Raw genomic sequence first — 72,089 nt, forward strand, 5'->3', positions numbered from 1 at the left:
CCAAACTGGCAGTGTTTCGATAGCTTGCGCAGTTCCGTTAAATACTCAGCATTACTTTCATCTTTATGCTGGTTCCTTTTGTGAAACTTAAATCTTTCTGCTATCAGCAGCGGTGTGGGGTTTAAGTTGTGGTGTATGTAACCTGTTCCACCTTAAGAGAACTTAAGCCTGGTCCACCTTAAGAAAGGTACTACTTTCTTTGGCTGCTGTATACGTAATACCGGTGGTGACCACACCGGTATATAAGCATAGTGTAATAATATTGTATTCAGTATAGTCCGACCTCCAACCAGTAAACCTGTTGAATTTACTCTTGTGGTCTGTGTAGTAATTCTCACTATAACACACAGACTTAACAGTGGCGACGAGTCCGATTCTTACCCTGCTGCAGTAATTTCCACGGCGACTTCGTCCACAGACAGGACGTCGAAGAGAGGTTTCCACCCTCATCACCTACGGGAAGACACGTCGAGCGGCAGGCATCGAGCAACCGGAGTGCAGAAGACATCCTGACCTCGAAGCCTCCATCAGCGACTGTCAGCTTCTTCTACTACCTCGTGGTGGGTAAGCTGGGCAGCGACGCGACAGAAAGTCAACCGCGTTGGCTGTACAGACGGGGCTGGGAAGACGGAGGAATAAGGGCGGTGAGGTCGGTCGCGACCAGAGATAAGGGCCGGGCCGCTTTCGAGCGAGAGGCGCAGCGCGGGACATCGATCGCGACCGGAGATAAGGGCCACATTCGGGCTAAAGGCGCAGCGTCTGGGGAAACTGAAGGCGCGAGAGCCGCGGTGAAGCGGAGACAGCGTCGGGGGACGGGTGAAGACCGCCAAGCGCGGGAAAACCGCCATTTTGTGGGCGGAGGACGACGGCAAGAGCGGGAAGCCGCCATCTTAGACAACATTAAAAATACGATAAATTGCTACGATGCCTAAACATGGGAACATTAATGCCTTCGACAGTGATATAGAAGACTGGGCTATGTATGTAGAATGCATACAAAACTATTGCAAGGCAAATAAAATTCCTGAGACAGATAAAGCACTAACATTACTAAACTTAATGGGTGCGAAGACATACGGGCAATTGAAACACCTGTTATCACCAGATGAACACGGGCAGCATGGTGGCATAGTGGTTAGCACTGTTGCCTCACAGCGCCAGGGACCCGGGTTCGAATCCGGCCTCGGGCGACTGTCTGTGTGGAGTTTGCACATTCTCCCCGTGTTTGCGTGGGTTTCCTCCGGGTCCTCCGGTTTCCTCCCACAGTCCAAAGATGTGCGGGTTAGGTTGATTGGCTATGATAAATTGACCCTTAGTGTTAGGGGGATTAAATACGTGGGGTTACGGGGATAGGGTGGGATATGTGTCGGTGCAGGCTCGATGGGCCGAAATGGCCTCTATCTGCACTGTGGGGTTCCTGTGATTTCCTGTGATTTCCTGTGAACCGGCGGATAAGACGTTCGAACAGATTGTTACTGTCCTAAAAAATCATCTTAGCCCCACGCCGCTGATGCTAGCGGAACGATTTAAATTTTACGATAGAAGACAGCGGCAAAATGAAAGCAATGCTTAATATTTGATGGAATTACGTAAGCTAGCAAAATATTGTCAGTTTGGAACGGGACTGACAGAGGCACTTCGAGATAGATTTGTGTGTGGTTTATTTAAACAGGATACACAAAGGCGACTGCTCGAGGAGAATGAGCTGTCTCTCGAGAAGGCGGTCACTATGGCAGCAGCACACGAGGCCGCAGCGAGAGGCACGGCAGTAATGCAGCTACGGCCACCGGAACTCGGTACAAACAAATTGGGTTTGAGTTCTGTCAAATGTTATCGTTGTGGAAAGACAACGCACGATCAGAACCAGTGTTGGTTTAAAAACCAAGAATGCAGAACGTGTGGCAGGTTTGGCCACATAGCTAAAGTATGCCGGTCAGGAAAGAAGACCAGCAATAAAAAGTCACCGCAAGGAAAATATGCAAAGGTACACAAGGTGACAAAGAACAGTTTGACTGAACAGAAGTCAGATTCAGACGCTAGCAGTAATGAACTGGATAGCTTAAGAATACACAACGTTGGTAAGGATACAGACCTCCAGACGATTTGGGTCACTCTTAAGATAGCAGGAGTCCAAGTAAAAATGGAATTGGACACTGGATCGGCATTGACGGTCATGAATAAGAAAGATTACAGAAGGTTATTCCAACATATTCCCTTACAGGATACGGAGATTATATTGAAAACGTACACGGGGCAAAGAGTGTACCCCATCGGAAAAATAGAGGTAGAAGTGGTCCACAAGGGCGAAGGAAGCCAAGTAATGGACTTATATGTGCTACCTGAAGGAGGTCCACCACTACTAGGACGGGAGTGGATTAGGAAAATGAATATGGACTGGCACTCCTTGAAAGCACTAACGGTAGATTCCGGGGAAACAGCTGTCAAACCTAAACGATTGTCCAGAATATTGGGTGAGGCTAAAGAGGTGTTCCAGCCGGGACTGGGAACACTGAGAGGAATTACGGCAAACATCAAGATTGATGAACATGCACAACCAAAATTTTTTAAAGCCAGACCGGTACCCTATGCAATACGACCTGCGGTTGAAGCGGAGCTGGAAGCACTAGAACGTTCAGGGGTACTGTCTAAAGTAGATTGGAGTGAGTGGGCTACACCCATTGTTCCCGTTATGAAACGTCCTGCGAACAATAAGCCAGGAGATCCAGGGAAGGTTCGCATCTGTGGAGATTTCAAGATCACCGTTAATCCGGTGCTTCGCACGGTGCAGTATCCGCTTCCACGGATTGAGGATATTTTCGCTTCACTGTCTGGTGGGAAACACTTCACCAAGATAGACCTGGCGCAGGCGTACTTGCAGATGGAGGTTGAAGAAGAGTCACGCCAATACCTCACGATCAACACGCATCGAGGGTTGTACCGGTACAATAGGCTGGTTTTTGGTGTGGCATCGGCTCCAGCAATTTGGCAGAGGGCCATGGAGCAGGTATTACAGGGAATTCCAGGCACACAATGTTACCTGGACGACATTCTGATCACAGGTGATGGTGATGAACAGCATCTCGCTAACTTGGAACTGGTGCTCAACAGACTGAAAGAGTATGGACTTAGGGTAAATCGGCAGAAATGTGAGTTCTTCCAGAAGCGGATCTCGTACTGTGGTCATGTCATTGACCGGGAGGGGCTTCATAAGTCTCCTGACAAGATAGCGGCAGTTGTAAAGGCTCCCGCTCCGGAGAATGTCTCTCAGTTGAGGTCGTTTCTAGGATTAATTAACTACTACCATAAATTTCTGACAAATCTATCCACGGTGCTGCATCCGTTGAACGCTCTTTTACAGAAAGTGGTACCATGGGACTGGGGCGAAAACCGTAAGAAGGCATTTCGCAAAAGCAAAGAATTGATCACCTCAGAGGAAGTGTTGGCTCACTTCAACCCGACACTGCCTATTCGGTTGGCTTGTGATGCTTCTCCATATGGTATTGGGGCAGTACTCTCACATAAATTGCCAAATGGCACGGAAAGGCCAGTCGCATTTGCATCCAGATCATTGACCTCCGCTGAGCGCAACTATGCGCAGATCGATAGGGAGGCCCTTAGCCTTGTATGGGGAGTGAAGAAGTTTAATCATTACCTACAGGGCCAAAAATTCACACTTCTGACGGACCATCAACCGTTGGTGTCCATTTTTAACCCTAAGAAGGGTGTTTCGGTGATGACAGCACAGCGTCTCCAGAGATGGTCTCTTTTCTTAGGGGCACATCAATATCAGATAGAATTCAAAGGTACGAAACAGCATGGCAATGCTGATGGCCTGTCGCGCCTGCCACTACCTGAAGATGAAGACACGACGGAAGTTGACCCTGTTGAGTTATTTCATTCGACCATTATCGAGTGTTTACCTGTCACCAACACAAGTATTGAAAGAGAAACCAGGAACGACCCGACACTGTCCAGAGTCTACGAGGTGACAGTGAAAGGCTGGCCAACACGGGGTGATCCTCTGTTACCGGCATTCTCGGCAAGGCGAGACCAGCTGTCCGTCTGCCATGGTACTTTGATGTCCGGGACAAGAGTGATTATTCCTCCCAAGTTAAGGGAAAGAGTTTTACAAGAACTACATGAAGGTCATCTGGGGGGAGTTAAAATGAAAAGTCTTGCTAGGGCTTACGTATGGTGGCCGGGTATTGACCAACAGATTGAGGAGTTAACGAAAAGCTGCGCTGGGTGTCAAAAAGTGCAAAATGCACCTCCGATAGCACCGCTACACCCATGGGAATGGCCTTCAGCCCCATGGCAACGCGTACACATTGACTTTGCTGGTCCATTCATGGACTCCATGTTCCTAATCGCAGTGGATGCACATTCCAAATGGCCAGAAGTCATCAAGATGAATACCACTACTTCAGAAAAGACAATTGCGGTGTTAAGAACAATATTCGCAAGGAACGGATTGCCAGAACAGATCTGTTCGGACAACGGACCACAGTTTGTATCGGAAGAATTCCAATAATTCTTAAAGAAGAATGGAGCTAAACATTATACCTCTGCCCCATATCATCCGGCGACAAACGGGTTGGCTGAAAGATTTGTCCAGACATTCAAAAAGGCTATTAAGGCCATGAATGATGATCAGATTCCGCTGCAACACAAGGTCGATAAGTTCCTGATGTCATATAGAAACGCCGATCATGCCGTGACTAACCAAAGTCCTGCTATGATGTTTTATAACAGGAGGTTGCGGTCCAAGTTGGACTTGTTAAAACCAAATGTGCGGAGGGAAGTGGAAAACAAACAGTTTCGGCATATTAACAGCAAGACCACTCGAACTTTCGACGTAGGACAACCAGTGATGGCAAGGGGCTATGGAAACGACAAATGGCAGTCCGGAACAATCCGGGCCAGACAAGGACCTCTGATGTACACCGTAGATATTGGTCATAATGTGATAAGGCGTCATGCGGATCAACTGGTAGAGTCGAGAGCAAGGGTCGAACCCATGGTTGTGACAGAGACAGCTGTGGAAGACGTTCATGAACCTGAAGTATCTACCTCGGCCGAGAATGTATTTGATGATGATGACACCCAATACATTGGCAACCAACTAGAGGAGGCACCTCAACAACAAGAATCAGAGACCACTGAAAGGCGTTATCCAAGCCGAATCAGAAAGCCTCCTGAGAGACTGAATCTTTGAACTGTTATAACTGAAGTTATATATGTACATATGTTATGTTTATTTGGGGATATGACTGTTAAGCTAAAAAGGGAGGATTGTGGTGTATGTAACCTGTTCCACCTTAAGAGAACTTAAGCCTGGTCCACCTTAAGAAAGGTACTACTTTCTTTGGCTGCTGTATACGTAATACCAGTGGTGACCACACCGGTATATAAGCACAGTGTAATAATATTGTATTCAGTATAGTCTGACCTCCAACCAGTAAACCTGTTGAATTTACTCTTGTGGTCTGTGTCGTAATTCTCACTATAACACACAGACTTAACATAAGTGGTCCTGTAGGATTGACACTATGTTTTCAAAATCCTTTTCTACTGGCTTCTCTGCGGTTACTAGGTTTTGTAGTAAGCCATATGTTTTTGCACCCATTGAATTCAACAATACCAGCGCTTTCTTGTCATCTGGCACTTCATTCGCCTTGCAGTATACTTCGATGCGTTCGACATATGTCGTCTAATCTTCGCCTTCATTGTCGAACGCTGTGATACTGTCACTCTTCGGCATTTTTAAAATGGCGTCTCCCGCGCTTTCCTTTCTTCCCCGCTGCGGCTTAAAATGGCGTCTCCCGCGCTTTCCTTTCTTCCCCACTGCGGCTTAAAATGGCGTCTCCCGCGCTGCTGCCAACGCCGCTCTCGGCGGTCCTCGTGGCAAATGGCGACGCCCTGTGGGTTTCGTGCGCTGCTCCTGCGCTGCTGCCAATGCCGCTCTCTGCGGTCCTCGTGGCAATGGCAGCACGTCGCGTTTTCCTGCGCGCCTGCCTCTCTCCCCCGTTGACGCTGCTCGGCCCTTGAACACCGGCTGCGCTCTGCTCTCTCTCGTCTCTCTCCCCGCTGACGCCGCTCGTTCCTAAACACCGGCTGCGCCCTATGCGCTCTGCCCTCTCTCTCTCCCCCGTCGACGCTGCTCGGCCTTTTTCTGTGCCGCTTGGTCGGCTCTAGCCGCCGCTGTCCGGGAAGGGTCTGCGCAGTACCTGTTGCCAGCCCGTTTCGCTGGACCACCGTGACTGGAAAGCCAAGCCTGGCTCTCGACAGCCGCCCCTGCGATGCTCAAATCTCCGCTGGATGACTGGGTGGTTGCCCGTGGTCGACGCCCGTGCTTCTGGACTCGACCTCCTTCCACTGTTCTCCAGGAGCGAATCCCTGGGAGGTGATGCAGAGTTGCAGGTAGGTTCGAATCTGCATCGTCGCCAATGTTATATCCGTGTATCTTAATGTTGTGTCCTTCAATAATCAGACAACAGACTGCAGGGAACGATCAACAGGTGTTTACTGAATGAGGGTTCAAACTGCAACTGACTGTACAGATCACTACTCAGGGTTTATATACAGGTGTGGTCACTGCCGGTACTACAGGATACAGGAGCTGTAAAAAGTAGTTCTCCCCCTTAAAGATACATACATTACAACTTTGGCGGCCACTGGTAATGCTTGTCCACCTAGTCCTCTGGGCAGCAGGTCTTGCTGTAGCATTGCACAGATGTCACTCACTACCTCTCGCGAAAGTCGGAGCCGCCTTTGGCACTGCTGCTCAGACATGTAGAGATAGCTGACCCTGTATCTGTAGACCCTGTTTGGGGGGTATCTCCTGCGTCGACGGGCTTCCAGGCACTGGACCCTTCTGGCCTGTGCAGCCTCAGGTGGGTGAGCAGCAGCCTGGCGCTCCTGCTGCTGCTGCTGTTGCTGGTGCTGCTGTTGTTCCTGGTTCTGCTGGTGCCGCGGCTGGTGCTCGAGCTCCTCTAATGCCCAGATGGGAAGGAAATAGATGGCTCCCATGCTTCTGGTATATGCCTCAGTTGAGGAAGCGCTGAGGGAAGGTGGCGAGAGGGGTTTCCCAGGAGGTCACACTGGAGATGGGTGTCAGGCTCCAACCTTCCACAGGTGTGGTTAAGCCTTCTAAAAGTTGCCCCACACCTGAGACCACTAAGTCCTGCCACCTGCAAATGATGGCTGATCAAATCTCCTCTTTAATGGTTGACCTGCAGTTGATAATCAGCAATCCAATAGTGCTCCCACCAGGTTTCACCGTCGTGTTTCTCACCAGGCGTGTTTCATGTGGGAAAAGGGTTAAAATTGCAAGGGCCTTTCAAAATAGGATTATAGAGGCCATTTAGTGCTTGTTAAGGGCCTTAATGACCAGTCCCGCCTGTTGGAGGCGGGATGGAGTCGGGACCATCAGACACGCCTGAGTTAAAATTGCTCGGAGTCGGGAACCAGGCTGGGGGGGGTGTGGGGGGATCCCGCACACCAGTTTTTGCGATTTTAATCCCCCACACACCTCCAATCCCAACTCCACGGCTCAATGAAAATCCTGCCCATTAAATCCAAAGAATTTAGGTGCAGGTTGGTACAGCCAAGGGTCGGTAACCAGAGGACACAGATTTAGGGTGATTGGCCAAGGAAAACAGAGGCGACATGCTTATCATGCCTTGGTGGTGGAGGATTCAAAGCCAGGATCGACAAGTGCAAAAGCAGTAAGGGCAGAAATCAAGGTAACAACAGAATTGAATTTCTTTGCCACCAGCTCCTTCCAGCCACTAAACTGAGACTTGACAGAAATGAACCACTCTGCAGAGAACTGTTGCATCCATAATGTGACCGAGGCTCTCTACTCTCTACATCAGTTCATTGAGTTCAACATGGACGATGGGCATTAGGAGCAAAGGCAGACTCGCTTCTACCAACTGACTCACTTCCCCAAAGGCATTCTCAACAGCATCTACATTGCTCTTTGTGCACTTTCTCATAAGTCTGGAAAATATATGAATAGGAAAGGCTTCTAATTCCTCAGTGTACAGATGATTTAAGGCCAGCAGTTCAAAATTATGCATGTCAATGCATACTACCAAGAGAGCATGCATGATTTATTCGCTTTGAGACTGACGGATCTATAAAATTTTCTTTGGTTACTGGGTTTATCCTCTGCCTTCACAGGATCTTTCTCATGCCTTTGAAAAGTGGCAGAGCATGATGACTTCTCCTCCTCTGCTGTTGTAACCTCGGTGGAAATGCCATTGACGTGTGTAAATGGAATTTCTGCTGAACATCAGACACAATGAAGGCAGCGGAGTGGGAGGAGCCCGGAGAAAATTCCTGGCACGGATCTGGTTTCAGACTTTAACTATCATCGAATTTATTGAACACTAGATGAGCAAGCACATAAATAACGGCAATATAACACATGTATATTTACTAATGATATTATATTTTACTAATTCCTCGAAAGGAAAACAATAAATATTCCCAATCCCTATGCTAAGCTATCGTTTTATAATTAACTTTATATATATATATATGCAGTTATTCTTTTCTTTTGTCTTATAAGCTGTGGAGCTTAAATGACCGGGCCGATCTCTTTGAAAGATCCAAATAGACTCAATTTGATTTGAATGCCCATTCTCATAAATACTCCCCAAACAGTTATGGATTTCAATAACAGCCAGCTAAAATTTAACAGTAACTGTGAGTTATGCGCATAATTGAGCAAGGCACACAGTGGCACTGATAATCCATGGGCTATTCATCCCAGAAAAGGCCCTGCATCGAAATACAGTAAAGGACAGGACCCAGTGTATCTGGGGCCTGGTCTATTTCCTGGGTCTTTTGCCACACTCCCACCTAACTTCTGGCAGGAAATTCACAGGCACTATGTTTTTCTTTGTACATGGCTGTGTTCCTTCCTTCAATCTGTAGCCTTGGAGACAATAAAAGAAAACAAGTCCTTGCAACATTTGCATTGAGTTAGGCTCAGGACATTTTATGGCCTAGAAATTGGGTTGGTAGCGCTGGCGCTGAGCGCCTAAAGAGACCTAGAATTGGGGCGAAGCCCTATGTTGGGGCGGACGCTATGAAGATAGCGCCAACTCAGAAATTGACTATACATTTAGCGCCTGCGCTAAGTGTTTGCGCGCGCCCGCGAGCGCAAGCAGCTCATGACATCATTTCAGTGTGCAACGCCTTTTCGGAGCGCCTGAGCGCATATTGGGTGGAGCCCGGAGCCTTAGCGCCCAGCGCTATTAGTGACAGTTCGAGGGAGGGCTAACAGGCCCTTCTCGGAGTAGGGTGGCGCTATTTAAAGGGGACAGCTCTAGTGCAGAATCTTCTGCCACTTGGCCTGCTCATTGCGATCGCTGCTAGAGAGAGTTGGCGAGCTAATATGGAGCGGAGTTCTGGGATTTGAGCTTCACAGTACTTGGGACCCTCAACCCTGTCCGAAGCACTTGCAGCACTACACCTAAAAGCCTTTTGACCAACTGGCATCGGAATGGGAGCTTGTTCGGAGGGTGACGGCCTCATCGCCCAACATTGTAAAGGGGCAGAGAGACGGCGGGAGAGAGGGCAGGGATTGGCCAGAAGGAGGAGGGGCAATCGAGGTCGGCCAATCCGACAGGATGCTGCGAGGGTCTTTAGGCAGCAGGTGACAAGCCTTGACATTTCGGAGGAGCAGTGTTAGCGAAGGCTCCGAATCTGGAGGGACATTGTTACTGATCTGTGCCACCTGCTTGGTCAGGATCTGCAGCCACGTGAACGCTGCAGAACCTCTCTGTCGGTGATGGCTACACTGACTGATTGCCTCCATTTTTATGCCAACGGATCCTCTCAGTCAGCCATTGGGGACAATGCGACTGACGCTCAGGCTGCAGTCCGCTGTTGTATCCGGCAAGTGACAGAGGCCCTTATGGGCGAACGCGTCCATTCATTACCTTCCCTCGGACCCTGCACAAGCAGGCGGAGGAGGAGGTGTATGAGGAGGAGGAGGAGGAGGAAGAGCAGGCGGAGGAGGAGGAGGAGGAGGAGGAAGATGGAAGGGCTGCTGAAAGTGGAAGGTCCATACGTCAGAGGCTCCTCTGGACTCGTCTCGACACCCCTGTGGCGGAATGATGAGAGTCTTACCTCATGCGCACTTTGGATGTTTGAGGGCCTCTGCATGCCAGCATCACTGAAAGTAGTCACATGCACCATGCAACATTGAAACTTCCGTTTATTGACACAAAAGTCTTTCATTACAGCTAAACAACGTAAAGTGAGCAGAAACCATAACTTACAAAATAAATTTGACCTGTTCGGCCAAGCCGCAAAACTCAACAAAAATCTGCAACTACAACAGCAGCTGAGGGTGTCCTTCAATTTGGACAAACAAACGTCTCAGCACCTCCCTCTACAACTGGCCCCTTGAGGGAGAACGACTTCTCTTTCGCGCCCGGCCCCTTCCCTCCCTGCTGCTCCTACGTAATTGCACCCCAGTGGCGGGCTCAAGGCTGGGGGACGCTTGCTGACTGTCTGGACGCGCAGAAGCCCCTGAGGTACGGCCTGGCTGACCTCTGGGCTTGGAAGGTGCGGACACAGGATGCTTGCTTTGAGCATGGCTGGAAGCAGTGTGGGCTGCAGGTGGTGGCAGCTGCAATGCAGGCGTCCCAGCGCTGGCATGTGCAATGGTCTCCTGACGAGAAAGGACACCTGCACCATGGTCGGACGACACACTGGCTATCTGAGGGGAGCGGCTCGGCTCATCCACCACAATCGCAGGCTCCACGGATTCCTGGCATTGTACGGGAGTGGAAGGGCCCGGGGTGATCCTATCTGATGCAGAGAGGGTGGCTGCAGTCAGACATCGCGTTGCGTCAATCTGGCTGTGGAGGAGCCCAGCAAGTGACTGCGTGGCAACAGTGAGGACCTGTGTGCCAGGTGCCAGTGCTTCGGAGAACGCCTGGACAGTTCTTCCCATGGCTTCGGACAAGGCAGGAGCCGACCGCTCCACTGCCTCGGACAAGTCCTGCACAGACCTTTCCAGGGATTGTCCGAAGCCCTGAACAGTCCTTTCCATTGCCGACTCAAAGCCGTGGACAGTCTTCTCCATTGTTGGGCCGAAGCCCTGGATAGTCCTGTCCATTGTGGCCCCAAAGCCCTGGATAGACCTGTCCATTGTTTCCCCGAACACCTGGAGAGACCTCTCCATTGTTGCACCAAAGCCCTGCAGAGTCCTCTCCATTGTTGCCCCTAAGTCCAGCATACTCCTAGCCAATGAATCTATTGACTCAGGCATCTTCTCCACTGCAACCATCAGCTCCGTGTGTCTAACCCGGGCCTGTTTGCTCATCTCTGCCAGGCGACGGACCTCATCTACACTCTGTGCAGCAGTCATGACGACCTGCCTTGCCCTGCGGGGAGACGGTGGCCGAACTTGCCTATCCCCCCTGCGTTGCTCCATGCCGCTTGGTCCAGCAACTGGTTCATCCTCAGAGCCACCCCCCCACCCCTCCAGGGGACTACTATCCCCAGTCTGCAGATGTCTCAGCTCCCCGGATTCTGCAGCGGCTGGTCCGGATTCCTCCTGGTCCTCGCCTCCGGTGGCACTGGCACTGGCAGCTTCAGCGCGTTGAGCCCGAGTTGGTGCTGCTTCATCTGAAAGTGGGAGGTGGAAGAGTGGCTTTAGCAGAAGGACAGGTTTGCTGAAAGGCATGCCAGATTGCGGCAAGGCTCTGACATGGCTGCACACTGAGGATGCATGCTGGCAGGGGGACCAAGTGGAAGGCAACAGGTGGAAAAGGTGAGAGTCTTACCCTCGCTGTCGGTAATGGGGTCGGCAGATGCAGTGGTGACTGGACCAGACAGACGTCCTCCAAGTATCTGGTGCACTCTCTCCTCCAGATCCGTTAGAGTGACCACTTGTGCAGGTCCGCCACCGGTTCGACGCTGCTCCTTCCGAATCTGCGCCATCTTGGACTGCAGGGGAAAGAAGGGGAGGTTCTGTTACATGAGGCCTTGAGACCTCCTCGCATCCCCCCATTGTGCAAGAGCCCTTACATGAGGCCTTGAGACCTTCTCGCATGCCCCCCATGGTGCAAGAGCCCTTACATGAGGCCTTGAGACATCTGTCCATGTGTGTGCCCAGAAAGGGCCATGGGTGCATACTGACAGATGGCCATTGGCGCATCATTGCAGCAGAGTGCCCGAAGTCAGCTGCAGATGGAGGGAAGCACAAGTTTGGTAAACCATCACTCACCCTAACGATCCGTGTGAGGTCGTTGAATTTCTTCCTGCACTGAACAGGGGTCCTGGTCGCCATGCTGCTGGAGTTCACCCTCACAGCAACCTCCCTCCAAGATCGTCGGTAAGCCTTCTGATTTGGCCTCTTGCCATTATCCGGGTACAGGACCTCCCGACGGTGTTCAACTGCAGCCACCAAGTGGTCCAGAGCCTCAGTGCTGAAGCGCTCTGCTCTCTGCCTAACCTTCTCCATAATGATCACCTTGTACCGCCAGACAAGGGCGAGTGCCGAATCTGAGGCCTGCAGAGCGTTGGGTGTTGAAGCTCAGTCTGACTGACCCACCCCTTTAAGAGCCGGCCGGCGCCTGTAGGTCTCGTGCTTTCCCGCAATTGAGCTCACCTGCGCTGCGCCCGTCCGCGTCGATATTGAGTAGCGCCTGACCTTTTGCGCCTTAAGAGCACCGTGCAATGGCTGATTTTGTGCCTCAATCCCCTTTGGGGGCGAAGCAACCCAATATCGCGCCAGGCGCAGATAAGTCTCGTCTGGCTATAAACTTTGCGCATCGCCAGTTATAACGCCTCAACCGGGGCTATACCCAATTTCTAGGCCTATGTGTTTTAAACACTTTTGTGTCATAGCTGAATTAAAGGAACTGCTGCAAAACTAAAATGAATAAAAAAATACTTTATTTTTGTTACTCCCACTACTTGTGAATTGCTTACTTCTATCTACCAATGCATATGGTATCACTTTCCCTACTCGACATGCTACTTTAGATGATAAGAAGCTGGGGATTATTGCTATTCCTGATAGTATTGATTGGAGTGGTGACTACCCCAAAGTTACGTCATTGGTGCCTGCTCTAGCGCTTGAATTATTGGGGTGTCCCTCCTCTCAGAGGATCCCTCAGAAGTTATCTGTGGGGGGCCTGGTGTTGAAGTAGAGTTCAGCCTGACTTCTTGGTTACCATTCACTTCTTGGGCCAGTCATGAGCTTGCATGCCATCCTGGATGTGCTGTATTCAGGGGGAACACTTTTCTGTTGGAGAGCAAAAGAATGTGCATTTCAGAGGTGCCCAAGTCCATGACTAATTTTTCAGTAAACCTTCTTTGATGAACTCTATTCCATGGATTACAGCAATAGCCATTGCAGTCAAAAATTCTGTTGGTGCCTCATCAATAACAACTAACCATTCTTTCCCTTACCTGAGGGATGGGGTCAAGGGTCTTTTCCACACTGTCCCTGTATGTTTTTGCAATGTAGGAAGACGAAGCACTCTGAATTGACGAGTCTGAACAGGGCAGCCAACATGATAGCTCCCTGCTCTGCACCTATCATCCTCTGACCAGACCTTCCTCTCCTACCCTTTTCTTATCTTGTACCTAATTCAAAACCTGTGCTGATTCCATCCCTCAGGTAAGGGGAAGAAGGGTTGGTTATCCAATATGTTTGCTATTGGTGAGGCACTAGCAGCATTTTGGACCAGAGCATGGGATTTACCAAAGAAGGTTTATCAAAATGTTAGTCAGGGCAATATTCAGTGCTTCCTCCTGTTCTTCCACATCAACAAATTCAGAGATGCTAGCATGTGGGATGCTTCTTAACAAAAGTGGGTTCTGCAGTGTTCTGTGCTGCTCTAGTTCCAGCTGTGCTTCACTGGTTCCCACGCAATCATCTGTAAGAAGAGCAGAAGGTATATTTACAAATGCATTCATACATTTGCCAATTCACCTTTGAAAGTAATGATGTGGAAAAATGATGCTCTCAGTGTGAGAGCATTGAGCTGTTCACATTAACTGCTCCACAAATCAGGAGAAGGTAGCATGTGTTTGGAATATGCTAACTCATGCAAGTCTGTCTCCCATTTCCTTAACAGAGTGTCTTGCACTGTCTTTATATTGATGTAGATCAGCATTGTTCGTTCAAAGCTTGTCAGGAGCTTCATTATGCTTCTGCCCCATTGGTACCACTGCAGATTCTGTTCTTGCACACCAACTTTTTCTATAACAGTAACATGAGTAAGCATTATTGGCAGGTTCCATTCAGCAAGCTGCAAGTATTGCTGCATTAGCTCTCCTGTAGTGTGACAAAAAATGTAGGCCTAGATTTTCCACTCACATTACATAGGCCCCTCTTGTATTACTCGAATGGATAGTGGTAAAAATGTTTTTGGGAGTCACTCTACTCTCTCCCACCTCACCACTGCCATTTCTGACATTTTCCACCAAAGGTGACATTAGGCATCTAATACAAATGACAGGAATATGTTAGACAACGTACTTGCTATCATTTGTGCCTTAGCAACACTGGGCACAAGGGATGCCACTGGGTCCCTGTTATCCAGCGTTGCTATGGGCAGTGGAGGGAAGGATTTAAAATTATATTCATAGGGCAATCAATTCAACTTCCTAGACCTGTCAGTGACAAACAAACGCTCCCTCTTCAGCATCCTCAGAGGTCAGCAGCCATGCAATGCAGTCATTTGCTACCTTCTCCCTTCCCATTTAAAAATTTCAAATGACCCTGAGGCTGGGAAATTGGCCAGGATCAGGGAGCATTCCCCCCCACCAGCCTTTTGAAATTCTCCAGCAGCCCCCTTTGTAAGGGGCCTGTACCTAATATTTATAAAAAATTCCAGCCTTTTCTTTTGGGGTCCAAGGGACACTCTGAGGCCAGAACCACTAGAGGGCCATGCGAGTGGCTGGTGATACGCTGGGTGCCTCTGAAGGCCGAGATCATGGGAACTCCCAATGTGGGGAGTCCCTGCTCTTCATTATGTTGATGGCCCTTTTTTGGGGGGTCAGGCTCTGTGTCCACAAGGCCATCTGGAAACTGGAACACAAGGTTATGTTGGGAGTGCATCAGAACTAGAAAATATATAAAAGCTTTCTAAAATGAACAGCTGTGCATTAGGTTGCAGTTCTGTTATTGCTTTTCCATTAGATTTTACGGTAAATATATGCTTGTATCAGTCACTGTTTGATTATTCATAGAAACATAGAAACATAAAAGATATGAGCAGGAGTAGGCCATTCTGCCCCTCGAGCCTGCTCCGCCATTCAATGAGATCATGGCTGATCATCCAAATTCAGTACCCTATCCCTGCTTTCTCCCCATATCCCTTGATCCCTTTAGCCTTAAGAAATATATCTAATTCCTTCTTGAATATATTTAAATGAATTGGACTCAACTGCCTTCTGTGGTAGAGAATTCCACAGGTTCACCACTCTCTGGGTGAAGAAATTCCTCCTCATCTCTGTCCTAAATGGCTTACCCTTATCCTTAGACTGTGACCCCTGGTTCTGGACTCCCTCGCCATCGGGAACATCCTTCCTGCATCTAGTCTGTCTAGTCCTGTTAGAATTTTATAAGTTTCAATGAGATCCCTTTCATTCTTCTAAACTCCAGCAAATATAAACCCAATCGACCCAATCTCTCTTCATACGTCATTCCTACCATCCCAGGTATCAGTCTGGTGAATCTTTGCTGCACTCCCTCCATGGCAAGAATACCCTTCCTCAGATAAGGTGACCAAAACTGCACACAATACTCAGGTGTGGTCTCACCAAGGCCCTGTACAACTGCAACAAGACATCCTTGCTCTTGTACTCGATACCTCTCGCTACAAAGGCAACATACCATTTGCCTTCTTAACTGCCTGCTGCACCTGCATGCTTACCTTCAGCAACTGGTGCACAAGGACACACAGGTCTCGTTGCACTTCCCCTTTTCCCAATCTATTGCCGTTCAGAAAATAATCTGCCTTCCTGTTTTTGCCACCAAAGTGGATAACCTCGCATTTATCCACATTATACTGCATCTGCCATGCATCTGCCCAATCACCCAGCCTGTCCAAATCATATGTAGGGTCGCAAAATCCCCTCAGCCCCCGAAGATCGGGAAATATTAATCCACATCGTGGACGAAGACTTGTGTGATTTAAATTGTCTCTGGGTTGGACAATGTTTTAAAACATACCCAGAACCGCAAAAGGCTGCGTTTAAAAGGCTCGTAAGCTAGGGCAGCACTTGGACACTGGAATCAAAGAACTTTGTGAAAATCGCACACTTTAAGATTGTTCATTTTATTAAAAGACTAGCTGGAGAGCCCGGCGTTGCCAGGGCTGTTTTGGGGCAGGCGGTTTAAATCGAGTGCTAGGCTTTGGGGCCCTGTCTGTGTCCCTTTGTGAATCTGGTGCTGGGCAACATTTGAAATCGAGTGCCAGGCTTTAGGGCCTGTCTGTGTCCCTGTCTAGGGCCCTGTCTGTGTCCCTGTGTGTCTACCTTTTAAAAGCTTGAAAAATGAAAGTGAAAGTACTTATAAAACGTTTTTGGTAAATCTTATGTTATTTTTAAAAGAGATACTAACTTTCAAAGTAGTTTTAGCTGGAAGCTGAAGTCATTTGAGCTGGAAGCTGAACAGAGCTGGTAGTGAAACAATGGCTGCCACATCCCCGAGATGAAAACGAATAGTCCTGCCCACATACACACGATTGGGCCAACCATCAGGGGACCGTACTGTAGGATTGGTCAATCATGACGGAACAGGATTGGTGGAACCTTGACATCAGTCAATCAATGCTAGCAGATAATGAGTTTAATTTTGAAGGTATTTTGCATAAGGCGCGAACAATTTTCGTCCAACGAAAAGTAAATACGCTTAAAACCGTCTCGGAAGCGTAAGCTTTCTTTGGAGGTAACGCGCGCGTAGGTACGCCTGTAACTTTCGAGCGCATAGCCCGACAGACACACAGGTGGACAGAAGGACAGAAGTACCGATTTATATATATAGACTAGCTGAAGTGCCCGGCGGTGCCGAGGCTTTCTCGAGGGAATGCTGTTGTTGGAAGAGAGAGAGAGAGCGACTGGGGGGAAGAGAGAGCAACTGGGGGGAAGAGAGAGAGCGACTGGGGGGAAGAGAGAGAGCAACTGGGGGGAAGAGAGAGAGCGACTGGGGGGAAGAGAGGGAGGGGAGGGGAGGGGGGAGGGGAGGGGGTGAGGGGGAGGGAGGGGGGAGGTGGAGGGGAGGGGGAGGGGAGGGAGGGGGGAGGGGAGGGGGAGGGGGAGGGGAAGGGAGGGCGGGGGGAGGGCAGGGCGGGGGGAGGGAGGGAGGGGGAGGGGGGAGGGCGGGGAAGGGAGGGAGGGGGAGGGGAGGGGGAGGTGGGGAAAGGAGGGCGGGGGGAGGGGAGGGGGGAGGAAGGGAGGAGGGCAGGGGAGGGGAAGGGAGGGCGGGGGGAGGGAGGAGGGGGAGGGGGGAGGGGGAGGGGGAGGGCGGGGAAGGGAGGGAGGGGGGAGGGGGAGGGCAGGGAAGGGAGGGCGGGGGAGGAAGGGGGGGAAGGGAGGGGGAGAAGGGAGGGCGGGGGAAGGGCGGGGGGAGGGCGGGGGGGGAAAGGGGGGGAAGGGAGGGCGGAGGGGAGGGAGGGCGGCGGGCACCCCCCCCGAGGGTCGCCCCCCCCGAGGGTCGCGCCCCCCTAGGGTCGCGGCACCCCCCTCCCCCCGAGGGTCGCGCCCCCCCGGGGGTCGCGTCCCCCCCGAGGGTCGCGCCCCCCTAGGGTCGCGGCCCCCCCCCGAGGGTCGCAGCCCTCCCCGAGGGTCGCGGCACCCCCCCTAGGGTCGCGGCCCCCCCTAGGGTCGCGGCCACCCCTAAGGGTCGCGGCCCCCCCCGAGGGTCGCGGCCCCCCCCGACGGTCGCGGGCCCCCCCCCGAGGGTCGCGGCCCCCCCCCCGAGGGTCGCGGCCCCCACCCAAGGTGAAGACCGCCGATTGCGCGCGCAGCAGGAGCTGAGACGCGGCGTCTCTCTCTGGCTCGGCCGGCGGGCCCGGCCCCGCCCCCGGGCCGAGCCAGAGAGAGAGAGACGCCGCGTCTCAGCTGCTCCTGCTGCGCGTGTGGCCCCCCCCGAGGGTCGCGGCCCCCCCCGAGGGTCGCAGCCCCCCCCCAGGGTCACGGCCCCACCCCCCCACCGAGGTGAAGACCGCCGATTGCGGCTGTGCGAGACGGCCGGCCGGGGTTGCCAGGGTAACGCTTGACGCTCAGCAAGCCCTGCCCCCCGCCCGAGCCAGAGAGAGACGCCGCGTCTCAGCTCCTGCTGCGCGCGCACCCTAGCGGTGCTGGGCTGAGGCTTGGCCCTCCAGCCTTCGAGTGGGGCCGGGAGGTGCCTAGCTCGGGCGTGGGTGCGGAGGAGACGCCGAGGCTTCTAGGCCTACCTGGAAAAACGGGGAAAGGTAGAAAAATTAATGAGATTATATAAGTTAATTACTTTCTAAATCATTTTTTTTTAAAACAACATGGGCTAGATTTTCAGTTTAGGCAGTTTTGGGGCGCTAGCTTTAGCGCCCGCCCGAAGTTAGCGCCCGCCCCAAAGTAGCGCCCCGTTGCCGGGAATTCAGTGGCTTCGCCCTAAGAGGTTGGTGGAGCGCTAAAAGAGGCGTTCCACTACTCTCTTTAGGCGCTAAGCCGGCGGTCCAGAGGGATAGCGCCCAGGCGGGGCGCAGCACGGGTGCGGTCATTTTTGCACTGACAGCAGACCCCGTGGTGCCGACCAGCTCTTAAAGGGGGAAGGGACGAATTAGTCTGCTGCCACGCCCTGCACACTGCAGCCTTGCAAAGAGGCCTCAACACTACTGCTCAGCCCCAGGGAGTCATGGCAACGCCAGAGAAGGCCCGTCAGCGTGCCCTGCGCTTCTCAGAGGGTGATCTGGACATCATGCTCACAGCTCTGGAGGTGAGGCGCAAGATCTTGTTTCCAGACAGTGGGAGGAATCCAACCCACCACGACTACACCAAAGCCTGGAAGCAGATCGCCCAGAGGGTGACATTCACCGGCGAGGCCCCCAGGACCCACACACAATGCCGTAAGAAGTACAACGATCTGACCAGGATTGTGAGGGTGAGTAGCCTTTCCAGTCTCCTCCTCATTCTTGCATGTACACCTGACATGATGGGCAAAGGGACCTGAAAGTCCTTTTGGCCAGCCCTCAGCCAGCAGCATTGGGACAGTCATGAGCATCAAATGGCCATTCGGCACTCTACACTTTGGCCAAGCTATTCCACCATGGGAGGCAGTGGACAGTACATCAGGGCTTCACTCTGTCCAAGCTATTCCACCATGGGAGGCAGTGCACACTACATCAGGGCTTCACTCTGTCCAAGCTATTCCACCATGGGAGGCAGTGCACACTACATCAGGGCTTCACTCTGTCCAAGCTATTCCACCATGGGAGGCAGTGCTCACTACATCAGGGCTTCACTCTGTCCAAGCTATTCCACCATGGGAGGCAGTGCACACTACATCAGGGCTTCACTGCGCACTTACAGCCCGTCCTTTCTCTTGCAGGCTAAAGTAGCGTTTAATCGCCAGGCCCGTGCCAGGGGTGGCCGCGCCAAGCTGCAGAAGCTCACTCGGCTGGAGGAGCGCGTGTGTGTGCTCATGGGAGCACGTGTGATTGTCCCCACAGCGTGCGGTGTATCCGACCCTCCACTGCCCGGCAATGGTAAGGACCTCGCCTTTTGGCCCTCTCGCGTCGCACTGGCCCATCCGAGCTACCTCCTTTGCCACTGTCCCACCAATGCGCTGAATCCCACCAGTCCTAACTCCCTCGCTGACGCCGTCTCCTCACTCTGAAGCTACTCTTGTGCATTCCTGCTTTCAGCTGGTGACGACCAGGACCCTGAGGCTGCCAGTGACAGCACCTCCAACCAGGAGGAGGAGGAGGAGCAAGCCGGACCTTCGGGGGAACAGTCACGTCCCGCAGGAGAGGAGGAAATGCTCGACACCTCCTCACTGGACGAGTGCCTGGAGGAACTGTCGCAGGGCAATGCAGCTTCTGGGACCAGTGGCGTCCAGCCACCCAGCAGCCGTGCGCGTGGCCCGCGGCCTTCCCCCCAAAGGGGGGAAGGATCAGAGGGGAGTGCTGCTGCTCGGCAAACTCGCCGTCACCAACGCGGCAAGGGTCCCCTAGTTCGGCCCCCTCCTCCCCAGCGGGAGAGTCGCGACTCCAGTCCGGACACCTTCACTTCGGAGGAGGTGCGGAAGCTCGATCAGATGGCCGACGACTCGGACCGGCGCCACACGGAGCTCATGAGCGTGGTGGGGCGCATGCCTGAGGCCATCGAGTCGCTGGCGACCAGTGTGCGCGAGTTCGGGGCAGCAACTGCCGCGACTGGCCGCATGCTAACTGATGCCGTCAAGACCCTGGCGGATGTGATGCGCGCGCACACCAGGACCAGAGGGCCACTCACTGCTGCCACACGCGCTGTCTCAGGCAGGCATCGCCAGGGCAGGCGCCGCGCTGGACCATCCCAGCAAGCCGGCCGTCGGCTGATTGCTGCGGATCCTGCAGTGCGGGCCCGGCCGAGTGCCACCGCGCCACAGCACCAGCCAGCGCATCCCAGACGCCAGCTGGCCCACATTGCACCATCCGTCGCCGCCATTCCCCCTCTGGGGCGTCAAGGGCAAGCGGCTGCAGCTGATGGTGGCCAGGCTCAGGCGCGCCACTCAGGAGACGGCCCCTCGAGGCCCAAACGCCGTGTAGGCCGCCCCCCAGTGGCATCTGGCGGAAGGGCATCTGAGCCTCAGGCGCCTTCCCCCAGCCTCGCAGCAGCCACTGGGCAGAGCTTGCGAAGGAGCAGCAGGCAGGGCAGGGGAGGCAAAATGCTGGCCAAGGTCTCGCCCTCGCGGGCCACTCAGTAGAGGGTGTGGCCAGCTTTCCTTTAATATGGCGGTGGCCATCTTTATTTTGCCCATGGTTGTGCTTTTGGAGGGCTTTTTTTTTGCGTTAGGCCGACGTTGAGGCCCGGTTTCAATAAAGGTGGAGTGGCTCCTCCCCAGTTTGTGGGAGTGAGTCGTTTGTTGGGCTTTTTGTGGGGCCCGTTTATTGTTTTTGGGGATTCATGTGGGAAGGGCTTTTCATTTTTGTTTAATAAAAAATTATCTTTATTCATGCAGTCTCCATGGTTGTTCTTCTTAGTGTTTGTTGGCTTCGCCGGCTGAGGGCTTGCGGAGCGGCTGCATTCATCTTCCCTCATGGCCCCTGGCCATTCCCTGACAGGGGGCTTAGAAGTACCGTGTAATAAGGTGGCGTCGTGCGGCCCTTGGCCCTGGTCGCTCCCTCCTGGGAACGTACTCCTGCTCCTCCTCCTCCTCCTCCTCCTCCTCCTCATGCTCCTCCTGCTCCTCCTCCTGAGGTGCTGGTCCAACGTCAGGTGGCAGTGCCTGAGTCCTGCGGATAGCCAGGTTGTGTAGCATGCAGCAAACCACCACAAATTGGGAGACCCGGTCCGGCGAATACTGGAGAGCTCCTCCGGAGCGATCAAGGCAGCGGAACCGCTGCTTGAGGACCCCAATAGTTAGCTCGATGATGTTGCGGGTGGTTTGATGGCTCTCGTTGTAGGCCTCTTCAGCAGCGGTCCTGGGCGCGCGGAGCGGGGTCATGAGCCAGGTGCACAAAGGATAGCCTTTGTCCCCGAGTAGCCATCCTCTTGGGGGAGGCTGTGCCTGGAACATGTCATGCACAGTACTCTGCCGCAGGATAAAGGCATCGTGGCTGCTGCCTGGGAAGCTGGCATTGACTGCCATGATGCGCTGCTTGTGGTCACAGACCAGCTGCACATTCAGAGAATGGTAGCCCTTCCTGTTGCGATACTGCTCGCCATGCTCCAGAGGGGCCCGCAAAGCCACATGCGTACAGTCAATGGCGCCCTGCACCAAGGGGAATTCCCCGAGTCTGGAAAATCCCAATGCGCGCTGATGCTGGCTCTCCAGGGCCATGGGGAAGGAGATGAATTGGCTTCTCCTTCTGAACAGTGCTTCGGTCACCTGGCGGATGCAGCGATGCGCGCCGTACTGGGAGATGTTTGCTATGTCCCCAGCAGCGTATTGGAAGGAGCCGGTGGCATAGAAGTTCAATGCCACTGTCACCTTCACTTCCACCGACAGAGACGTCCTGCACCTGAGCTTTGGCCGCAGATCTCGGCGAAGCAGGTGGCAGATCTCTGCAATCACCCCCTTCCGGAATCGGAGCCTTTTAACACATCGCGCGGCACTCATGTTTAGGTAGGAGCGCTGCTGGCGGTATAGCCTGACTGGGTAAGGCCTACGTGGCCGACGCCTGTAGCCCCCTCTGCCTCTAGCCAGGGCTGCCCCTCTCACAATACGTCTGCGAGCCCTACGGACATGGAGCTGCAGCTCCGCGTTGGCACCCCATGCAACCCCCATCAAATCCTGGCAAACACTCTAATTTCCAAATGGCCACTTGCAGCGCTGTTGCCTGAGTCCAAAAATACCTGGCTCTTGCTGCTTGAAACCAGTTAGCTATCCTCCTTGTTGTGTCTCCAGAAATGCGTTGCACAAGACTGTTTTCTGAAATAATGGATGGCCTTTATACTGGAGAGGACGTTCCCTTTAATTAGCGCCCCCCGGGGCCCGCGCTGGTTGTGTTGCGTTCCTTTTTCCAAACGCTCCGGCCGCCCGCCGCACAATGGGGCGGTCCGACTGAAGTTTGCAATCGGGGCGGCCAAAGGGCGTTGCACGAGGATGTGACGTCATTTTCTGCGCGCGCATCCGGGCGGGCGCTAAACTTTGCGCCGGCGCTAACGGGCAACTTAATTTGGGGCGGGGCGCAAACTGCGCTGCGCCCGGGCGCTACACGCATAGCGCCCGGAAATCACTTCTCTTAAGGCGCTAACTGCTGGCGCAAGCAACTGAAAATCTAGCCCCATGTGTTTTAAAAGCAACGTTTTTTTTTAAGACGCAGAAGGCGGGAAAAAGAAAGGAAAAGTTTGGAATCAAGATGGCGGCGACTCACCTCGGTTCAGAAGGATAAGGCCCGGCCACACACGCACCGATTGGCCCGGTGGCACACGCCAGCAACCCGGCGTACGATTGGTCGAGCTCAAGGTCACTCTGTCGCTAATGAGCGGATAATGAGATGCTAATGAGTGGAATGTTGAAGGTTTTTGGGATACCGCGGGCGGGATTTTAGCCCGGCCGAAACGTAAATATGCTTAAAACCATCTCGGAAGCGTAAGCTTTCTTTGGAGGTAACGCGCGCGTAGGTACGCCCTGTAACTTTCGAGCGCATAGCCCGACAGACGCACAGGCGATGACAGACAGAATGACAGAATGACAGACAGACAGACAGACAGACAGATGTACCGATTTATTTATATATATAGATGTACTCTTGAGTTTTGGACTGTTTAAATTGCCCAGGGCATAAAAATGGTTGAACAGACCTCATGGAAACAGAATTTTAAAAGGCAGAAGAAAAGGACAGACAGGCTGTTAGCATATGAAAAGCTCAGTCCTGCCCTGTAGTAAGTTTGAATGGAGCCCGAGCTGTCAGTCACCCTGTGGCATTGGGCAGGTCCGGTAACCTACAAGCTGCTTGTTTACACTGGGGAGTAGCCCGTTTGAATCAGCCAATCATCGGACAGCAAGCACAATGGGTTGTTTACACACATCCATTCACTGAAATTGACTCTACTACGTGATGTCTCCATGTATGAATGGAGGAAGTTAAAAGCCCTTCTCTTGTGTATTCGGACTTTTCGGCGCGAAATTGCGCACGGACCTTTTCGGCGCGAAAACAGCAGGGACTCCCAGGGTATAAAGATTAAGCCCAGGAAGTCCTCTGGGGCTTTTTCTCTCTTTTACTCTTTGGACTGCAGGTGAGCAAGGCTTCTGGCCCACTAGCAAGACAATCTAGTGAAAAGTAAAGGGGTGGTAATTTCAGGGAAATGTTGCTAAGATTGTAAGATTAACATTGTAGCCATTTATCCTTCATTTTTGCCGTCTGCCTTCCCCTGTTAAGCAATTTTATCGTGATTAGTTTGATCGTGTGGTGTAATTTCTTTAGTTTTAATAAAATTTGACTTTCTTGCATCCAGACCATTTGTCCGTTTTTAATGTATCATTAATTCTAAGTTCCTCCAGTCAGAACTGGAGGGGGGGTTTAGCGATTCGAAACCGCTGATTGGAATTGGTCACAGTGCAGTGGCAAAGGCTGCCTGACCAGGTAAATTACCGTAAACCAGGTAAAGGATGCCCACTTACAAATTGGCGACCGCGGCAGGACTTGAGGCAGTTTTTGATATGATAAGTGGTCTGGATCTGGAGAAAGCATCAGCTCTTGCTTTTCTAGCTTTCAGTCTGTGGGTAGCCCTGCAGAAGTTAGCGGCAGCATGTAAGCTGACCTATTATAGTATAGGTGGCTGGGTTAAGAAGGGTGAGATGAGGGTGTGGGAGGAGGTTACAGAGGCCAAGAATCGGGAGTCAGAGATTGAAAAATGCCAGGCAGAGGTAGAACACCTCATAAGAGAGGTGAATGAGGCCAGAGATAGTGGGATGAGGGTGCGGGAAGAAAATGCACGCCTCACACTAGAGGTCATGAAATGCCAGGCAGAGATAGAGCGCCTTGTGCAGGAAGTCACAGAGGCTAGGGACAGTGAGGTGAGGCTACAGGAGGAAAACGCACACCTCACCCAAGAAGCTAGCGAGGGCAAAAGCCACACGAGGCGCAAGATAGGGTTCCTAAAGTGCCAAATTACAGAAGCAAAGAGTAACGAGATGAGACTGCGGGAAGAGAATGCCCGCCTCACCTCACAAGTAACAGAGCAGGAGGAAAAGGTTAGGGAGGTAAAGGCAGCTTATACGCTTGCCTGTGACCAAAGGTTTAGTGGAGCAGATCATACCCCATGTAACAGAAAGATAGAGAATTTGGGTATGGAGTTACTAAGGACTAAAGGGGTGGTATATGTCTCATAAGTCGGAAGCGAAGTCCGTCGGACAGTACCAGCAGCCCAAATCAAACCGCCCCACAGGCAGCACCCAGAACAGAGCTGGCTAGGGAATTAGAGATCCCAAGACCACAGCCCACAGCTCCGAGTTTTGAGGAGCTCTGGCAGCAAGAAGGGGTGGACAATGGGGTGGTAGGAGAATGCCAGCAGGTCCCGCTAGGCAGGTGGGGACCAGGACCAATGTACCCGCTCCAACAACGGAGGTACGGTCCGCCCGTGAACGATAATGACCCAGGGGCTGTTCAGCATACCTATCTGGTACCCTATGATACCCAACAGCTCAGAGGCCTGGTGAAACATATCCCCCTGCTCTCCGAAAAGGGAGACCCCTCAATGCAGTTCCAAGAGATAGAACAGGCAGCCTGTGTTAACGGCTGTGATGACGAAGAGAAAGCCAAAATGTTGCTTTTCTCTGTAGATAGTAAGCTCTATCAGACCCTTTCAGATGAGGCTAAGAGAGGGCAGAAGGGTTTTGAGGAACTAAAGGAGGGAATACTGGAAGCCATGGGTGCGAACGACGGCAGTCCGTTCGATCGCATAGGGAAAACACTGCAGAAGGAAAGGGAGACCCCACAGACATTTGCAGACAGGCTGTGGCCAGTCTACAACAGCGCGTGTACAGGGGGACAAGATAGGGCACACCTGAACCAGCGGCAGCGGACCCAATGGCTTCGTTGCCTGGTGTCCAATTGCCTGCCCCAGATAAAAGCAAAGGCTGATACTTGGTTTGACCACCGAGACCCCCTAGCAACCGAAGAGACTGTAATCCGGCAGCTCACGGTAGCATATAGGAACGGTAGGAATAGTGGGACCCCCCAGCAAAAGGGTAAGGTCCACGAGGTTAAACCTGGGGCTCAATACAAGAAAGAGTGATGCCAGGAGGGAGCCGTCCCTCCCAGAACAAGTTCACTTGTTACAGGTGCGAGGAGGATGGGCACTGGCGCAGGGATTGTGAAAAGCCTGGGAGAGGCGATAAAGCCAGGACCCCCGCAGCCCCAACTCAGAAGGCAGAGACCCTACCTCTGATCCTCATGGGGATCCGGGCCAGCCAGTCCAAGAGTACAGGGCATTCACCACATAAGCTCATGACCAGCAGAGTTGTGAGGACCCCCACTCATGTCCTTGCCCCAGTCCTCACTGAAGGACAACTGCAGGAAATAAACCGGGATAAATTCGCCCGAACCCTCCTAGAGCACCTCAAACGAATTTATGGGCAGGCAGCAGACAGCATGGGGAAGCAGCAAGAGCCACCAGTGGGAGATAGGAGACCTAGTTATGGTAAGAAACTATGCCCGGGTGGGAAGTTTAGAGCCACTCTACGTGGGACCCTATAGTATAGTTGATAGGGCCAGCCCCATGGGCTATGCAGTAAAACTACCCCGGTGCACAAAGTGGTTCCACACCAACCAATGTAAATTGTATAAATCTGACCATACAAGTTCAAGTTCACAGGCTGTAAAGACAGGCGCTGTGGCTTGTTTCAAGCGAAAAGTTGTCCGGCCCACCAATTGGGACAATTCCGCGCCCCAGTGGGACCTAAGTTTTGGCCAAAGTTTAAATTTGAACCAGTTATTTAGTTCAGAAACAGAGAAACCGCAGCCTGAGAGTAGAAATCTGCAGGCTGCTGTGAGTTCATTCACAGAAAATCACTTGGGGGGCTCCAGGCAGGAGACGCCTTTTGAAGAGACTGCCCGCGCATGCGTAGTCGCTGGTCTGGAGACAGGAATTCCCCAGTCTTTTGAACGGCCTGTTCGCGCAGGCACAGTTCCCCAGCCCGTGACCACAGCGGCTCCACTTCAGCTTCCCTGCGCAGGCGCAGTCGCGCACCTGAGTGGAGTTGTTTCCCAACACTGGGTTCGCGCAGGCGCAGCCGCTTGTTTGAATACAGAGGTTTCACAGCCTCTGCCGTGGGACTCTGGGGAGGAGGTTCGCGCAGGTGCAGTCACCTGTTTAAAGGGACAAGCTTCCCAGCCCGCTTCTAGAGTGGTTCCCCCTATGGTGTGGGACTCTGGGGAGGAAGGGATAGCAATTCCTCTTGCAGGGGACATATGGAAGGAACTGGTACCAGGTTTTGGACCTGGCGAGGAAGATTTTCAGCCACCAGCAGCGGGTGGTGAGGGGATACCTGCCCCCAGTACAGGAGTGGGTAGGGAAAAGGAGACAAACCCAGATTACTGGCAGGCTGCCAGGTATATTAAACAGTGTGGGCTGTTTGCATCAGGGGGAGAAGGTTCCCAGCCAGCTAGGGCTGTGACCCAGGCTCAGGGTCCGTCAGCCAAAGTTTCCCCCACAGAGACGCCCTTCAGAAGGTCTCAGTGGGTCCGCAAGCCCAAGATAAGATGGTCACCAGAGTACCCGCCACAAAGAGCAATCTCCCGAGCCCGGGAGGAAACAGATCACAGAAGTCCCCAACTCGCAGCCATAAGCTGCCAGGGACCAGAAGCAGGAGGCAGTCCAGCTTCGCTGCAGGCAGCAGTAATCTGTGACAGTGACACCAGAGATTAGCCTGGCCACCCGGAGACGGGCGGCATTTGTATTATAGCTTTGTGTTAAGTTACCAATGTTTATAGCTTGCTTTTAAGGTGTTTAAATTTTAAGTTTAGAATGTAACGAGTAGTTTTGAGTTTAAGTTTAAAGTTTAAGTTTATAAGTGTGCCAAATGCTTGTATTTTGGTCCGAGGTCGAGGGACCTGACCATGTCTCCACCTAAGGCAGCAGGTCAGTGAGAGACTTGGCTGCATGTCCTTTTAAGTTCTTTTGCAGGAGAGTGGACAAAGGAGCAGCCCTGTTCGCCCAGCCCGAGCTGGGCATCAAATGAAGATATTGTTATGCAGAATGTTGGGGATCACCTCGCCACTGGACAAATCCAGGAGGAGACCCCGCAGCGACCTTCGGGAGAAACTGGACAGGGTCCGGAGGAACCTTCCTACTCATCCTACGTGGAAGAGATGGCCCCAGCCCAGCACTATCCTGACCAAATTTCACTTGCGGGAGACCTCGCTATTGAGGAGTGATGGTGGGGAATTGCGGGTTCCTTGTCAGATAGGGACGCGTTCCCCGGGAGTGGGTGGTGATGGCCCGGGAAAGATTGTAAAGGCGAGGGGGAGACCCAAGAGTCGCGTGGGTGCGTTCGGGGAAGGGAGGAACTCACCCGGGGCCCACGGGCAAAGTTAGAGTGTAAGTGTGGCTGGGAAGGATGAGTGGGTGGCCGGATCTGGGATCCAAGTTTGAGTGTGGGGCCAGTGAGAGCCACCACACAGGGTCCCATCATTTTCTGCAGCCAGTCGAGGGAAGACGGCAGTGGGAGGGACTGGGAGTCATGATCCCATACTCCCCGGTCTCGGTCTGTGAAACATGAGGGGTACCCCGCAATCCACAAAGGGACAAGGGAACGGCTCGGGGCTGGCGGATCAGACTGTTCTGTAAAATCCATTCTTTATGTTTTAAAAGTTTAAGACCATTAAAGGGGGGGTGGAAGGAACATTTACTGCCCGGGTGGGAGGAGCAATACCCACTCGAATTTCACGACCCATCATTGGCACGTGATGGTCGGGGTTTATTTCAGCATTTTGTTTCAAATGTTTAATGAAGATTTTTGTATTTTGTTTTACAGTTCCAAGCGGTGCAGAGGCGTAGGACCCTCTCCGTGCTTGGGATCATTTTGATTACATTGTATAACCAAGATTGCAACATTTTGGAAAATGTTATAATGTAACAAGTGGTTCAGGGGTATGAGACCCCTATTCTAACATTTTGTAATTGATATATCTGTAGATGCCTACCGTACCACGGTTTTTCTTGGATTTGAGGGGAATAGACGGGTCAGGGAATCAGTGATAGGTAGCTATAGGTAAATACAGGGGATGATTGTTTGTGGGGGGTCAGAAAATTTTGCTCACTTCTTCAAGAGGTTGGAAGTATCCAAGGGGGGAATGTAGGGGTCGCAAAATCCCCTCAGCCCCCGAAGATCTGGAATCAAAGAACTTTGTGAAAATCGCACACTTTAAGATTGTACATTTTATTAACAGATGTACTCTTGAGTTTTGGACTGTTTAAATTACCCAGGGCATAAAAATGGCTGAACAGACCTCATGGAAACAGAATTTTAAAAGGCAGAAGAAAAGGACAGACAGGCTGTTAGCATATGAAAAGCTCAGCGCTGCCCTGTAGAAAGTTTGAATGGAGCCCGAGCTGTCAGTCACCCTGTGGTATTGGGCGGGTCCAGTAACCTACAAGCTGCTTGTTTACACTGGGGAGTAGCCCGTTTGAATCAGCCAATCATCGGACAGCAAGCACAATGGGTTGTTTACACACATCCATTCACTGAAATTGACTCTACTACGTGATGTCTCCATGTATGAATGGAGGAAGTTAAAAGCCCTTCTCTTGTGTATTCGGACTTTTCGGCGCGAAATTGCGCACGGACCTTTTCGGCGCGAAAACAGCAGGGACTCCCAGGGTATAAAGATTAAGCCCAGGAAGTCCTCTGGGGCTTTTTCTCTCTTTTACTCTTTGGACTGCAGGTGAGCAAGGCTTCTGACCCACTAGCAAGACAATCTAGTGAAAAGTAAAGGGGTGGTAATTTAAGGGAAATGTTGCTAAGATTGTAAGATTAATATTGTAGCCATTTATCCCTCATTTTTGCCGTCTGCCTTCCCCTGTTAAGCAATTTTACCGTGATTACTTTGATCGTGTGGTGTAGTTTCTTAAGTTTTAATAAAATTTGACTTTCTTGCATCCAGACCATTTGTCCGTTTTTAATATATCATTAATTATAAGTTCCTCCAGTCAGAACTGGAGGGGGGCGGTTTAGCGATTCGAAACCGCTGATTGGAATTGGTGACAGTGCAGTGGTAAAGGCTGCCTGACCAGGTAAATTACCGTAAACCAGGTAAAGGATGCTCACCTACAATACTGGAGTTTCTCGGCATCCTCCTCACAGCACACACATCCACCCAGCTTTGTGTCGTCTGCAAACCTGGAGATATTACATCTAGTTCCCTCGTCTAGATCATTAATATATATTGTGAATAGCTAGGGTCCTAGCACCGATCCCTGCGGTACCCCACTCGTCACTGCCTGCCACTTGGAAAAAGACCCGTTTATTCCAACTCTTTGCTTCCTGTCTGCCAACCAGTTCTCTATCCAAGTCAGTACCTTACCCCCAATCCCATGTGCTTTAACTTTGCATGCTAATCTCTTATGTGGGACCTTATCAAAAGCCTTCATGAAAGTCCAAATACACCACATCCACTGGTTCTCCCTTATCTATTCTACAAGTTACATCCTCAAAAAATTCCAATAGATTAGTCAAGCATGATTTACCTTTTGTAAATGCATGTTAGCTTTGTCCGATCCTGTCACTGTTTTCCAAGTGCTCTGCTATTACATCTTTTATAATGGACTCTAGCATTTTCCCCACTACCGATGTCAGGCTTACCAGTCTATAATTCCCCATTTTCTCTCTACCACTTTTTTTAAATAGTGGGGTTACATTAGCTACCCTCCAATCCATGGGAATTGTTCCAGAGTCTATAGAATTTTGGAAGATGACCAGCAATGCATCTATTATTTCTAGGGCCACTTCCTTAAGTACCCTAGGATGTAGATTATCAAGCCCTGGGGATTTATCGGCCTTCAATCCCGTCAATTTCCCTAACATCATTTCCCTACAAATACTGATTTCATTCAGTTCCTCCCTCTCATTAGAACCTATGTTCCCTGACATCTCTGGGAGGTTATTTGCATCCTCCTTTGTGAAGACAGAACCAAAGTATGTATTTAATTGGTCTGCCACTTCTTTGTTCCCCATTATAAATTCCCCTGATTCTGACTGCAAGGGACCTACGCTTGACTTCACCAATCTTTTTCTCTTCACATATCTATAGAAGCTTTTGCAGTCAGTTTTTATGTTCCCTGAAAGCTTACTCTCATACTCTATTTTCCCCCTCTTAATTAATCTCTTTGTCCTCCTTTGCTGAATCCTAAACTGCTCCCAATCCTCAGATTTGCTGCTTTTTCTAGCCAATTTATATGTCCTCTCCTTGGATCTTATGCTATCCCTAATTTCCCTTGCTAGCCACGGATGAGCCACCATTTTTGTTTTATTTTTATGCCAGACTGGGATAAGTAAATTCTGTAGTTCATCCATGCGATCTTTAAATGTTTGCCATTGCCAATCCACCGTCAACCCTATAAGTAACGTTCCCCAACCCATCCTAGCCAACTCGCGCCTCATACCATCGTATTTTCTTTTATTTAAATTCAGGACCCTAGTCTCTGAGTCAACTACTTCACTCTCCATCTTAATGAAGAGATCTATCATATTATGATCGCTCCTCCCCAAGGGGCCTTGCACAACAAGATTGCTAATTAATCCTTTTTCATGACATAATACCCAGTCTAAGATGGCCTGATCTCTAGTTGGTTCCTCGACATATTGGTCCAGGAAACCATCCCGTATACACTCTAGGAATTCCTCCTCCAGAGTATTGTTACTAATTTGGTTAGCCCAATCTATATGTAGATTGAAGTCACCCATGATAACTGCTGTGCCCTTATTGCATGTATCTCTAATTTCCCATTTAATGCCATCCCCAACCTCAGCATTACTGTTTGGGGGTCTGTATACAACTCCCACTAGCGTTTTCTGCCCCATGGTATTTCTCAGCTCTACCAATACAGATTCCACATCATCAGAGCTAATATCCTTCCTTACTATTGTGTTAATCTCCTCTTTAACCAGCAGTGCTACCCCACCTCCTTTTCCTTTTCCCTGTCCTTCCTGAATATTGTATACCCCTGGATGTTGAATTCCCAGCTTTGGTCACCCTGGAGTCATGTCTCCGTAATCCCAATTATATCATATCCGTTTACATCTATTTGCGCAGCTGATTCATCCACCTTATTACGAATGCTCCTCGCATTAAGACACAGCCTTCAGACTTGTTTTTTTAACACTCTTAGTTCTTTTAGAATTATTATTTACTGTGGCCCTGTTTGATTTACACCCTTGATTTCTCTGTCTTCCACTTTTGCTTTTCTCCTTCCTGTCCTTTGCTTCTATCCTTGCTTTCCTTTCCTCTGTCTCCCTGCACCAGTTCCCCAACCCCCTGCCATTTTAGTTTAAACCCTCCCCAACAGCACTAGCAAACACTCCCCCTAGGACATCGGTCCCGGTCCTGCCCCAGTAGAAACCGTCCAGTTTGTATTGGTCCCACCTCCCCCAGAACTGATTCCAATGTCCCAGGAATTTGTTTGTTTTGTTTGTTCAAAAAAATCTGCTTATTATTATAATAATTTTAAAATGAGATCTGGAGGTATAGGATAAATTCCCATAGCTTAAACTAATTACAAGACAGGGTTTTCTGTTTTGTTACCCTGGCATGTTATTGAATACTTACTTAGACCTCAATGCATCCTCATAGATATGGGGAGGTGGGACTTGCCCATGCCAGTTATATAAGACATGAGAGCCAAAATAAGAGTAGAAAAGACTAGGGTTGCAAAATTCTGGGAATTTTTAAAAGAGGAAACTTTCCATGGGAATTTTTGGGAATTTATGGGAATTTTGGGACTTTATGGGAATTTTGAGTTTTTTTGCACACTGATGGTTTTTCTCTCTGACCCTTATATTATCTTTGTCATCAAAATAGACATACTGTTCCATACAAATAAAAACAGGCTTTCAAAACTTTATTTAGGTTATAATTTTGAACTTTATTGAACCCCCACAAAAAAGACCCATCTAAAATAAAATAAAAAGAGCATCAGCTTATTTAGCCTGTAATTTGTCCTTATTTTGTCCCTTTGAGTCTTCTACTCATGAGTCTTCTGAGTCTTCTACTCATCATTGCTCCTCCTGATTCTCTGACTCTGGCTCTGATGTGTCCAATTCCTCCTCTGTGTCACTGTCTAGCTGTGTGGTGGACACTTCTGTATCTGGCTCAATAAGTTGTAGGTTCGCCGGACAGCCACCAGTTTCTCCACTCTCTTGTTAGTCAGCCTGTTGCGCACCTTTGTATGCGTATTCCCAAAAAGTGACCAGTTTTGTTCAGAGGCCGCTGATGAAGGTGGGATTTGGAGTATCACTGATGCAATGGGTGACAGGGCCTCAGATGCACAAAGTCCCTTCCACCAGGTATGTGCACTGATATGCTTGCATGATTCCCATATCCTGTCCCCATTCCAAAGACCTTGCTTGGTAGAGAACTTTGCCAGACTTCCCAGAACTTTGCCCACGCCCAGATTGAGGTGGCGTGAGAGGGTAGAAATCACACTGTAAGTGCTGTTGATCTGTTCTCCAGAAAGTATTCATCTCCCAACATGCTTTGGGTCCAGCATGTACGCTGCAGCGTGAATCGGCTTGACACAAAATTCTTGGCGTGTCTGTTTGAATTGAACAATTGCCTTCTCCTCTGCTTTGAGCAGCAGGGATGTGGGTAGGGCAATGCTGATTTGTTCTTTTAAATCAGCAAAAAACCTGAGAACATCTGACAAGACAGCGTCATCTCCTTTAATCTGAGCAATTGCAGATGCTACTGGTGAGAGTAGTTTAAGACTGCTAACCACTCTCTCCCAAAATGCATCATCCAGCAGTATTTTCTTGATGGTGGTTTCCATATCCCTGGACTGGGATATTGCCATTTCTTGCAGCGACTCCTTACCTTCCAGAAGGCTGTTGTACATTATGACAACGCCACCCCATCTAGTGTTGCTGGGCAGCTTCAGTGTGGTGTTCTTGTTCTTTGTCGTTTGCTTGGAGTTGTAGGTTGCTGCAACTACCTGTTTTCCCCTGACATACTTAACAACTTGCTTGGCTCTCTTCTACAGTGTTTCCATGGTTCTCAAACCCATGATGTCCTTGAGGAGCAGGTTGAGCCCATGAACTGCGCACCCAATAGACGTAACATGAGGGTAGGCCTCCTCCACTTGAGCCCAAGCAGCCTTCATATTCGCAGCATTGTCAGTAACTACTGCAAAAACCTTTTGTGATCCAAGATCATTGATGACTGCTTTCAGCTCATCAGCAATGTATGTGCCTGTGTGTCTGTTGTCCTTCGTGTCTGTGCTCTTGAAGAACATTGGGAGAGGAGTGGAGATGATGTAGTTTATGATGCCCTCCCCTCGTACATTTGACCACCCATCTGAGATAACTGCAACACAGTCTGCCATCTCTATCATTTCTTTGAGCTTTCCTTGGACTCTGTTGTACTCAGCCTCCAGCAAATAAGTAGACAAAGCATGTCTGGCGGGAGGACAGTATGCAGGGCGAATAACATTGAAAAATCTCTTCCAGTACACATTGGCTGTGAGCATGAGGGGTGAGCCTGTCGCATATACAGCTTGATCAAAGCACTCATCTGTATTCTTCTGGCTATGGTTATCCATTGTATCAAAGAACCTTCCAAGTGGGCCAGAAGTTGCTGATGATAAGGAGCCAGATGCTGAATGTGAACCATCATCTTCTTGAATGGAAAGCAGAGGAACTCTGGGCTGACTGCTGTGAGCTTTGAGCGAAGTTGTTGCATTTGGATAAATGCTGCTGCATCTTTGTGGCATTCTTTACATATGGCTTTGTACAGTGTTTGCACATGCACACAGTCTTTCCATCTTTAATGCCTGGGGTAAAATGCTTCCACACATCCGACGGTAAACGTGGCATTGTTCTATGCAGAGAAAGAAAGGGCATTCGTCTCTGTGTCGAACTGCGGTCGATCAGCACGATTGCAACAGGGTGAGTAAATTTTTCCTGATGCTCCATGTAATGGAAGCATGACCTGTGCATGCACGATGCTACATCACCAATAGAGGGAGCTAATCACTCATCCACTCATCCAACCAATCAGGACACATTTGTTCACAGTCACACACAAAACTTGTAATTATTAAAACAAGCTAAGTAAGAAGATAAACATATATTGATTAAGAAATTCCTTAATAGTTAAGATTCCATCTCTGTTAGTAATTTTAAGAGAGGACCTGTGAAAAAAAATGAAAGAAATACAAAAAAAAACAATATTATGGTAGCATATGCTTTTTTGGGCAAAATTCCCAAAATTCCCAAGCTAAACTTCCCGTGGAAAATTTCTGGAAATTTACCGGAAACTTTCCACCCCTTCGCAACCCTAGAAAAGACCCAAAAATGTTACATGGGCAATGCATATGCTATAAGACCCCTTTTAAATCATAGCGCCATCTTCATAGTGACATCTTTACACAGCTATATTTGTGTCATTAAGAGCTGAGCACGGCTTCTAATAGCAATGTTTACAATGTCTGAAATTATTAGGTTGAAATTGTATGAATATAGCACATAATAAAAGCTGCAGCACTTTTTTCCTATTTGTATTTATCTTGGTGGCTACATTCATACCATGGTAGTTCTTCTTAACATAATTCCAAACCCTTTGGGTTTCTAAGCCAATGTTGATAGATTAGATCGTGAAGATTGTCTTGGCCTCCATGAGCCCGGACTCCTCGGGTTCGCCACCCGCTTCTGGGCTGGCACACAACGTACCCACCCCTCCCCCTTAAAATCAGGGCCTAGAGAATCTATATATTAAAACTGTAACTGGGTTGTGGCTGATTAGAATCAAAAAGTGAATGGGTAAATTTTTTTATCTCTTAAACTGGATTTGTTCACCATTTCATTTACTTAAAAGGCAGAAGTATGTGAAGATGAATTAGGAATGGCACTGGGGTTTTGTGACCTCTCCCGCATTAGTGAAGAGGTATTTAAACTAAACATTTTCAGGAGTTTCAAACAGAGCCTTCTAGGTCGCACACTCGTTCTTATTGAAATCATCTCATCAGACTCCTACTCTGTCATCCATTACAATTCTCTGTGTTATTTTGCTTTTGAGTAAACAAGTACAGCACCTTTAGTATTTTGTATCCATGACAACTGTGCCTGCTCACTTTGGCATGTGTTAATCTCTCACCCCAAACCAAGTGCTCTGGCTCTCTGTAATTAGAGCTGAACTTTACCACTGGAGAAATTAATTGGGATCAAGGTTTATCCACTTTACTGTGTGATTCCCTCCCTTGTGGAACCAAAGTGACAAGCATATGACATAGATCAGAGCATCTTGTTGCAATCAGTAATTCAAGGTTTTTGTTTCCATAATATGTGAGCACAAAGAGGGTAAATAAGAGAACTGTACACTCCTGATGCATCAGTATACATGATGCATTTGTAGTTTTGGGAGTGATTCTAATCCTACCCACCCTGCGTAAACTGGTTATTCGCCCAGGTTACTGCCCTGCCCTGGAATCAGCAGGAGGCGCCCATTTGGTATTTTAACCTGCTCTACTGATCAGGAGGCAAGGACACCCGCCCAAAGTTGACAAGGGTCCTTCTTTACATAGGCATGTCTGGTCCTGATGACACCATCGACACCCGACTGCAATTTTACCACCACGGCCTGACCGGGGAAGCCTCACTGGCTTTCCCAGCAGGTGAAGACAGCGGGGAAATAGAGTTGGGGTCAGAAGAGACCCAAACAGGCAGTTTTTTTTTGCTTCTCCTGGTGCGCCCAGGAGAAGCAGGAGTGCTGCTTTAGGCCCCACAATGAAAGCTTAGGCCTCCCCGCCGCGGACTCCTCTCCCCCCCCCCGCCCCCCCGCGCCCAGTTTGCGAGACCTCCACGAGATGGCCCCCCGAAGGAGCTCTGGCCACGTACCTGGTGTCAGTGGGTGGCTTCCGGGCAATGTTCCCTTTAAGCTGTGCGGCCGTGCAGTGCTCTGCTGCGCCCGTGCAGCCAGCTCACCGGCTTTTAAATGCGAAAACCATGCATGCATGGCGTTTTGAATGATCTGTGCTGCCCGCTAAAGGGGCTGCGCGGCCCCCCCGAAAAAATTAGAGGGTACATTGCTTCCGGGCAGTGCATCTTTCTGCCGCTTCCCACCGATTTCCCGCCAGTCCAAGTGGGAAGATGGCTGGCGAGATTTAAAGGAGGCCCAGCCATTAGAATTAACCCATCCACCAGCCAGCTGATTCTTGGGTGAGAAATGAGTTCAAGGCAATTATTGTGTTGGGATTTAAATTCATCACCTTTATCACATTTGGGTCTGCGGTGTGGTTTTATAGCAGCTCCTGAGTCTGCACTGTCCGTATGCCATTGATTTGGAAGTGAGCTGAATGGATTCAATGGTCTCTAATGCAGGAGTAAGGGAGTGGTGAAGGTTGTAAAAAGGACTGTCAATACAGAGGGGGCTTTGTGTAAGTTTTCAGGGCAGGGGAATGAGCGGGTGACCGGAATCGCTGCGCAATGAAACCATCGCTCACATCTCTTGCTGCAAGGTGTTAAGGTGGCTCCTCTCCTTCTGCTGCTTCCTCGCTCCCCCCCCCGCCCCCACCGCCCCACCCCTACCAGGGGTAGGGGGAAAAAGAATTTATGCAAGACAAACAAAAGCTTCCAAACAGGCAGGAATGCAGTAGATTTCTCAAAGTGCCATCAGGATGCCTGCTACTTGTTAAACTGAGTAAAGCAATCAATGTGGTACCATGATTATCGCCACTTAACACCTTCAGAAGCAGGAAGTGAGCTTCAGCGTCAACTTATCTCAGTCGGTAGCGCTCTCGCCTCTGATTCAGAAGGTTGTCCTTTAATCCCCACTACAGCTTTGATCACATTCTAGGCTGATGCTTCAGTACATTACTGAGGGAGTGCCACTTTGTCGAAGGTGCTGTCTTTTGGATGAGATATTTAGCCGAGGCTCTGGCTGCTTGCTCAGGTGGAGTGGACATAAAAGATCCCAGGGCACTATTAAAAGAAAGCCAACGTCACTGAAAACAGGCCACTTGTTAATTTGCTCTTTGCGGTACATTGATGGATGCAAATTGGCTGCCATATTTGACTACGTAACAGTGATTGGACTTCAAGAGTAATCCATCACTACTTCTTCTTTCGTATGGTAGTGGCAAAGCAAATCAAATATCAATATCTAAGTTGAATATCCAGGCCAAAGCTTCCGGTGTAACAGCGTGGATATCTTGTAGGCTGCCTGTGAATTTCCTCTGAGGGCAGTGCTCAATGATGTGCTCCAGGGTCTGATTAGGAGTGCCACAGTCCATCACTTGCAACCTGCTTTGGGATGTCCTAAGGATATGAACTGGAAATGGTCACTGAGCCAGTTATGCTGTTTTAAATTTCAGAACCCTGGCTTCGAAACCATATAGAGGGTTTCTTTCACTGATACTGAAACTTCAACCATCATGGAAGAGGCACCAGCTAGGAGGGCAGCAATATGCATGCACACCTAATCAATCCTGCCCAATCCAAATGCCATATGAGAATCCTTTGAGGGAATGACTAATGGGGTAATACCCTGCCCATCACCTGCATAACCAGGTAGGAGGATAACTAACATTTCTATATTGTGAAAATAACATGACAGAAACTCGCCTACAGCACAGCTGGAGGTCGGTCCATTTTGCCTTGGGCAAAGCAAACAAGAAATTAATTTAAATGAGCACCTGAGCCATTGTCTTCCCTGCTGCATGCATTTCTAACTAATGAGAATAATCTGCCTGCAGGGTACTGGTTACCAATATTCTTTCCCACTCTGCTCATTTGCAGGGCAGGCAGAGCAGAGTCTTGCACAGGGAATCAGAGGCTGAATCAGGGGTGCAGCTATGGGTCCAGCTGCTGGCCTGTTTGGGAAGAGCAGCTGGAAGGCCCTGAGTACTAATGATCCCCTGGGTACTTACAAATGAGAGACAAACCTTTTGAAAGCTCTTCACTTTGCTGCCAGGCCCCCTGAGAGTCCTGGCTCAAGGCCCAGAGCCAGTTTCTTGACGTGTCACTGGAAGTGGGCACCCTTGGTCATAGTCCCAGGAAGATGAGGTGGGAGGACTGGAAACCCCCTCCTGCCTTCTTGTTATTGGGAGGGGGTGGGGGAGGTGGAGAGTGAAAATGACCACCCCTGTTTTTGTTAATGGAAAAACTTCCAAGTGTTGACACAGCAGTCACAGAAGTGTACAGCAAGGAGGAGCTTTCAGCCCCACACAATGGGGCTGAAATTCTATAGATTATGGAACTGTTCCGGCAGATTGGAGGGTGGCAAATATAACCCCACTATCTAAAAAAGGAGGGAGAGAGAAAACCGGGAACTACAGACCGGTTCGCCTAACATCAGTAGTAGGGAAAATGCTAGAGCCTATTATAAAGGATGTGATAACAGGACACTTAGAAAATATCAACAGGATTTGACAAAGTCAACATGGATTTATGAAAGGGAAATCTTGTTTGACAAACTTACTGGAGTTTTTTGAGGATGTAACTGGTAGAATAGATAAGGGAGAACCAGTGGATGTGGTGTATTTGGATTTTCAGAAGGCCTTTGATAAAGTCCCACATAAGAGGTTAGTGTGCAAAATTAAAGCACATGGGATTGGGGGTAATATACTGGCATGCATTGAAAATTGGTTAACAGACAGGAAACAGAGAGTAGGAATAAATGGGTCTTTTTTGGGGTGGCCGGCGGTGACTAGTGGGGTACCGCAGGGATCAGTGCTTGGGCCCCAGCTATTCACAATATATATCAATGATTTGGATGAGGGAACCAAATGCAATATTTCCAAGTTTGCTGACGACACTAAACTAGGTGGGATTGTGAGTTGTGAGGAGGATGCAAAGAAGCTTCAAGGCGATTTAGACAAGTTGAGTGAATGGGCAAATACATGGCAGATGCAGTATAACGTGGATAAATGTGAAGTTATCCACTTCGGTAGGAAAAACAGAAAGGTAGAGTATTATTTAAATGGTGATAGATTGGGAAATGCTGATGTACAAAGGGACCTGGGTGTCCTTGTACATCAGTCACTGAAAGCAAACATGCAGGTGCAGCAAGCAGTTAGGAAGGCAAATGGTATGTTGGCCTTCATTGCAAGAGGATTTGAGTAGAGGAGCAAGGATGTCTTACTACAGTTGTACAGGGTCTTGGTGAGACCACACCTGGAGTACTGTGCGCAGTTTTGGTCTCCTTACCTAAGAAAGGATATACTTGCCATAGAGGGAGTGCAGCGAAGGTTCACCAGACTGATTCCTGGGATGGCAGGACTGCCGTACGAGGAGAGATTGGGCCGACTAGGCTTGTATTCACTAGAGTTAAGAAGAATGAGAGGGGATCTCATTGAAACTTATAAAATTCTGACAGGGCTAGACAGACTGGATGCAGGGAGGATGTTTCCCCTGGCTGGGGGGTCTAGAACGAGGGGTCACAGTCTCAGGATACGGGGTAGGACATTTAGGACTGAGGTGAGGAGAAATTTCTTCACTCAGAGGGTGGTGAACCTGTGGAATTCTCTACCACAGAAGGCTGTGGAGGCCAAGTCACTGAATATATTTAAGAAGGGGATAGACAGATTTCTAGACAGAAAAGGCATCAAGGGGTAAGGGGAGAAAGCGGGAATATGGTATTGAGATAGAGGATCAGCCATGATCATATTGAATGGCGGAACAGGCTCGAAGGGCCGAATGGCCTCCTCCTGCTCCTATTGTTCTATGTTTCTATGGTACAGTGGTCACATTGGTGATGGGGAGGTGGGTGGGGGCCTGGGAACAATTGGCTGAATGTTTTTACTCATCTCTTTATTTCTTATGAGTCCTCAGAGATCTTTGGTTTTGAGTCTGAGTTCTTACTAGTCTGATAGAGTGAGATGCATATCGGTATGCGTCTGTACTGTTCTATTTGTGTGGTGTGCATCCGAGTCAGTAGGACAGGCGGTTGAATACAATGCACACAGAGCCTCTCCGCGTGTGAATGGGGATAATACAAGATTAGCTTCCTCGTTGTCTTAGTGAGTTTACCCAGTGAATAGCTGAGCTGAATGAAACCGAAACTTTCCAGATGTGATCCCCAGTTGGTGGATATATTGGAATGTCCCTGATGGTATTGTACAGGCTCCTTCCTACGTAGCCGGGGACGCATTGTAAAATTCAAAGCAGATTCAGATTAATAGAAGCTGACCTCAGCAACTGAACTACTCAATTGCTCTGGCCTATTGCCAGCATGACTTGACCAGATGTGGCACAGGTCAGATGCAACATAAAGTTTTCTCTATCGTGCTGCAACAATGTGCCTCAGCTTCAGAGTCATTTACTCTGTAAGGTTTAAATGTTCTCTCTAGTAAGCCCATGTTCCTCTGTAATTAACCCTACAGTTAGTGCTGCGTTTGAGTGGCAACTGGATGAAGATGGTTAAAATTCATTTCACTTTGCACCCAACTGTCAGAGAGGAATTATTCATCTCCACTGTCTGCACTGGATTAGAATTCAGTTTCACAGGTGAAAGATCAGTGTTTGTCCTATAATTTTTCAACAATGTGTCACTCGTTCACCATCGGTACAAAGCAGTCTGTCTGCACAAGTCTTTCATATTGGTCCCATTGAGTATTCTGTCATATCACATTCACAGTTCTGAATGTTCAGCTTCTCACAGTTGCTGTCTTCAGTCTGTTTTTTTTATTGTAATCTATATTTTATTTATCACAATTGTTATACTGATTATCATAGAAAGAATGACCTCAGGACGACCCAAAGCGCTTTACAGCCAATGAAGTACTTTGGAAGTGTGGTCACTGCTGTAATGTAGGAAGCACAGCAGCCAATTTGCAATGTCCCACAGACAGCAATGAGATAATGACCAGATAATCTGTTTTAGTGAAAGATAATCTGGTTGAGGGATAAATATTGGCCAGGACATCAGAAGAATTCTCCTGCTCTTCTTTGAAATAGTGCCATGGGATCTTTTACGGGGCCTCACTTTAGCTTCTCATCCGAAAGACTTTCAATTATTTTTGGAGGGTCAAGGGTACGGTAGCATAGTGATAATGTCACTGGACTATTAATCCAGAGGTCTGGACTAATGATCCGGAGACATGAGTTTAAATCCCACCACGGCAGCTAGGGAATTTAAATTCAGTTCATTAAATAAATCTGGAATAAAAAGCTAGTATCAATAATGGTGACCATGAAACTATCAGATTGTTGTAAAAACCCATCTGGTTCACTAATGCCCTTTAGGGAAGGAAATCTGCCATCCTTACCTGGTCTGGCCTATATGTGACTCCAGACCCACAGCAATGTGGTTGACTCTTAACTGGCCTCTGAAATGGCCTAGCAAGCCACTCAGTTGTAACGAACTGCTACGAAAAATAAGAATAAAACGGGATAGACCACCCGACATCGACCTAAGCCCCGGCTTCGGAAACAACAACGGCACACCCAGCCCAGTTGACACTGCAATGTCCTCCTCACTAACATTTGGGGACTTGTGCCAAAATTGGGAGAGCTGTCCCACAGACTAATTAAGCAACAACCTGACATAGTCATACTCACAGAATCATAACATTTACCAATAACCTGCTCACCGATGCTCAGTTTGGGTTCCGCCAGGACCACTCGAATCCCGACCTCATTACAGCCTTGGTCCAAACATGGACAAAAGAGCTGAATTGCAGAAGTGAGGTGAGAGTGACTACCCTTGACATCAAGGCAGCATTTGACCGAGTGTGGCATCAAGGAGCCCTAGTAAAACTGAAGTCATTGGGAATCGGGGGGGGAAACTCTCCACTGGCTGGAGTCATACCTAGCACAAAGGAAGATGGTTGTGGTTGTTGGAGGTCAATCATCTCAGGCCCAGGACAATGCTGCAGCAGTTCCTCAGGGTAGTGTCCAAGGTGTAACCATCTTTAGCTGCTTCATCAATGAACTTCCCTCCATCATAAGGTCAGAAGTGGGGATGTTCACTGATGATTGCACAGTGTTCAATTCCATTCGCAACTCCTCAGATAATGAAGCAGTCCATGCCCACATGCAGCAAGACATGGACGACATTCAGGCTTGGGCTGATAAGTGGCAGGTAATATTTGCACCACACAAGTGCCAAGCAATGACTATCTCCAAAAAGCGAGAGTCTAACCACCTCCCCTTAACATTCAACGGCATTACCATCACCATATCCCCCACCATCAACATCCTGGGGGTCACCATTGACCAGAAACTTAACTGGACCAGCCACATAAATACTGTGGCAACAAGAGCAGGTCAGGGGCTGGGTATTCTGCGGCGAGTGTCTCACCTCCTGACTCGTCAAAACTATTCCACCATCTACAAGGCACAAGTCAGGAGTGTGATGGATACTCTCCACTTGCCTGGATGAGTGCAGCTCCAACACTCAAGAAGTTCAACACCATCCAGGACAAAGCAGCCCGCTTGATTGACACCCCATCCACCACCTTAAACATTCACTCCCTGCACCACCGGCGTACCGTGGCTGCAGTGTGTACCATCTACAAGATGCACTGCAGCAACGCACCAAGGCTTCTTCAACATGTAAACTTCCCAACCCATATTCACGGCCACCCCCGCGACCTTGCCATCTCTCATGGCCTCACTACTCCCATCGTGTCAATAGCAGATAAGGCCGTCTCTGACCATTTCCTCATATTGCTCTCCACCCACATCCCCCCCACTCCTCCCCCCCCCCCGCTCCAAACAACCATCCCTACTTCTGTGTCCGCCCCTGGAAAAAACTCTCCCCCAACTCTCTTACAACAGCACTTATGAAATCCCAACTGTCCAGTCTTTGGCCCTCCATTCACCACAACATTTCTGCAGCTACCGATCTGCTCAACCATACCCTCACCACCACCTTTGATGCCCTAGTCCCTATTAAAACAATTACTCTCTCTCACCCTGGCAATTCCCCCTGGTACGGCCCTCATCTTCATTCCCTTAAATCCAAGGGACGCAGATGTGAATGGATATGGCGGACAACTGGTTTAGCCATTCACTGCTAGATCTGTCTGGACTACATAAAGCATTATCGGGTCCTGCACTCATCTACCAAAATTGCTCACTATTCCAGAATCATTCTGAAATGCAAAGATAAACTCTGGCTTCTATTCTCCACTGCTAACTGTCTTCTTAAATTCCTCTCCATTGTCTCCTCCACCCTCACCTCCGACAACAAGTGTGAGGAGCTCATGGACTTCTTTGTCTCTAAGATTGAGACCATCGATTCAGCTGCCTCTGCCACTTTCCTTCTTTCCCCTAGCCCACCGGGCCAAACTTCTTCTAAGGTTTCCCCCTGCCCTAGCCCTCTCCGATCTCCCCTCATGACCTCTCCACGCTCATTTTGTCCATGAGACCCATTTCCTGCTCCCTCGACCCTATTCCCACTGAACTGCTGACCACCCAACTTCCTTTTCTGGCTCCCATGTTAGCTGACATTGTTAACAGTTCTCTCTCCTCAGGTACTGTCTCCCCCGTCCCTCAAATCTGCCACCATCACCCCTCTCCTCAAAAAACCAAGCCTTGACCCCTCCGTCCTCGCAAACTACTGCCCCATCTCTAACCTCCCTTTCCTCTCCAAAGTCCTTGAACATGTTGCCTCCCAAATTCATGCCCACCCTTCCCCCTACTCCATGTTTGAATCCCTCCAATCAGGTTTCCGCCTTTGCCACAGTACCGAAACGACTCTCATCAAAGTCACAAATGACATCCTTTGTGACTGTGACAAAGGTAAACTATCCCTCCTCGTCCTTCTTGACTTGTCTGCAGCCTTTGACACGGTTGACCACTCCATCCTTCTCCAACGCCTCTCCACCGTCGTCTAGCTGGGTGGGACTGCACTGGCCTGGTTCCATTCTTATCTATCTAATCATAGCCAGAGAATCACCTGCAACGGCTTCTCTTCCCACTCCCACATTGTTACCTCTGGTGTCCCCAAAGGATCTATCCTTGGCCCCCTCCTATTTCTCCTCACATACTGCCCCTTGGCGACATCATCCGAAAACACAGCGTCAGTTTCCACATGTACGCTGGCGACATCCAGCTCTACCTCACCACCACTTCTCTCAAACCCCTCCACGGTCTCTAAATTGTCAGACTGCTTGTCCAACATCCAGTTCTGGATGAGCAGATATTTTCTCCAATTAAATATTAGAAAGACCGAAGCCATTGTTTTCGTTCCCACCACCAACTCGATTCCCTAGACACTGAATCCATCCCTCTCCCTAACATTTGTCTGAGACTGAACCCACTGTTCACAACCTTGGGGATGGATTTTCTCAATGGGGAGCTTTTGGAGGCGGGACTCCCACTTATCTGTTTCAGTCCCGCCTCCATCAACTTCTGGCCAACCCACGCTATTTTCCCTTGCTTGACCTTGTTAAGCCCGCCCAGCGGGCTTTGCAGGCCAATTAAGGTAATGCCGGTGACAGAGAACGACAACTTATGACATTTTGACAGAGGAATTGTCATCGTTTGACAGCTTTGAGAAGCTGTCAAACAGTGACATTCTCTGTTGTTTGATGAGGCCTTTTGTAGAAATTAGATGGTTGCTGCATTGGAGAATGCAACGGCCATCTGTCATCTCTGCCGCGGAGGTGCGAGACTCTCCGCATACCCACCGACTGAAGCCTGCAGGAAGAAACAAAGGTAAGTACACTTTTTCTAACACTTTGCACCTACCTCAGATACTCACCTCTCCACACTTGCACCCATCACTCACCTCCACAGCGCACTTTTGGACCCCTCCGACCCCCGCAGACCCACTACTCGCCTCGGTGACCCTGGCGGGTTTCGGAGCCTTCAGGAAGCCCGCAATTGTGTGGGCAAAATGGTTAACTACCTGTTAACAGGCAGTTAAGTGGCTGTAATCCCATCCTACCTCCAAGGAGACGGGACTCGGCATGGGACGGCTACCCGCCTCCTGGCAAGATGGCATGGAGGCGGGTTGGGGGCGGGTTGGGCACCCACCCCCAAATTCTGCCATTTTCCCGGCAGTCCTGCCTCCAAACCCGCCTCCCCAGGGCTGGCAAAATCACCCCCTTGGTGTCATATTTGACCCTGAAATGAGCTTCCGACCACATATCCGCAGCATAACTAAGAACACCTATTGCCACCTCCATAACATCGCCCGTCCCCACCCTTGCCTTAGCTCATCCGCTGCTGAAACCCTCATCCATGCCTTTGTTACCTCTAGACTTTACTATTCCAACGCACTGCTGACTGGCCTCCCACATTCTACCCTACGTAAACTTGAGGTGATCCAAAACTCTGCTGCCCGCGTCCTAACTAGCATCAAGTCCCATTCGCCCATCACCTCTGTGCTCGCTGACCTACATTGGCTCCCGGTTAAGCAACGCCTTGATTTCAAAATTCTCATCCTTGCTTTCAAATCGCTCCATGGCCTCACCCCTCCCTATCTCTGTAATCTCCTTCAGCCCCACAATCCCCCCGAGATATTTGCGCTCCTCTAATTCTGCCTCTTGAGCATCCCTGATTATAATCGCTCAACCATTGGTGGTCATGCCTTCAGCTGCCTAGGCCCTACGCGCTGGAATTCCCTGCCTAAACCTCTCCTCCTCTCTACCTCTCTTTCCTCCTTTAAGACGCTCCTTAAAACCTGCCTCTTTGACCAATCCTTCGGTCACCTGCCCTAATTTCTCCTTATGTGGCTCGGCGTTAAATTTTTTGTTTTATAACGCTCCTGTGAAGCGCCTTGGGATGTTTTACTACATTAAAGGCATTATATAAATACAAGTTGTTGTTGTTGGTGTTGACAGCACCTCCCAAATCTGCGACCTCTACCGCCTAGGGCAGCAGGCGCATGGGAACACCATCACCTGCAAGTTCCCCTCCAAGTTACACACCATCTTAACTTGGAAATATATTGCCGTTCCTTCATCGTCATTGGGTCAAAATGCTGGAACGCCCCCCTAACAGCATTGTGGGAGTACCTTCACCACACGGACTGCAGCGGTTGAAGAAGGTGGCTCACCACCACCTTCTCAAGGGCAATTAGGGATGAGCAATAAATGTTGGCCTTGTCAGCGACGCCCACATCCCAGGAACGAATAAAAAAAAGCCTAGATTTTGTGCTAAGGTCTCTGGAATGGGACTTGAACTCATAACCTCCTGACTCAGAGGCAAGAGTGCAACTCTAAGCTACAGCTGACACCATACTCACTATCTTTTCCACACTCACTGTGTACCCTGTTTATCACAGTTATTGCGAGTATTACATGTGAGTATCCTTTATCCTATCTGTCACTCTAACTGTGCTCTTGATCTCGCATTTCCTGCATTGAATATTCAATTTCTCAGACTCATGGGCGGATGGATAGTTTCACATGTATAAAGTGGAGGGATGTGGAATTTAACAGAGCTATCTATGTGTAGTAAATGGAAATGTCACAGTGGTGCATATGTGGGTGTTCTTCAGAAAGTAAAGGGGAGTTAAATTGTTAAGGTCATGTGTGGGGTTCTCAATATATATAGTTGATTTAGATTTGGGGATGATAACATGATCGTCAGATTTGCCGATGGCACAAATTTAAGTGGTTTGATAGACAGCGTGAAGGATTATAAAAGGCTTCAGGAGGACAAAGGCAAGTTAGTGGAATAGGTAGTGAGATGGCACAATTTAGTTTAGAGATGTCTGAGGTGATGCATTTTGGGAAGAAGAAGAAGGAATGGAAGTATAAATTCAATGAAAAGACACTAAAGAGTGTGGAGGAACAGAGAGCCCTACGGGTACAAATGGCTGAGAGTGCGCAGGCAGTTATGTATGTAAAGCCAGTGCCATTTTGGGTTTCAGAATTAGGGGCATAGAGTACAAGATCAAAGAGGTTGTGATAAGTTTGTACAAGGAGGTGTTTAATGCTACAGTATTGTGTGCTGTAAACTTCTATGAATCTATGATAGGATGGGGCTTTGCATCAGACCTAGCTTGTGCCCTCAGTATGTGCTGACACTATCACTGTGTGTAAATGGGAAACATTTTTTATTCTGTTCTATAATAATTTTTCACTGGCTGGCAACGAATTAAATAAATAACTTTTCAAAATTCAGAGCAAAAAAGAACTCCCACACTCTATGATCCATAATGATTTGACTGGCTCCAAGGTAACAGCAGCTCCGCTTCAGTCAGCCTCATAGATCAACTAGCTTCTGAGTGAAGCATAAGCAGTTCCACTGCCCTCTGACTCAGTCTCAGCAATTCTGCAGCTCCTTTTCTTCCCCACCTACCAAAGTGAGGTGGTACAGTTTAATTATGATGAATGCAAGCCTCTTTCGTTCTTTTTTTCTTCCTCCCCTCTCCTCTGACAGTAATCGTCTGGTGGTTTCACTGCGCACTAACAAGAAACAATTAAAGCTTGAATCACTCAGCATCCCTATGGGGAATTTTTGTTCCTGTTTTTATGACTTTGACAAAACATGACACACATTGCTGGGTGTTGAGGATATGTGCCATGCTGAAAAGGCCGGTGACGGTGCACTGGAGTGATTTCAAATAAGTGAATGGAGAGAATAAGAACCTTCAGGGTTCAGGTTATCATACTTAGTTGGTAAGAAAAAAAGCCCTGTTAGTGTTCTGAGTGCTGACTGCACAGCTAATGAGGAAGAAATTGAATTGTTATGCATGGCCTAGTCTGAATTGTAATTACATTTTTTTTATGTGTGTTTTTTTTTTCACTTCAGTTTAACATCAGTCGCTCTCTGGTGGGTATCTACATAGCACCGAATTTGATTCAAACTAATAGTCAACAATCCTGATTGGCCATTGCTAGTTTTAGCCAAAAACTAATTAAATTTCAAAGTTGAAGTGGAAGCAAAAGAAAAGGTAAAGGACTCTTTTTGTGCCTTGTAATAGCTTAACTTAACACTGGCTACCTGATTGAATAGCTATCAGTCAGATGGAACCAAATATTCAAGTGACTGATTGGATATCTTCAGTTGGGGTGGATGTGCATTGCCAGGTTTATGTGTTACAGCCTCTGAGAGCTCTAGCAGTTACAAAAATTTTTTATTTTTTTATTTGTTTGTTTTTTGTTTTTCATACAGACCCCCGCATTTGCAACATTTGACCCCTTGTGACCCCACCTCATTGTTCTTTGATGTAATGTTTTCCTGACTGACCTGTTTGGACACCTTTCATACCTTTGATTGCTGTGATTATCTCTCTGCCGAGGTGTGATAAAGGGCAGTTAGAAAGATTACCTGTAATCATCTGGCAGTGTTCTCTGACTATATATGCTGTGTCTATATGCATCGCTCCACTTCACCTGATGAAGGAGCAGCGCTCTGAAAGCTTGTGATCTCAAATAAAGCTGTTGGACTATAACCTGGTGTTGTGTGACTTCTCACAATAGTTACAATATGTACAGGGCATGACTGACCAGCAACAATGGAAACCGGACGGGCGGGCAGTTAAAATCATCCGATGACTTACCCGCAGATGTCCTGCTCCCTATCCATTGTATTCTATTTTAACCTGTTCTTCTGAGCAGGCAGTAAGGACAACCATCCAAAGCCGGTGGGTTCCTTCTTTATCTATGCACATCGGGGTCCGAAGATGTCACAGAAATCAGGAATCGAAGCAATTTTAACTAGTAGTCTGTGCGTCAAAGCTGTTGTGGTTTCCCCACCAGGTGAAGACAGTGGGAAGAGGAGCCGGGGCCAGAAAAGGCCAAAACAGATACGTTTTACTTTTTTAAAACTTTATGGGGGCAGGAGGAGCAGGAATTGCTCCAAGCCCCACAACAAAAGTTTAGGCTTCCCCTGCCCCAGGCTCCACTGCCCCGTCCCGATTACATGATCCTCCAGCAACCCCCTCCCCTCAATGTTCCTGAGTGCCGGCGACTATTCCTTTAGTCCTGGCCGGCGGCCTCCTGCTGCCAGACATTCAGAGGGCTGGGGCTGGAGGAGGGGTTCCTGCTGGCAAGCCGAAGAGAATCTCACAGGCAAGTAAAAAAAAAAATCCAGGGGCCCATCCGATCTTCAGATTTTAGGGCTGCCTCATTGCAGCTACACTCCTCTTTCTGCCCCCACTTCCAGGCACAAGACCTTGTCAGTGTGCGACCAGATCATGCTAGTGACCTGGCTCACCAAATTCAGGTGCAGCACAGCCTGGAGAGGTACAGCACACTTTGGGGCGGGGTGCAGGAAAATCAGCCCCATTTTGTGAGGTATAGCTGAAGTAAAGTAATCCACCTGCACTGCCAATTTTCCTGTACTGGTGTCAATCAGTTCTAAATGGTTAAGAACTGGTGCAAATCTCAGCAGAATGATCATGTGCGAAGAGCACTCAACTCCCTCATATCTGGGGGCTTGCATGATTAGTCATTTCTCCAGCCGCAGTTTTGGATGGGTTCAGAGAACACGCAAGTGGTTTAAGTGGAAAATTGCATGTAGTTAAATGTAAGGGGAAGTGACAGAATCGGGGGCATAGATTCTTTGGAAAAGCTCGAAAGGCATCTCAACTGCCAAGGGAAATTGTGTTTGACGAATCTGTTATTTTGAGGTTGTAACTAACAGAATAGATAAGGGGGAACCAGTGGATGTGGTGTATTTGGATTTTCAGAAGCCATTCGATAAGGTGCCAAACAAGAGGTTATTGAACAAAATTAGGGCTCATGGGATTGGGGTAATATGCTAGCATGGATTGAGGATTGGTTAATGGACAGAAAACAGAGATATGAATAAACGGGTCATTTTCGGGTTGGCAGGCTGTAACTAGTGGGGTACCGCAAGGATCAGTGCTTGGGCCTCAGCTATTCACAGCCTACATCAATGATTTGGATGAGGGGGCCAAATGTAATATATCCAAATTTTCTGATAATACAAAGCTGGGTGGGAATGTAAGTTGTGAGGAGGATGCAAGGAGGCTTCAAGGGGATATAGACAGGCTAAGTGAGTGGGTAAGAACATGGCAAATGGAATATAATGTGGAGAAATGTGAAGTTATCCACTTTGGTAAGAAAAATAGAAAAGCAGGGTATTTTTTAAATGGTGAGAGATTGGGAAATGTTGGTGTTCAGAAGTACCTAGGTGTCCTTGTACACGAATCACTGAAAGTTAACATGCAGGTACAGCAAGCAATTAGGAAAGCAAATTGTATGTTGGCCTTTATTACAAGAGGATTTGAGTATAAGAGTAAAGACGTCTTACTGCAATTATATAGGGCCCTGGTGAGACCACACCTGGAGTATTGTGTACAGTTTTGGTCTCCTTACCTAAGGAAGGATATACTTGCCATAGAGGGAGTGCAACAAAGGTTCACCAGACTGGTTCCTGGGATGGGGGGATTGTCCTATGGGGAGAGATTGAGTAGACTGGGCCTATATTCTCTAGAGTTTAGAAGAATGAGAGGTGATTTCATTGAAACATACAAAACTCTTACAGGGCTTGACAGAGTAGATGCAGGGAGGATGTTTCCCTGGCTGGGGAGTCTAGAACCAGGGGTCACAGTCTCAGAATAAGTGGTCGGCCATTTAGGACTAAGATGAGAAGAAATTTCTTCACTCAGAGGGTGGTGAGTCTTTGGAATTCTCTACCCCAGAGGGCTGTGGAGGCTCAGTCGTTGAGTATATTCAAGACAGAGATCGATAGATTTTTGAATATTAAGGGAATCAAGGGATATGGGGATAGTGCAGGAAAGTGGAGGAGGTAGAAGATCAGCCATGATCTTATTCAATGGCAGAGCAGGCCCAAAGGGCCACATGGCCTACTCCTGCTCCTATTTATTATGTTCTTATGTTCTAACCCATTGGCAGCCCTTGATAAGGCTGAATGGGAAGAAGACAAAAAAGTGACAGGCAAAAATGAAGGTAAAGGCAACCCAATGGGCAGGCATGAGTCTGCCGAGAAACGACAGAGCAGCTCAGCACCCAACTCCTTGTTTGATGGCTGCTGAGGTGAAGCTGGAGCCGCAAGAGGTGGTTGCATGGAGGGTGGCCTAGTTGGCTGCTTCATGGCGCTATCTCCATAGGTTAGCTTTACGGCATGATTGCAAGGAGCTGGAGGCAGGCTTGAGACTGATCGGTATTGCCGCTGACTGTGCCAGGCTATAGGGTGCATGTTAGTGAATGCCTATAGCAGACAAGCACGGCTTTGCCTCTGGCTCTCTGCAGACCTGGACCCCGTGAGGATTTCTCCCCACAGTTAATGCTGGTAGCTGTGACAATGCCAGAAAATCTGGTTGAGGGCATCTTCATGAGTGTGGCCAATTCGGCGTTGCTGGTAGATGATCAACCTGCCATGCCTTGTTACATGCAGCAACACCGAAAGCATGACATCCTGTGATTGAGGTGTTTCCAAAGAATCCATGAATATTCAGGCTTTCAAATATTGTACCTGTATCAACAGGTCTATCTATAATCACAATCTCTCTTGGGAATAGGAGTCTCCGGAGAACTGATAGCTGCCAGGGTGAGGTATGTGCATCGTTGTATCCAGAAGCAGGTATACGGGTACCAGTGGTGGACACAGAACACTCTGGTGCAGCCTGGCTTTTCTTGCACCCCTCCGCTCCATCTGCCTTTTCCTCCTCTAAATAGCTGAGATGGGAGAATGTCCATTGAAAAATCAATTGGTGACAGTAATGAAGTTAGAAGAAAAACAAAGAAGCAGCAAAGCAATTAGCACAAAGGCTCATGAAAGTCAAAGTGACAGCAGAGAGAGAGTAAAGAATAAAAATCGGGACAGATGTGGCCTTAAACTGCTGAATGAGTTTTCTTACCAGGTCCTTTAAACTTCCATACACAGCTCAGTGCCCACACAACTCGGTGTCGATCAACCCATTATGGACACCCATTATTTATGCCTATGAGCATCTTTCCCACATTTCAACAGTGACTCCACTTCAAAAGTACTTCATTGGCTGTAAAGCGTTTTGAGGCATCCCGTGGTCATGAAAGGCGCTATATAAATGCAAGTCTTTCTTTCTTTCAGAATTTAGCTCTGTACTAACATAAGGGCTGAAAAATAACACTCCTGCATCATTTAATTATTAATATGAAACTTCCACCTGCCTACCTCAAACTTCACCAGGACTTCCAGGGGGGAAATGGACAGGAGATCCATTGGGGTGCTCGCTATTGTTACCATCTGTGCCAATTTCTGGGGTGTAACAGATACTAAAATCTGCCCTAGTCTGTCCTACTGTTGGTAAGGTGCCAATGAGTAACAGTAATGGGTTCTGTTACTGAATTCGATACACTATTTCTTCTCCTATTTTCGTGTTGTGTGACTGTCCTTCGGCTCCTAGGAGTTCCGCCGGAGTGACTCAGCAGGTGCCAATGTCAACAGTCTCATTTTCACTGAAGAGTGGATGATTTTATCAATAATAACAATGGCCTGGAATTTGCGGTCACCGGTGAAGTGAAGACGTTCGCCGTTGGCCCCGAAGTACGCTTTGCACAAAGATCTCACGATCTCCGTGTTGAGAAGATTGGGTTTTTTGATGTTCAGTTCAAATCAATGGAGCAGAGTGGGGATTCCCTTGTGCAAGCTGCAGTGATGTCAACAAGCTGTCTAAGCAGCCAATCAAAACGTAGAATTCTCACAGACAGCGAACCAGGAATTGGGAAAGCTCTTATTTTTTTTATAAAGTTTCTTAAAAATGTTATTTTTTATTAAAATAGATAATTTTCACCCTGCACAAAATTAAAATGAGGTTTTCAGGCCCATAACCTTTGTTTAGCAGTCAATAAATACGCTGTTAAAACCCCAGTTACACCTAATTTCTTTGGGTCTAACTTTTAGTGGGGAATTTAACAGCGTAATTACTGCAGAAGAGTTTTTGTCACTTACCCTGATTTCAGTGATTTCACTGATTGCTGGTTCTGCCGGGGATGGGGGAGTGAGGGGAATGGCACAGCACAGCCTGTGTCGCAGCAGTGAATGACAGACCACAACTTCAGGATTTCCACATGCGCCTGCGGATGCGCCGAATCCCGAAGTCGTGGTCAGTTTCAAAGGGGGAATGATGACGAACGCTGCCAGTTCACCGTCATCCAGACTGCAAATTCTGGGCCATTGTTCGCACCATCACTTTTACCAGCAAAATCAGTTGATCCTGTGGGAAACTTTTTAACAAAGAGTTGGATAAATATTTTGTTAGGAGCAGGATTGGAGGATATAAGGATAGTTGTAGATGAGATAATCAATATGCCTTGGGATACAATACTGCTGCTGGGGCTGCAAGGATGAAAGTGGGTATAACTGGGCAGTAGAGAAATAGTTGTCTGTGGAAGGAAGCATGCCAGGGTTGAATGCTGAGAATGTGAGGATGGATGCACTTCTGGAGTTCTACTTGATAACTTTTATGGACCAGGGAGAATTTATTCACAACATCCCCTCGAGATTGATGAGATTGTTTGGTGCCTATGATAAGGTGAAAAGTAAATGATCTTCAGACATGGCTGAATCATCTTTTCTTGTTCCATTCTTTGTTATGTTCTTATCGCATATTTTTTGAAGCCATCATCCTTTTGGCTGACATTATAATCAACCCCCAGCCTCAAGATCACAATCCAATAGTGTCAAAACCCTTGGCAACAAAAACTTTGGCATTTATGTTATCAGGATCTTCAGAGGACTTGGGTTTGAAAGAGCTAAGAAATGTCTGTCAGCACTGAAAGCATCATCTTCATTGCTGATGTCCTGATTTTCTCCCAGAATTCATGCCATTGATCAACAACCTTAGCCTGACCTCAGTACTGACCACCTGGGAACAGAGGAGCTTTGACTGCCAAAGATTCGATGAATGATTCAGGCTGGCAGAATTCCCATGGCACCCTGACAGCAAATTGTCTGAAAACTCCTGGGGTTGATGTTCCACATGTTGATAAATTTTGGCTATGATCAGGGCCTGCAGATTTGAATTTTTCATGGCCTGCTCTTAAAAGAAGATCGCTTTTTAGCAGAATCGTCTTGCTGGAGTGATTGGAGTCTGTCGAAAGTCCCTGCAAGGTCTGGCTAGAAGAGAGGAGGCGTCCATCAGCTTGAATTCCGCAGTGGTACAGGAGGGCTTTGTGGCACTACAGTCCACTGTGGAACATGTGGCATCTACAGGGACATCTGCAGTGGAGACCTCCCCCTCTGCCCCCAACCACCCAATGGCACCGGTCGTAGTGCCAGTCAGAGTGTCTCGAGTGAATAGTCCAACTGCTGCCATACAGGCCTTTATTGCAATCTCCAGTAGTTTATCTTTTCTGGCTTCAACATTATGGGGAATCAGTTTGGAAACCTTTACGCGGAACTTCACTGACTTCATTGCTGCCCAGAGTACATGCCCATGCAGTGTCCAGCAGGAGGGGCATAGCTGGAGTGGCCACTGGTGACACAGACGTCTCTCAAGGTGATGTCACAGCCAGCCCATTCAGGTTCGCGCCCCCACCCACCCCACCTGCTTCACCACCCCCTCACCCAGCAAATGATAGTTGCTGTGCCAGAAAGCAGGCAGGTCCGGCCAGTCACCACAGCTCCACATATGGCAGAGGCAATTGCACGGGGCCATCTTATGATTCAGCACTAGAAGATACAGGACCATCCAAATCCCTGACAGCTCCCACTGATGCTGAGCAGCCAGCCACCACACGGACTCATTGCACTGGGAAAGAAGACACAGATTAGTGATTAAATGCTGTACACAGTAAACGCAGCACACATGGTACGTTCTATGATTATCTTGGTAGCTGCATGGGATTCATCTGAGTTCAGCTTGTGCCTGTTGCCACGCAAGGGATCATTAACCATATCGGAAGAGAAGCTATCCTTGCATTCTGCCTTTGGCTTCAAATAAAGGTGGAACAGAAGATTAGAAGGAACACATTGTGATTATTGCCATTGATCTGCAGGATCTGGTGTTGGTCATCACTGACCAGTTTGGTTCATGTAAAAAAGGGTATATTTTCCAGGGGCCCTCCGACCACATTCATTCCAACAGTGATCCCATATATTTAGAACATAAGAACATAAGAAATAGGAGCAGGAGTAGGCCATTTGGCCCCTCGAGCCTGCTCTGCCATTCAATAAGATCATGGCTGATCTTTAGGAATTTTGGGGATCCAGCAATGCATTGGAATTGGGTATCCCTCTCATGTTGTTGCTCCTGTTTAGTGGGAAAGGCAATGAAGGAGTAGGCCCTGTTAAGCAATGCATCGGTGACATGTTTGAAAAATCTGTGTACTGCAAATTGTTTTTTTTATTGAAGATGTCTCCTATAGTGGCCTGGAAGGAGCAGAAAGCATAAACGTTGAAGGGAATGATGACCTTGACTGTCACTGATTTTGCTGTCCCTGTGGATGAGGTTATGTACAGTAATAAAAACATAAAATGCTGGAAATACTCAGCAGGTCAGGCAGCATCTGTGGAGAGAGAAAAACAGAGTTAACGTTTCAGGTCGATGACCTTTCATCAGAACTGGAAAAAGTTAGAGATGTAACAGGTTTTTAAGCCAGTGCAGGGGCAGGGAAAGGGGGGAGGGGAGGAAAGAACAAAAGGGAAGGTCTGTGATAGGATGGAAGGCAGGAGAGATTAAATGACAAAAGTTATGATTGTACAAAGGAAAAGGAGATGGGACAAGTAAAGAAACAAAAAGAGGTGAGAGTGACTGCCCTTGACATCAAGGCAGCATTTGACCGAGTGTGGCATCAAGGAGCCCTAGTAAAACTGAAGTCAATGGGAATCGGGGGGAAAACACTCCACTGGCTGGAGTCATACTTAGCACAAAGGAAGATGTTGGCGGTGGTTGAAGGTCAATCATCACAGCCCCAGGACATCGCTACAGGAGTTCCTCAGGGCAGTGTCCTAGGCCCAATCATCTTCAGCTGCTTCATCAATGACCTTCCCTCCAACATAAGGTCAGAAATAGGGATGTTCGCTGATGACTGCACAGTGTTCAGCGCCATTCACAACTCCTCAGATAATGAAGCAGTCCATGCCCACAAGCAACAAGACCTTGAAGACGTTCAGGCTTGGGCTGATAAGTGGCAGGTAATATTCGCACCACATAAGTGCCAGGCAATAACTATCTCCAACAAGCGAGAGTTGAACCACCTCCCCTTGACATTTAATGGTATTATCATCACCGAATCCCCTACCATCAACATCCTGGGGGTCACCATTGACCAGAAACATAACTGGACCAGCCACATAAATAATCTGGCAACGAGAGCAGGTCAGAGGCTAGGTATTCTGTGGCGAGTGTCTCACTTCCTGACTCCCCAAAGCCTTTCCACCATCTATAAGGCACAAGTCAGGAGTGTGATGGAATACTCTCCACTTGCCTGGATGAGTGCAGCTCCAACAACACTCAAGAAGCTCGACACTATCCAGGACAAAGCAGCCCGCTTGATTGGCACCCCATCCACCACCTTAAACATTCACTCCATCCACCACCGGCGTGCTGTGGTTGCGGTGTGTACCATCTACAAGATGCACTGCAGCAACTCACCAAGGCTTCTTTGGCAACATCTCCCAAACCCGCGACCTCTTCCACCTAGAAGGACAAGGACAGCAGGTGCATGGGAACACCACCACCTCCAAATTTCCCTCCAAGTCATGCACCATCCTGGTTTAGAAGTATATCGTTGATCCTTCATCGTCGCTGGGTCAAAATCCTGGAACTCCCTACCTAACAGCACTGTGGGAGTATGTTCATCACACGGACTGCAGCGGTTCAAGAAGCCGGCTCACCACCACCTTCTCAAGGGCAATTAGGGATGGGCAAATAATGCTGGCCTTGCCAGCGACGCCCACATCCCATAAACAAATTTAAAAAAAAAGAGGTGTAAGTGAGAATGGCAGAAACATTACCAGCTGCCATCTGAAGTTATGGTCAGAGTTTATGGTCTGAAATTGTTGAACTCGATGTTGAGCCCAGATTATCTACAGGCCTGTTTCCAACAAATGACACAGTGCTGCAACTGCCAATCTGCTGAACCTGAACCTACAAAGGCAGTTCTCCTCTGATGTGGCGAGGCAGCTGTACCTGGGCCTATGGGGATAGATACTTGGGTAACAGCAGGTGTGGATAGTTCATCTCTGGTGGAATCTAATCTCCTTGGCATTGCTTGTTTGGTTTTCTTAGTCCTGTTCTATCAAATCTAGATGAGAGATCAGAACTGACTCCAAGCCCTCTAAACTTTGACGAGAATTGGCTCTGTTCAAGCTTTAAGAAATCTCTTGCATTCAGGCCAGAATGTAACCAACCTTTAATATCTAGGTTTAATGGGAATGCTGAGAACACAACTCACGCAGCATTGTAAACTTTGGGATTGAGAACGTTGGACGTTTTGGCCTACATTTACATAATTAAAAGCTCTAATGAAGCTCCTGCACGTCTGTGCAAAAGGATGGAATGCTGGTGGATAGCCAGGCCTGGGCCCAGAAACTTCTTTCCCATCTCAAGTTCCAGGCTCCGCCAATAGATCGATTTAAAGCAGCTGGGTTTTTCTTCACCACAGAGTGTTCTGTTTCTCCTCCAGCAGAATGTCCCTTTCAAAACACACAGTCCATTGAAACGCTACAACTCCTACTCTTCCTCCAGCATGTGATTGTTCTCAGAACAGTTGCCTCCTCTCAGTCAAAAACTTGCAGTTTTATAAAGCTAATTTTACTTTGAAGGTGGACCTTTCAACCAAGTTTAACAATACCAGCAATCATCAAATACATTTAAACAATGCAATTTTGTTTAATCAGCTAGTTTCACAGAAATCAAACAGCTCTGCACTTCAAACAATTAATTTACTGGTGTCAAAATGCAATTTCATAGCAACAGTAGTAATATATTTGACAAACATTTCAGAAGCTCAGACATCCACAGTAACATATGTCTGCAAGGATACACAAGCAGTTTATTAAAGCTGAATAAAATATAATATTAAGAAAGATCTGAGAGAAAAACCTGACGCATCAATTGAAGAAGCCTGGTCTTAATTAGTGTTTTGATGAAAGCACTTCTCGGCTATTTATAGGAATTCGCCAATGTTATTTCAATCAGTTTGGCTGTCAGTCATCTAGGCCAGCCATTTTGTGATAAGGAAACCATTATAAAAGCAGTTTTTGCATTTATTTCTTTAATTAACAAATCAACAGATAAACCAAAAATATATATCAAGGTCTAGAGAGGGCACGCAGGTTCTCTGAAATAGCATTGGAAGCTCTCGGCCAGACAATGGCCAACAGGAGGGATCCTGTTCCCCTCAGGGGGAAGAAAGTTCTCCAGGCAGCACATTTGCCGCCAGAGGGAAAGGTCGCTGAGGAGGTCAATGCCAGAAGCTTAGCACCCAGGACATGGCTGCAATGACCTCAGCAGAGTTGTCAAGGTAAGAATCGGATTTCTCACCTCAATTAATCACTTCTCACACCTGCACCACCTGCAGCCACACGACTCACACCATCCTCCTCCCGCACTACCCTTTACTCTCCTCCAATCACCGCACCAAACTTCACTCGACCTCCTTAGCCTCCTAATCAAACACTCTGCACCTCCTACTCTCAGCATTATTGCAACCCTCACTTCCTTACAGCTTTCACACTGACCATGATAGGCACATTTTCAAAACCGCTCACAAGGTTGTCACTAACACACTGCCTTCTTGCAGTAGTAGGTTGGACACCACATGAGGCAGCAGGTGGCAACCGGAGAAGGCCAAGCCCACCTGTATGCACTTTTCCCACTGGAGGAATCATAGAATCATAGAAAGTGACAGCATGGAAGGAGGCCATTTCGGCCCATCATGTCCGCGCTGGCCAACAAAGAGCTATCCAACCTAATCCCACTTCCCAGTTCTTGGTCTGTAGCCCTGCAGGTTGGACCATCCCAAGTGCACATCCAAGTACTTTTTAAATGTGGTTAGGGTTCCTGCCTCTACCACCCTTTCAGGCAGTGAGTTCCAGACCCCCACAACCCACTGGGTGAAGAAATTTCCCCTCAAGTCCCCTCTAAACCTTCCCCCAATTACTTTAAATCTGTGCCCCCTGGTTTTTGACCCCTCTGCTAAGGGAAACTGGTCCTTTCTATCCACTTTATCTGGGCCCCTCATAATTTTATACACCTCAATAAGGTCTCCCTTCAGCCTCCTCTGTTCCAAGGAAAACAGACCCAGCCTATCCAGTCTTTCCTCATAGCTAAGATTCTCTACTCCCGGCAACAACCTCATAAAACTCCTCTGTACCCTCTCTAGTGCAATCACATCTTTCCTGTAATGTGGTGACCAGAACTGCACGCAGTACTCTACTTGAAGCCTAACTAGTGTTTTATACAGTTGAAGCATAACCCCCCCTGCTCCTGTATTCTATGCCACGGCTAATAAAGGCAAGCATTCCATATGCCTTCTTAACCACCTTATCTAATTGGCCTGCTATCTTCAGGGATCTGCGGACATGCACTCCAAGGTCCCTTTGTTCCTCTACACTACTCAGTGTCCTACCATTTAATGTGTATTCCCTTTCCTTGTTAGCCCTCCCCAAATGCATTATCTCACACTTCTCCGGATTGAATTCCATTTGTCACTGTTCTGCCCACCTGACCAATTTATTGATATCTTCCTGCAGTCTACAGCTTCCTTCTTCAGTATCAACCACACAGCCGATTTTAGTATCATCTGCAAACTTCTTAATCATACCCCATATATTCAAGTCTAGATCATTGATATATACCACAAAAAGCAAGGGACCTAGTACTGAGCCCTGTGGAACCCCACTGGAAACAGCCTTTCAGTCACAAAAACACCCATCAACCATTACCCTCTGCTTCCTGGCTCTGAGCCAGTTTTGAATCCAACTTGACACTTTGCCCGGGATCCCATGGGCTTTTAACTTCGTGACCAGTCTGCCATGTGGACCCTTATCAAAAGCCTTGCTAAAGTCCATATACACTACATCAAACGCACTACCCTCATCTACCCTCCTCGTTACCTCCTCATAAAATTCAATCAAGTTTGTCAGACACGACCTTCCCTTAACAAATCCGTGCTGACTATCCTTGATTAATCCGTGTCTTTCTAAATGAAGATTTATCCTGTCCTTCAGAATTCTATCCAATAATTTTCCCACCACCAAGGTTAGGCTGACTGGCCTGTAATTACTCGGTCTATTCTTTTCTCCCTTTTCTTTTGATGTGCTGGACATCACGGGCAGGAGGTGAGTCATGGCAGTGGCAAGTGGCAATGCTGTACGAGACAATGAGCGGGGTTTCTTCACACGTACACACTCTGCATGACAAGTTACAGCTGCTTCAAGCAGCCACTCCTCTCTCTCTGCTCCCCCGTCACACTAAAAACTAACCTCTTGTCCATCTCCTTCATATAACATTCTGAAATTCTCGAGGCCCCTGTATAGAAACATAGAAACATAGAAGATAGGAGCAGGAGTAGGCCATTCGGCCCCTCGAGCCTGCTCCGCCATTCAATGAGATCATGGCTGATCATCCAAACTCAGTACCCTGTCCCTGCCTTCTCCCCATATCCCCTTGATCCTTTTAGCCTTAAGAAATATATCTAACTCCTTCTTGAATATATTTAATGAATTGGCCTCAACTGTCTGCTGTGGTAGAGAATTCCACAGGTTCACTACTCTCTGGGTGAAGAAATTCCTCCTCATCTCTGTCCTAAATGGCTTACCCCTTATCTTTAGGCTGTGACCCCTGGTTCTGGACTCCCCCGCCATCGGGAACATCCTTCCTGCATCTAGTGTGTCTAGCCCTGTTAGAATTTTATAAGTTTCAATGAGATCCCCTCTCATTCTTTTAAACTCCAGCGAGTATAAGCCCAATCGACCCAATCTCTCCTCATACGTCATTCCTGCCATCCCAGGTATCAGCCTGGTGAATCTTCGCTGCACTCCCTCCATGGCAAGAACATTCTTCCTCAGATAAGGTGACCAAAACTGCACACAATACTCAAAGTGTGGTCTCACCAAGGCCCTGTACAACTGCAGCAAGACATCCTTGTTCCTGTACTCAAATCCTCTCACTACAAAGGCCAACATACCATTTGCCTTCTTAACCTGCCTGCTGCACCTGCATGCTTACCTTTAGCGACTGGTGCACAAGGGCACCTGTTGTATCCGTGTGTTAATGGAGACACGGAATGCAGGAGTTGGTTTAACAGGTGTTTACTGAACAAAGTCTGGAGGTGAACTAAAAGATACAAGACGCTACACAGGCTTATATACCCGAGTGGTCACTACCGGTATTACAGTACACAGGGGCTCTTAAAGGTACATACACTACAATTCCTCCCCTTTTAGATAATTAGTACATAACATTTTAAGTAATCATTAATTAACATGTTTACAAGAACAATAATCTACACATTTGCTGCAGTTAATCAATTATAAGTCAGTCTCTCTGGAGGCTTCCTGACTCGGTCCAGATAACGCCTCGGTGGTGTAGTAGTTTTCGGTGGTGTAGTAGGTTCTTTTGGCAAGGTCGATTCGGCTTGAATGCCAGTGTCGGGTTCATCTGGTTCCAGTATCACCGGATCGGAGGTAGATACTATGGATATCTCTGCTTCATCATTAGGCATATAGATTTGTGGTGTAGGTTGTCCCTTTTCGGATGACTCTATGATCTGGTCAGCATGGTGCCTTATTATGCTTTCTCCAATGTCCACGGTATACATCAGCGGTCCTAGTCGTGTGCAAATAGTTCCAGGCTGCCATTTCTCGGTACGGTGGTCCCGGGCCAAAACTTGTTGACCTATCTGGAAGGTTCTAGTTGGCCTTTCATTCATGCCTTGAAATTGCTGGTTCTCTACGTCCCTTCTGATGTTTGGCTTGACCAAATCCAGCCGGCATCTTAGTCTTCTATTGAAAAACACCATGGCGGGAGTTTGGTTTGTAACCACATGTGTTGCATTCCTGTACGCAAACAAGAAGTTATCTACCTTATGTTGTAGATTTATGTCTTCATTACCCATGGCCTTTATGGCCTTCTTGAAGGTCTGGACAAACCTTTCAGCTAATCCATTGGTGGCGGGATGGTATGGGGCGGACGTGTAGTGCTTAACCCCATTGTTTTTTAAGAACTTCCTGAATTCTTCGGACACAAATTGCGGTCCATTATCAGAACAGATCTGTTCAAGCAGCCCATTCCTGGCAAATATGGTCCTTAATACTGTGATGGTTTTTTCCGTGATGGTGGAGGACATCTTTATTACCTCCGGCCACTTGGAGTGTGCATCAACCGCGATTAAGAACATTGAGTCCATAAATGGACCAGCAAAGTCGATATGTACCCTTTGCCGTGGAGATGAGGGCCACTCCCATGGATGTAGAGGGGCTTGTGGTGGGGCGTTTTGGACTTTCTGGCATCCTAGACAGCTCTTGGTCATTTCTTCGATGTCTCCACCGATACCTGGCCACCACACAAACGCTCTGGCTAAGTTCTTCATTTTCACTCCACCCAGATGCCCCTTGTGAAGCTCCTTTAGCACTTTATCCTGGAGTTTGGGTGGAATCACCACTCTGGATCCACACATCAAGGTTCCTCGGCACACTGACAGCTGTTCTCTTCTTTGCGAGAATGCTGGCAACAGTGGTTCGCCATGTGCTGGCCATCCCTTCACTGTTAAATCGTAGACCCGTGAGAGAGTCGGGTCATTTCTTGTCTCCCTTTCAATGGCAGAATTTGTCACTGGTAGACATTCCACTATGGTTGAGTGGAACATCTCCACTGGGTCCACTGTAGGTGTCTCTTCTACCGTTGGCAACGGTAGGCGCGATAAACCGTCAGCATTCCCATGCTGTTTTGATCCTTTGTATTCTATGTCATATTGGTGTGCCCCTAGGAAAAGGGACCACCTCTGTAGCCTTTGCGCTGTCATAATGGGAACGCCCTTTTTAGGGTTGAATATGGAGACGAGGGGTTGATGGTCAGTCAACAAGGTATATTTTTGTCCGTGTAGGTAATGGTTGAATTTCTTCACTCCCCACACCAGGCTGAGTGCTTCCCTGTCGATCTGGGCATAGTTACGCTCAGCTGAGTTCAATGAGCGTGACGCAAAAGCTATCGGCCGCTCCGAGCCATCAGGGAATCTATGCGATAATACCACTCCTACGCCGTAAGGGGATGCATCGCACGCCAGTCTGATTGGCAGTGATGGGTTGTAATGAGCCAACACTTCCTTGGACGTGATCAAGCCTTTGCATTTATGGAAGGCACGTTTACAGTCTTCGCTCCATTTCCAAATTACTCCCGTTTGTAGCAGTGTGTTAAGAGGGTGCAGAACAGTTGACAAGTTCGGTAAAAATTTATGATAGTAATCCCAGGAACGACCTTAATTGTGAGACATTTTCAGGTGCTGGGGCTTTTATGACCCCTTCAATTTTTTTCAGGTGACTTATGCAACCCTTCTTCGTTTTTTGAGGATGTAACTGGTAAAATAGATAAGGGAGAACCAGTGGATGTGGTGTATTTGGACTTTCAGAAGGCTTTCGATAAGGTCCCGCATAAGAGATTAGCATGCAAAATTAAGGCACATGGGATTGGGGGCAAGGTATTGACTTGGATAGAGAATTGGTTGGCAGCCAGAAAGCCAAGAGTTGGAATAAACGGGTCATTTTCCGAGTGGCAGGCAGTGACTAGTGGGGTACCGCAAGGATCGGTCCTAGGACCCTAGCTGTTCACAATATATATTAATGATCTGGACGAGGGAATTGGATGTAATATCTCCAAATTTGCAGACGACACAAAGCTGGGTGGGAGGGTATGCTGTGAGGAAGATGTCGTGAAACTCCAGTACGATTTGGACAGGTTGGGTGATTGGGCAGAAACATGGCAAATGCACTATAATGTAGATAAATGTGAGGTTATCCACTTTGGTGGCAAAAACAGGAAGGCAGATTATTATTTGAATGGCAATAGATTGGGAGAAGGGGAAGTGCAAAGTGCAAAGAGACCTGGGTGTTCTTGTGCACCAGTCGCTGAAGGTGAGCATGCAGGTGCAGCAGGCGGTTAAGAAGGCAAATGGTATGTTGGCCTTCATAGCAAGAGGGTTCGAGTACAAGAACAAGGATGTCTTGCTGCAGTTGTACAGGGCCTTGGTGAGACCGCACCTTGAGTATTGTGTGCAGTTTTGGTTACCTTACCTGAAGAAGGACGTTCTTGCCATGGAGGGAGTGCAGCAAAGATTCACCAGGCTGATACCTGGGATGGCAGGAATGACATACGAGGAGAGATTGTGTCAATTGGGCTTGTACTCACTGGAGTTTAGAAGATTGAGAGGGGATCTCATCGAAACCTATAAAATTCTGTCAGGTCTGGACAGACTAGATGCAGAAAGGATGTTTCTGATGGCCGGGGAGTCCAGAACCAGGGGTCATAGTCTAAGGATAAGGGGTAAGCCATTTAGGACTGAAATGAGGAGGAATTTCTTCACCCAGAGAGTGGTGAACCTGTGGAATTCTCTGCCACAGAGGGCGGTGGAGGCCAGTTCATTAAATATATTCAAGAAAGAGTTGGATATGTTTCTTGAGGCTGAAGGGATCAAGGGATATGGGGAAAAGGCGGGGACAGGGTACTGAGTTTGGATGATCAGCCATGATCACATTGAATGGCGGAGCAGGTTCGAAGGGCCGAATGGCCCACTCCTGCTCCTATCTTCTATGTTTCTATGTTTCTATATGGCCACAATATGATATTTGTTTCTGGAAAAATTCGCACTTGGGGCGATTTGCTCGTAGGCCCCGTTCTCTCAGCCTAGTGAGCACCTGCTCCAAATTGGCAAGGTGCTCGTTGTCGTTTTCTCATGTTACAAGGATGTCGTCTAGGTAGCATTGAGTCCCCGGAATCCCTTGCAGGACTTGCTCCATAGCTCTTTGCCAGATAGCCGGAGCTGATGCTACTCCGAAAACCAGTCGATTGTACTGGTACAGGCCTTTGTGTGCGTTTATCGTGAGATACTTTTTAGAGGCCTCCTCAACCTCCATCTGTAGATATGCCTGTGCCAAGTCAATTTTGGTGAAACGTTTCCCTCCGGATAGTGAGGCGAAAATATCTTCTATCCTCGGAAGAGGATACTGTACTGTGTGAAGGACCGGGTTTACAGTCACCTTGAAGTCCCCACAGATGCGAATTTTTCTCTGTTCTTCAGATTTATCATTATTCAACGTTTTCTTCATGACCGGGACGATGGGTGTTACCCACTCGCTCCAATCTACTTGGATAACACGCCTGCCTTTTCCAAATTCTCCAGCTCTGCCTCAACTGCTGGACGAATTGCGTATGGCACCGGCCTTGCCTTAAAAAACTTGGGAATTGCCGCATCTTCTACTTTTATTGAGGCGGTGACGCCTTTCAAGGTTCTTAGTTCCTGTTGAAACAGCTCTTTGGCGTTGGCCAAGATGTCTTTTAATCGTTCAGGTATGACGTCATCTTCATTTTTTTTCTTACTGGTCACCGTCAGTGCCTGAATGGAGTGCCAGTCTAAACGTATATTCCTGATCCATTCACGTCCCAACAGCGGTGGACCACCATCTTGCAGAACGTATAAATACAACTTCTGTATTTCCTTGCCGTTGTATACAACAGGCACCCTTATTTTCCCTCTGGGGTATACTTTCTGCCCCGTATATGTCTTCAAGATAATGGATGTGTCTTTCAAAGGTATATGCGGAAATAGCCGCTCGTAATCCCGTCGATTTATGACGGTCAGAGCTGATCCTGTATCCATCTCCATTTTAACTGGGGGCCCCGCTATCGTGAGGGCAACCCAAATGGTCTGGTAATCTTCTTTGGCAATTACATTATGTAATTTGAGACAGCTTAGTCTCTTGTTTCCGGAGTCGCTATCCCTCTTCTGGTCTTCGGAGCTACTGTCCGTCATCATTTGTACCTTTCTGTACTTTTCCTTATTGATTTTTTTCTGTCAGTGGATTTTTTGTTTCCAGATCGGCATACACGTGCAATGCGTCCCATCTTTCCGCATTGCCTGCATGCTTTGTCCTTGAACCAGCAGTCCCTCTGGTCATGGGTGGATCTGCCGCAGCGATAACATCTCTCGAAACCCCGTGTCATTTCATGGGTGCCGAAGTCCTGTGGATTTTGCTGTATCTCTGCAGCTCTTCTTGCTGCTGCTTCGTATGATACAGCCACACTGAAAGCCTTGTCCAGTGTCAAATTTTTCTCAGAAAGTAGCCTTTTCTGTGTTCCTTCACTTAGGAGACCGCAGACGAATTTGTCTCATAGAGAATCTGCCAGTCCTGCCCCAAATTGGCAGTGCTTTGACAGCTTTCTTAATTCGGTGAGGTAATCAGCGTTACTTTCATTCTTGTGCTGATTCCTCCTGAAGAATTTGAATCGTTCCGTTATCAGCAGCGGTGTTGGGTTTAAGTGCTCCTGTAGGGTATCAACAATCTCCTTAAAATTCTTGTCCATCAGTTTGGCTGGAGTGATTAAGTTTCGTAACAGCCCGTATGTCCTTGCGCCCATCAGATTTAGAAGTACCGATGCCTTTTTATCATCCTCTACTTCATTCGCTGTGCAATATACCTCCACTCTTTCCACATATGTGGTCCAATCCTCTATATCACTATCGAAAGCAGTAATATTGCCAGTCTTAGGCATCCTGAAAATCAAAAATGGCGCCTCCCGCACTTTCCTTTCTTCCCTGCCGAGAAAAAATGGTGCCTCCCACGCTTTCCCGCCGCTGCCGCTGCTGACAACGCTGTTCTCCGCGGTTTTTATTTACACAGATATTTTTAATAGTTGGAGACTCGTTCCCGCCGGACTCTCTGGGACTCTTCCCTCCCTCTGCTTGGTCCGAACGCCGACCTGCTTTGCAGCGCCGGCCGTCTCCCGAGTGCTCCACCCTCCGTCTCTGTTTGCCTCCGCCTTCCGACTCGCTGCTCGGCCCTGCTGCAGAGCCACCCGATCGAGCCCCAGCCCACCGCCCAGGAAGGATTAGTGCAGTACCTGCCACCAGCCCGGCTAGCTGGTGAACTCACAGTTTTTTTTTTCTTCGACCTTCGTCTGAGGAATCGATCTCCTTGAGGTGCTGCCGAATTGCAGGTAAGTCCGTCTCCAATTCGTCGCCACTGTTGTATCCGTGTGTTAATGGAGACACGGAATGCAGGAGTTGGTTTAACAGGTGTTTACTGAACAAAGTCTGGAGGTGAACTAAAAGATACAAGATGCTATACAGGCTTATATACCCGAGTGGTCACTACCGGTATTACAGTACACAGGGGCTCTTAGAGGTACATACACTACAGCACCCAAGTCTCGTTGCACTTCCCCTTCTCCCAATCTATTGCCATTCAGATAATAATCTGCCTTCCTGTTTTTAGGAACTTTAGGAAGAGGAGGCCAGCCTTCCTGAATATGCACCGTCACTCGATCTGACCCTAGCAAACACCAGCTCAGATACTGGCACAACGCATACTTTAGAATGTAGGTTAGGGGAAGGGTCATTATGTGGTAAATCATCAGACACAACTATGCAGGAGGTCAGGCAGGGGTATAGGATGCCACAGGTGCCAGCTCACCAGAGGGCGAGATCACACACTAGGTCTGCTGCAGAGGGCTCACATGCTGACTTCTGTAGGGGTTGCAAAACCCCCTCAGCCCCCGAAGATCGGGAAATATTAATCCACATCGTGGACGAAGACCTGTGTGATTTAAATTGTCTCTGGGTTGGACAATGTTTTAAAACATACCCAGAACCGCAAAAGGCTGCGGTAAAAAGCTCGTAAGCTGGGCAGCACTTGGACACTGGAATCAAAGAACTTTGTGAAAATTGCACACTTTAAGATTGTACATTTTATTAAAAGATGTACTCTTGAGTTTTGGACTGTTTAAATTGCCCAGGGCATAAAAATGGCTGAACAGACCTCATGGAAACAAAATTTAAAAGGACAGACAGGCTGTTAGCATATGAAACAGACAGGCTGTTAGCATATGAAAAAGCTCAGCGCTGCCCTGTAGTGGGTTTGAATGGAGCCCGAGCTGCCAGTCACCCTGTGGTATTGGGCAGGTCCGGTAACCTACAAGCTGCTTGTTTACACTGGGGAGTGGCCCGTTTGAATCAGCCAATCATCGGACAGCAAGCACACTGGGTTGTTTACACACATCCATTCACTGAAATTGACTCTAAGATCAAGTGCTTGAAACTGCCAGCATGAACAAAGGGACTTTGTTTGCTAAGCACTCAAGACTGTCAATCAATTGTGGTTCCAGATGACCACAGGACAATGCTTTGTTTACAAAGCAATTGAAACTATTAGCATTTGTTTGTATATCAAGTGGACACATCCAAACTGAGGAGGAACCGTGTAAATGAATGGGAGAACACATTCAAACAACTGCAGCTTTATTCGAAAGCCATCACAGACAATGGACACATTTAAACTGCAACTTTATCCAAACCCATCCCAGACAAATGGACAGTTTGGATCTCTTTTGTTTTAGCCCAGAAACATCAGATCTGGGCGGGCCCCCCAAAAAAGGGGTATAAAAGATAGCTTCCCAGAAGCATCTCTCTCTTCTCTTTTACTCTTTGGACTGCAGGTGAGCAAGGCTTCTGACCCACTAGCAAGACAATCTAGTGAGAAGTAAAGGGGTGGCAATTTAAGGGAACTGTTGCTAAGATTGTAAGATTAACATTGTAGCCATTTATCCCTCATTTTGCCATCTGCCTTCCCCTGTTAAGCAATTTTACCGTGATTACTTTGATCGTGTGGTGTAGTTTCTTTAGTTTTAATAAAATTTGACTTTCTTGCATCCAGACCATTTGTCCGTTTTTAATATATCATTAATTCTAAGTTCCTCCAGTCAGAACTGGAAGGAGGGTTTAGCGATTCAAAACCACTGATTGGAATTGGTCACAGTGCAGTGGCAAAAGGCTGCCTGACCAGGTAAATTACCGTAAACCAGGTAAAGGATGCCCCCCTACACTTCAAGGGCCCAAGCTACCGAAGAAGACTGATGGGCATATACCAGGAAATGCGAGGTGCACTGGGCAGTCTGCCAGTGAACTTGAACACAATGCTGAGAGCATGGGGGTGTCCAGCTCCAACTTGTGTCGGGACTTTGCCCAGAGCACGGAGATCATTCTATTCAATATGGAGCGAACGGACTGATGGTCCACGTCGAAATGCTGCAGTCTGTAGCCAGGCCCAGGGCTACTTGAGGTCGCCCACCACGGACACCTGAAGTGTTCTTAATAGAAGCTCAGCAGCCTTCCATCCCGAAGCTGTAGTCACTGGGAAGATATTTTGTAGGAGCACTATGATATGTAAACAAGCACACGAGGCAAACACTAAGGGCTGGCACAAGTTGAACTGCTATACAAATATGAATTGAGTTGGAGTAAAGGCTTTTGTTCGATTTGATGTTGGTATTAATATTTATAATCAACTGAGGGCAAGACCCGTGAGATTGGACTGCAGGACGGCAATCAGATGGTGGTTGTGAGGAGATAGTTATAGGATGGTGGGACTGTTGGCGTAATGGAGTAGGGTAGCTAGGGCAATGATGTCTGATGCTGCTCCTGCTCTTCCTCCTCCTGTTCCTCCTGCTTCTCATCCTCCACTTCTTGCTGCCCAGGTGGTGGTAAGAGCTGGTCTTCCAGTAGTGTTGCTTGAGCATGTCGATGGTCTGCTCAACTGTATTTCTGGTGGTGCCATGGCTCTTGTTGTAGACCAGCTCTGCGTTGGTGCCCGGGTTCTTGACAGGGGTCATATATATCTTTTTAGTGCTGTGCTGAGCAAAACTGAACGCAGCACTGCAAATATGGACTGCCCAGTACATTGTAAAGTTTTAAATTTCTACTGTACTGTTCTGTTCCATTGGCTTTTTAAGTTTGCCACATATTGGCCTTAATATTAACCCCCCTTCGCCCCCACACACAACGGGCAGGAGAGGGTCGGAGGGGTGTGGGGATTAACATTTTTAAAATGTGAAACACTTTCCCAACCCATCGCATGCGTTCCCATTGCTGTTTTTACGGCCATGGGTTTCATGTCTTGCTTCTCCTGCCTTCCTTGTGGGCCAGGAGAAGCAGGAGTGCCCCCCCCCCCAGGCTCTCAAAGAAGCCTTTGGCCTTCCCTCAGCCGATCGCAGACTCTCTCCCTTCCCCCCCCCCAAGCCCCGATCTCACGCTCCCTCCCACCTCCCGATTGCCGGGGACCGTCCCCTTGGTGGCGAGCTCCTGCTGCTGGTTTTCCCGTCCGGCAGCCAGCCGGTGGGAAATGTAAGAAAAAATTCTAATGAGGCCCTGCCATTAAATTCGGCAGGACCCTCGCATCCTCAGCCTTGCTGCGCTTTCCACACGCTACCGCGCTCCCCCTCCCCGTAAATATCAGGGTCATTACATCCATTATTACTTCCAGGCCCCTTTCTAAGTCTCCCTGTACTAAATCAGTTCCATTTGTTCATATTTCTTTCAATCATTGTGTAATACTTTACTTTGAGCAGCATTAAATTTCATTGATCAGATCATATATCTGCCCAGTTGAATAACTGATCAAATATTATTTCGGAACTTTTTTTATATCCTCCAGCTTTACTGCTCTCCCTATTTTTTTTTAGTGAGAGTCCCCGTTTTTAACAATGATTTTCCCCACTCTGTGTGTTAGGTGTTGTCAGTCTGTCCACCATTTCAGGCCTGATACTGTACAATGACTGACCTGCTGCTAGGCCTCGCTCTGTGCTACTCTTGATGCAGCCCCAAGGAGGTACGTGAAGACGGGCTGAATTGCCCATTCATCTTCTGTTCTTCCGTGTAGAGAAGCACTTAGTCGTTGCTCAGTTTAATGACATCCTGAGATTGGTAACTCTTAGAGTGGAGAATTGCGAGCATGAATCGCATCCTTCATGGCACTGCAAGCTGCAATGCACCAGTTTACGATTTTACCTTCATACAGGAGCCTCAATGTAAAGGCTCAAAACTCGATAAATAATGAAAGAATCCCATATCTTAGGTATTTTAAAAAGTAATATTTATTGGTGTAACACTCATGAGCTATTTACTATCAAATGAAAACATTTTATTGATTACTTCCAAGCAATTACAATTGTTCATTTTGTGAGTACATATTTATTTTAATATCAGGTGACAAAACATCCATACAACAAACTTTATAGAAATAGCAGAAAGCTTCACTTCGGCTTTAATAACCATAAAACCTCATTTTGACGGCCTTTAATGTTAGACATTAGACAGAAGAAACAAGTGTTTATGCACTTCAATAAGACCAGACTTGGCAGCTGTTTCCAAGGGAACGTATGAAAAAAACATACATGCAATTA

This window comes from Somniosus microcephalus, chromosome 3 (assembly GCF_052327205.1).
Source record: "Somniosus microcephalus isolate GS21.2 chromosome 3, FLI_Smic_1.0, whole genome shotgun sequence".
NCBI lineage: Eukaryota > Metazoa > Chordata > Chondrichthyes > Squaliformes > Somniosidae > Somniosus > Somniosus microcephalus.